This window comes from Plecotus auritus (genome assembly GCF_963455305.1).
Source record: "Plecotus auritus genome assembly, chromosome: 12".
Lineage (NCBI taxonomy): Eukaryota > Metazoa > Chordata > Mammalia > Chiroptera > Vespertilionidae > Plecotus > Plecotus auritus.
Window position 1 is genome coordinate 32,879,024 of NC_137778.1, and position 69,212 is coordinate 32,948,235.

Here is a 69,212-nt window from a genome sequence, read left to right on the forward strand (position 1 = left end):
GGATTCCCGAAAGCAGCACTTAAGGATCAAAGTTGACTTAGGACCTACCCAAAGGTCATGACTACAGGGATGATTACTGTCTAAAAATTTTAGGCTACTCTTCCTTCGTTTTCCTTTTGCTGGACCACTACCAAACGCTGTGGTTACTTTTTGATATCTTCCTCCTTCGAAACAGATATTCCTAATAAGAAGCCTGTAATAATTGAATGTGCTCATCTCATTTTCTTCTTTTTTCCCCCAAGAGGGCCACAGTGGGAGGAAGAAAATGAATTAAGAACAAAAGTGAAAGCATTCCATGGGTGTTTGTGTGAGAACAGAGAACAAAAATGTAAGAAAAGGGGAAACAACGTTGTGAACGTCAGAGACAGAAGAGAGTGAACATTGCAGTGTGGTATGGAGATTTGGTGGCATTTTTACTTCTTTTGTGTATTCCACTTTACACGTTAAGAGACGTCCAGGCTTCCATCAGTTATAATTATCTCCATCATTAAAGGCATTTATACCGTTTTTAAAAAATTGGGTTTGAAACCGAAATGGAAAGGGCGCTTATCTCGCTTGTCAGTGAGCCCAGCAAAGAAGAAGCACGTTGACTCTGTTAGCTCTGTGAAAGCTTTAAGCCGAAGAGCCTAAAAGGCTATGTGTGTAAGGTGCTCCTGCTTTTTCTTCTGTCACATTGATTTCCTGGTTCCATTGCCTCGGGATCCATTTAAAACAGCGTGGATTAGCCCCCCTGAATTTCAGTGGACTGGCTGGTCAAGGCCTAGCTGGTCAGACAGGCTGGTCAAGGACTGGCTGGTCAAGGAGCCAATATTCTTGGACCACGCTGCACACAGTCCTGCGAGGCCTCATGAGACCCTGCCTGACCAAGAGCAGGACTGGGGTCCACAAGGGCTGCTCACTGCTCCTCCCTGTTGGTCAAGTTTGCATATGAGCTCAGGAGGTAGGCCCTGAGCCCTCAGGCTCCCAGCAGTTGCCCATCTGTGAAAGGGCCTTGTGAAATCAGCAATTTACTTCCAGGCCCAGAGGCTAGAGCGCCCAGGCCCAGCTCATGAATAAAAACTTTTGCTGTCATTTTTAACTACTCCCTGGTCTCACTGCCAACACTGGAAGTACTCTTGTCAGGAGAAAGCAGAAAGTCACGCCCTGATTCTACAGTGGATCTCGGGGAGGGACGGGGAAGGAGGAGGTGCTGGGGGAGGGGGAGCCGAGATCCTGGTTCAGCCTTAGCTTTGGGAAGTAGTTTAGCCTGTCTGGGCCTTGAGTTCTTCATCTATCTTTGCAAATATTGGGCTTGATTGGATGCTCTCTACATGTCCTTCCAGCTCCTGAGTCTACCAATGCATGGAATTGTCCCTAAGGAGCTGGGAGCATCCATGAGAGCAAATTGTTCCCTGTCTCCCAGAGGGCATGGAGCGGAGCCCCACTGCGCATCACCCCTTCCTTCTGCCTAATACTGACCTAAAAAGAACAGCTACATAGCGCTTGCAAAGAATGCAAAGTTTAAGATCAGAAGATCTGAATCTGAATTCTGGCTTTGCCACCTCACGGCTGTGGGAATTTGAGAATCCCATTAGCCTCTAGGAGCCGCTTCTCATTTGGGAAATGAGGATATACTATTACTGAGCACACAGGACTATTGTGAGGAATGAACAAGACACACATGTGACAGCAGTCCATGAACTGAGAGTCTGTGCACCCGGGAAGCATGTGAGCCAGGCAAGCATGTCTCAGGGGCACATGCTAGCCCACAAGCCAGGTGGGAACCCACAAACCACGCAGCTGTGGTCCTCCTCCACGCAAAGAGCCACAGGAGAACCTGGAAGGGTCTCAAGAGTCCATACATTCTGGTAAAGCCCCAGGGGGTGTAAACTCTATGAAACTTAGGATGCAGAGTAAAGAACCAATGAGGACCATCCTCTCAAGGACAGTTGTCACTTGAAAAAGGAGACAAGGCTACTTGGGTGTGTTACTTGCAGGCTGGAACCAGTACACTCGTTCCTTAAGGTCTTGGAGAGGGAAAGCGGCCAGGGAGATGGGATCAGTGGGTGGGATGAACCTCCGGAAGCTTCCTGGAGAAGGAGTTCCAGAGCTGTGAGCCACTCAGGCCCTGGCCTTCTCCCAGACCTCTAAGCTGTTCTCCCCACTTAGCAACCAGAGTCAGCCACCTCTTCAAACTGCTCACCCAGGAGGGCTGGAGAGAGGAGAGACAGGGAGCCGACAGGGTGCCGAGCTCTGAGATACCTCCCGGGCCCACAGTCTAAGAGAAATAAACGATGCTATAGGCTTCCAAACTCTTCGCCTGCCCTGTGTTCATTTTCCTTTACAAAGCACCTGTTGCCATTTTTCCCTCAATTACGACTTTGTGAGCATTCGTGCATAGCTTTAGATCAGGGGTCCTCAAACTTTTTATTTTTTATTTATTTTTTTTAAAATATATTTTATTGATTTTTTACAGAGAGGAAGAAAGAGTGATAGATAGTCAGAAACATCGATGAGAGAGAAACATTGATCAGCTGTTTCTTGCACACCTCCTACTGGGGATGTGCCCGCAACCAAGTTACATGCCCTTGACCGGAATCGAACCTGGGACCTTTCAGTCCGCAGGCTGACGCTCTTCCACTGAGCCAAACCGGTTTTGGCAAGGTCCTCAAACTTTTTAAACTGGGGGCCAGTTCACTGTCCCTCAGACCGTTGGAGGGCCGGACTATAGTTTAAAAAAAAAACAACTATGAACAAATTCCTATGCGCACTGCGGGCCCAGGACGAGTCGGCTGCTAAGCAGGACAGGCAGCGGCACCCGGCGGGCCGGATAAATGTCCTCAGCGGGCTGCATGTGGCCCGCGGGCCGTAGTTTGAGGACACCTGCTAGATACTCAAAGACTGTGATGAATGGGCTTCTATCAGATTGAGGGTCCTCAAATTTAAGCGCTATAATCACTCCTCAGATGGAGGATTGCCTGGGCACAGTGACCATGTCTCCCTCAAACCAGGGCTGTTAGCCAATGGGTTGCAAGAATCCACTTCAACTCCTATTAATGCCTCGCACCGCACTGGGCACTGTGAAACATCTGCTTTACGGCTGTCCCCTCTAAGGACACATGTCCAGGCAGGAACCGTGTCCTCATCCGTCAGGCTGCAGACCTCAGACATGCCGCAAGCACATTGTAAGGTTACATGTCTAAAGGCCATACATCTTAAAAGCCTGGCATGCCAAGTCTTACAAAACTTTAAATACCTAAGTGTAGTAATTCTACAAACTTCCATCATTTCCTCACTGATATGCTGCAATGAGATCACCAGTTGCTGTCCTTATAGATGGCCCATTGGGACTTCTGGTCCAGAGGGTAAAATGGGGAAGCGGGGTCATGTAGTCACACCCCAGGCAAGGTTAACTCGGGCTGAGAGCCACAGGATCCGGCACTGCTCTCGGCACTACGTTGCATCGGCCTCTTCTGCAAGTTAACAAAGTAAATGGCTAGTTAGGTTTTTCTTACATGCTCTGTAGGGTGGCAGAGGCACACAAGGAGTTACCCCCTACCCAAATCTACCAAGGAGATCCATGCACATCTTTGAAAGCCTTCGGCCTCTTCCCTGATGCTTAGCGTAGTGCCCAGTACACTGGTGTTGGCTACACTCGTGAAAAAGCATTCGGTTCTTCAATCTGATAGAATGAAAAAAACAACACATATCTTATCTTCCTTAGAACGTAAATCCTCCAAAGTAGCATGGGTAATTTGAAGATTAGCTCTTTGAGGTCACCTGCACTTGAGGTGCCCGAACTTTGCAATTTCATAGAGAAGTAACACCCCCCTCAAAATATATATATATAGTTAATAACTAATATATGACAGCCAAATTTTCATTTTGACAAGGACATGAAAGAAACAACTACAATTTCCTATCACTTTTAAAAGAAATGATATTTTAACAACAAAGAAAGGTTGGGAGGCCATGATTTCAGAATGAAAGGGTTTCCTTCTCAAGCACGCACTGCGGACTATCCTTTTCCTTACATTTCCCTGAGGACTAAAGACACCCAGAGGGACAACAGGGACCCACAGAGCAGCGCTAGAACCATGGTCCCCACAGGCTCCTCTCTCCAGTACAGCCCGAATGCAAAAACTGTTTCGTACCCATGGCAATCACCTATCTGGCAGCTGTTTCCCTCCAAAATCTCCATGTGCTTCAGCCTCAAACTGAGAAACCTGCCTTTTCAACAGACCCTCCCATCGCCCTCCTGGCCATCCTCTGAGGAGGGAGTCCCTGTGTTCACCAGGGCTCATGCTGTCCACACTAAAACGAGTGCCACCAGTTTCTAAAGGTCGCAGCCTAATCAGGATCATCTGCTTCATTAAAACTCCACCTTAATTAAGCATCAATTTATTATTGGAGCTGTCGTTACAACACACGGCTGGGTGGAACAAAGTTCAAATGTGGCATCTTAAACAATAGCAATTGAGTTCCAGTGATGAAAGAAGGGGGAGCAGGCTGTTCTGCACACACAGAGGGGATGGTACTGGCCCAGGGTCAACAGGAAAGTTTTCTTTCCCTAGAGAAGAGCTTGCCTCAACTCATCTCCTGACCATGGGGTCCAAGGGTAGTCCAAGTTAGAGGTAAGAATGTGCTGTTCTGGGAGAAAACAATAAAAAGAACAGCATCGCCCTAACCGGTTTGGTTCAGTGGATAGAGCATCGGACTGCCGACTGAAAGGTCCCAGGTTCGATTCTGGTCAAGAACATGTACCTTGGTTGCGGGCACGTCCCCAGTAGGGGGCGTGCAGGAGGCAGCTGATCGATGTTTCTCTCTCATCGATGTTTCAAACTCTCTATCTCTCTCCCTTCCTCTCTGTAAAAAAATCAATAAAAAATATATATTTTAAAAAAAAGAACAGCATCACCTCTGCACTTTGCATAAAACTATTTTCTCTTGACAAGCCTATGAAACAGGTGTTACTATTCCTATCTGATGTGCAAGGTAACTGAGCTTGTTCATTCAACAGCCAACAAATACTGACTCAGAGTCTCCTGTGTACAGGCACCAGGTAAGGTGCTGTGGCTTTGTCAAGGTGACACAGCTGGCAAGTACCAAAGGGAGCACCTAACCCCAGACACCTAACCCCAAGTTTATTCATTCCATGGCTGTCTCCCAGGCTGAGGTCACTGTTGCCACACAAGGCCGCAGGACACCAAAGCCAAAGGGCTGTGGTGGCAAGGACCACATGGTGGATCTCTAGCTGGCTCCTCAGCAAGGAAAGTCAGTATCGATTATCAATTCCCACAGACCCCTGCTGTCCCAGGAACAAATCAAAGTGGCCACCAGTGTCCCATTAGTTACGGCAGTATCCACGGTGTACAACCCCGAATTGGGTGCAAGGGTTTCATTCACTCTCTCAAGCTAGTGGGCCAGACAGAAACATCTCAGCAAAGCACATGAGACCCTGGGGGAGAAACATTGGTCAAAGGAGGAGCAAGCTCTCTTTAGAGTTACGAAGATTTCCTAGCAATGGGATCAGAAGCCAAACTGTGGGATTTGAAAGGTCCCCCTCCTTCGGCCAAAGACTGAAATCTCCAGTGTGATTCCCTTAGGCCATCTCAAGAGTCAGTCAGGGACATACTCCTCAAGCATGGCCCTCTGGTTATGGCATGCACCCTGGGCCAGAGGATTGGAAAACAATGTCAGTCATCCACTCTGGCTGGCCGTCCCCCTGCCCAGCCTGCCGCACAGTTGCATCAGAAAAGGGGCCAGTCACACACTAGGCTGCCCATCTCAAGAATGCCAAAATCTTTATGAATGCTTGCAATCACAGGGGGGTGGGGCGGCAACGTGGGTCACATAACAGGTCAAACACAAGAGACGGGGCCCGATCAATAGGTGAGTCACGGGTAGAGTATAAAACCTCAGAAGCTCCAGTGCTCTTCACACAGCCAGCATCTCCCTCTCCTCACTCACCTTCCTTTGGGTAAGTGTGGGCTTACTGGCCCTGGTCTTTTCAGCGGGTCTGGCTCAGGCCTGCAGAGGCTAGAGCAGGGGATGGACAGGCAAGGTCTCTCTTTGCTTTGGAAGCTACTGGACCTCTGGTTTCCCAACTGCATTCGTGCTTAGAGGGGATTCAGGCAGGAAAGAAAGGGGGGGCGGCGGTGCTGGGCTGATGCTGTGGAGATGGTGTTTCTTGTCTTCTGGCCAGAATGTAAACTTCACAAAGCAAGGCTGTTTCCTATCTCTCAGGCACCCCTGTAGGGGCCAGGCCTGGTTCTGGGCACAGGGAGACACTCTACAGAGACTGTCCCAGAAGGCCTGGGACTGGGTTGTCAGGAGAGGCGGAGCCTACTCTCAAGGAGTAGAAGGGAGAATGAGTCAGAGAATGCTGCTGATGGGAGAGATTTTAGGAGCCGTCAGAACCCCGAAGCTTGTTTTACAGAGAGAGACGTTCTGAGAGGGAAATGACTTGTGAGATGCTGGGATCCAACTTCCTACTAGTCCAGTCCCCTAGACCAAGGTTGGACTTAAGTGGTAAAGGCGGTGGTTGACGCATCGGGTGAGAGATGGTGATCCAAAAGACCAATGGAGTCCAGGCAGGACCACGGGGGAGCCTCCCTTTTCGGATAACTGTCCCGGATCATGGCCAAGCTCAGTGGGATAGACCAAGAGCTTGAACTAAATGTTTTTGCAGAGAATATGTTACAGCAGCTTTCTGATTTTCTGACAAATCCTTTGTTGTGCAGGGGATGAGTAAAATCCCCACCCTATGTGAAGGTTTGTGGTATTCTATTTGCACTCATTGAATCAGTGTTGGGACTGGAAGAAACCTGAGAGATGACGTACTCCAACCTCTCACTTTACAGGAAGTGAGGAAATAGGAGTGTGGGTCCTTTGCTCCAAAATCACACAAGAGGCCAGAGGCAGAGCTGGGGAGAGAAAAATGGGCACCACTAACTAGGCTACATAGGTAGAGCTTGGGAAAAAGAGAGGACGCAACTCCTTTTCTGAAGAGCACCCCTCCTAGGAATCCCAGCTGAGAGCTCTCCGGGATCTGAACAAGGAGAGCATGAAGCCTGGCCAACATGCTGCTCTGGGTGATGGGCTGCCATGTCTACAGCTGCCTCCTCTCCTTCATCCTCTCGCCACTGGTCCATAATGCTCTCTGCTCTCCTTCCAGGGTTTCCTTCCACCTCAGAGAAGATGTCTCAGAAAAAGCAGCCCACCCCCCAACCCCCCGTGTTCTGCGGGAAATCCTCTGGCGGCGGCGGCGGCGGCGGCGGCTACTATAGCGGCGGCGGCGGCTCTGGCGGCTGCGGCGGTGGCGGCGGCAGCTCCGGAGGCTGCGGCGGTGGCGGTGGAGGCGGTTCCGGAGGCTGCGGCGGCGGCTCCGGAGGGGGCATCAAGTATTCCGGGGGCGGCGGCTCCGGCGGCGGAGGCTCTGGCTGCGGTGGCGGCTACTCCGGCGGTGGCGGCTACTCCGGCGGCGGCGGCAGCTCCGGTGGCTGCGGCGGTGGCTCCGGAGGGGGCATCAAGTATTCCGGGGGCGGCGGCTCCGGCGGCGGAGGCTCTGGCTGCGGTGGCGGCTACTCCGGCGGCGGCGGAAGCTCCGGTGGCTGCGGCAGCAGCGGCGGCGGCGGCGGCGGCTCCGGAGGGGGCATCAAATACTACGGGGGCGGCGGCTCCGGCGGCGGCGGCTCTAGCTGCGGTGGCGGCTACTCCGGCGGCGGCGGCGGCGGCTCTGGCGGCTGCGGCGGCGGCGGCGGCGGCTCTGGAGGGGGCATCAAGTACTACGGGGGCGGCGGCTCCGGCGGCGGTGGAGGCTCCAGCTGCGGTGGCTACTCCGGTGGCGGCGGCTCCGAGTGCGGTGGCTACTCCGGTGGCGGCGGCTCCGAGTGCGGTGGCTACTCTGGCGGCGGCGGCTCCGAGTGCGGTGGCTACTCTGGCGGCGGCGGCTCCGGCCAGCAGATCTGCCAGAGCTACGGAGGCGGCTCCTCCGGCGGCGGCGGCGGCGGTGGCTGCGGCGGCGGCTCCTCCGGCGGCGGCGGCGGCTGCGGGGGCGGCGGTTACTCCGGTGGCGGAGGTTACTCCGGCGGCTGCGGCGGGGGCTCCTCTGGCGGTGGCGGAGGCTCTGGCGGCTACTCCTCCCAGCAGACCACCCAGACCTGTTGCGCGCCCCAGCAGTGCTACGGCGGGGGGTCGTCTGGCGGCGGCGGCGGCGGCGGCTCTGGCGGCTGCGGCGGCGGCTCCTCTGGGGGCGGCTGCTACTCCGGCGGTGGAGGCGGCGGCGGATCTGGCTGTGGCGGCGGCTCCTCTGGGGGCGGCGGCGGCGGCTCCGGCTGCGGTGGTGGCTCCTCCGGGGGCGGCTCCGGGAGTGCCAAGTGCGTCCCGGTCTGCCACCAGACCCAGCAGAAGCAGGCGCCTACCTGGCCATGCAAATAAGGCCCGCGGGACGCCACGGAGGCGCGGGAGCTGGAGGTGTTCTTCGTGGGCGCCGATGGGCTTAGTGTTCTCGTGATAATGCCATGAGGTTCCAAATCCTTAACGTTTTAACCCACCTGGAAGAAGCCATTGAACACTCGTGCTGTATCTTGTTCTACCGTTTTCTCCTTGGCTTCTGTACAACTACCTCCCAACCCCAATGCCTCCTCAGCCAATAAATTTGCTGATCATGAGAATTTCTGGGTATCCATGAGTCTTTGTAGCTTCCAAGTTCATTCATTCTACTCCTCTTCTCTCTTCCATTCACTCACCCATAGGTGTACATTCATGCAACACATGTATTTATTCTACTGGGGAGAGGGTGGGTGGGTAGATGGGAGTCAACAGGGGTGGGAAGAATGCCTGGCAGCCAAAGATATGAACTCTGATTTGGGGCTTAAGATCGCGAAGTGCTCCCCAAACACAAATATCTTGGGAAAAGATGTCAATAAAACAGCCCCTGTGCATTGAGTAGCCACCATGGGTCTTCTCATCGAGCTCAATGATTTTTAAAGACAGGGCTGCCCTGGGCAGATGCTCTCTCGCAGTCCCTACTCTGCAATGTCTGAAAGCAGGGCGGCTGCACCTTAGGGCCACCAAGCTTATGCTACCCAGACTGACAGGAGAAGGAGTCCTTGTGTCAGATGCTTATGAGCCTCTACAGTGAGTAAGACTGTTACTAGGCAGTTGTAGGGACAAGGGGTAGAGGAGCGGTTTCCTGCTGTCTTGAAGGAGCTTCATCAACTTAGGAAAACACAGCCTCCGTGTTTGAGATGTTAAACACCAGAACCAGAGAGGTCGTGGGGAAACACAGGAAGCCTAACACTTAACAAGAAAGAAGGTACAGTTACTCTATTAATTACACAATACAGAACATCCAAAGAGATTGGGAACATCAGCCAAGTCAGGAACTGTCTAGGGCCTAGGCCCTATGTCACATTCTGATTCTGTCTGCCATAAGTAAATGCCAATGTATTGATTTACTCAATGCAAATCACCTGCTACATGAATAAACCAAGGCATTCTCCCTACCCAATCACAGCTTGAGACAGAAAGACAAATCATCTCTCCCCAGCTCTTTCATTTTACAGTCACTACCACTTTCGTCATTTTACAAGAGTCCTTTATGGAGATCAAAACAAGTCTGAGCTTTAAAGACCGTAGAGTCCAACCACTGCATTGGACTTTTAAATGTCTTTAAAATTTCCTTCTTCTGTGAGGTTGCTAAGAGTTTTTATATGGTGGTTGAAAACTGAGGCGACACCGTGGAGTTTGTTCTCTAATCTATGAATGGAGTGAGTTATATGAATATATTTTTTCCATGTTCAATCAACTTTGCATTCCTAGAGTAAAATTCAAGTTATTTTACATCGTTCTTATGCATTTTTGGATTTGGGTTAATAATTTTATTTAGTATTTTGTGTCTGTATACATAAGAGATATTGGTTTGCAGTTTTTCTTTATTTTACTATCCATTTCTGGTTTTGGTGTCAAGGATAACAGACAGCTTTACAAAATGCATTAGCATGTGAACCTGTCTTTTTATACTCTGTAAGAATTTTTATACTCCTAGAAAAGTCTATTTCTGGAACACTAGTAGAATTTGCAAGTAAAACTGAGCTTGATGTTTTGTTTCATGGGAAGAGTTTAAATTCTTTGGTTATATAACCATTCAAAATGTCTATTCTTAATTCTGTTTTGAATATTTACATTTTTCTCAGAATATTTTCCATTTTATTGTTTTTATACTTGTTGACATAAGGTTGTTCATAATATCCACTTACTGTTTTAATCTTTGCTGCATCTTTAAGTATATTTCTTTTCATCCCTAATAGTCATATATATATGTGTGTGTGTGTGTGTGTGTGTGTGTATGCCTTTTTTAAAATTTATCTTCTGAAGATTAGTCTATTTTATTGGCCATTTCAAAGAACCAACTATAGGCATTTTTAGATCTTCTCTCTTATATCTTTGTTTTTTATTTCAATAATGTTTGTTCTCTTTATCATTTGCCTCTTATTTAGGTTTTATTCTGTTGTTCCTTTTTAGACTTAAGTTATATAGCTGGTTTCATTATTTTCTATCTTACTTCTTTCCTAATGCAACCATTTAAGACTTTATATTTCCCTCCAAGAACTACTTTGTAGAAAAACTGCTCTTTCAGAAAGCATTCTGTAGTTTTACTTTGTCTTGGGAGTTCTGACATTTTTATATGGATTTGTCTAGGTATTGGTCTTTTTATTATTATCATTAACATCTGATTGGCCCATTCAAACTTGAAGACTCAAATCTTTATTCAGCTCCACAAAAATTTCTTCTATTAGGCCTTCATTTAGTTTTCCCACCTTTCATTGCTCCTAGAAGTTCTATTAAACAGCTGTTAAACTTTCTTGATCTTTCCCCTATATCTCCAAATCTACTAACTTTTAGCTCAAATTTCCAATTGGGAGGGGGTATTGTAAACTATGCCTACAAGAGAATTTAGTAAAAATGTGCTACAGTTTTATGAATACTAGAAAAATGGTGGCCTACGCTTTTCTGGGAGGCAGAGGCCAGGCCCCCTGGCCCTGCAACCCTGTTCTTTAGCCACATGGGGACTCTGCCTACTCTAGCCTCCAATCTCTCCCAAGCCACAGACTTTCCAACTGCCTTCTGATTCCACGAAGTGGTCACTTTCCCTGCCAGGTGTCCTTTGCCCTCTTGGCCTCTAAGTCCTACTGAGCTTGACATTCCCCCAACTCTGAGGTGCATTGGGAAGTCCCCAGGTCGTAGCCCTAGGTCCCCAAATCTCAGCCGTTACAGACCATCCCACAAGTCTGAGCCCCTCTGCCAAATTCAACCAGTGAGTCCCCAGAGTCACTCTGGCCATCGGAGTAACATTTCTCCAAAACTCAAACTTTAAATCCACCCCAACCATCACCATAAAATTAGATTCCAGATTCTGAGGTTACCAAATCCAGATGTCACCCTATCAGCTACCAGACCTTCTTGACTCCATTCCAATTCCTGCTCCCATGCTTCCACATTTCAGCCCCAGTCCTTGCAATCTCACTGCTCGGCTCCCAAATCTAGGTCTCAGCGTTCAGACCTTCCAAATCCTGAGCCCAACCCCAGGCTCATACCTTCAAATACAAATCTCAGTGGAGAGGCACCTTCCCTTACCTATTTTGATCTTCATCTTCTTCTATCCATTCACCCCTTCAGCAAGGCTCCTGGTCCTTATTGCTTCCTTCCCCTCTCCCCACACTGAGGCCTTCACCCCCTCCCCCCCGCCCTCACAGGACACTGCCCCTTTCATCTTTGGCCTGAAGGATGCCATGGAGAAAGCACGAGGACCCACAGGGCAGAGAAAATTCAAGGATGCCAAGTGGCTTATGAGATTCTCCAAGGCCTCTTTCATAAACAACCTGGAGAAGTTCCTTACTGCCCCTCCTCATCTAAGAAGACCCTCCGTGCAGGCATGTGGTTTTATGGAGAGCGTTGCTCCAGCCTCCTCACCCCTGCCAGGGACATGGCCCTGAATAGATTTATCCAGGTGGCTATGGAAAGTGGCAGAGGAGATGTTCTTTGTGGCTGACGTTGACAGACTGCAGAGACAGCACCTTATTACCGGCCACCCTAGCAGAATTGCTGGGTCATAGGGTATGCATATGTATTTGCTTCTAGGGTTGCTGGAACCAAGTACCACAAGCAGAACGGCTTAAAACCACGTACATTTATTTTCTCACAGTTCTGGAGACAAGAAGTAAAAAAATCAAGGTGTTGACAGGGCCATAGTCTCTTAGAAATCTCTCAGGATAAATCTTTTCTTGCCTCTCCCAGTGTAGATGGAAGGAAGTCACTGTTGTGCTTTGTGATCTCACCCTACTTGAGAGTCCTTGACTCAAGAGTGCTCTGTGCCCCATGCATCCCACATGAGGTGAGCACAGGCAGGCTTGCTCGACCCCTGCTGGTAAGCAGCAGCACTGCACCTTATCCATAGCCTCTGGCCCTTTCCAACCCCAAGGTTGGATGTTCCCTGAGTGACTTCCCTGCTGTTCCCTAACCCACCTTCCCCCCCCAAACAGCTGCAGGTGTGTGCATGTGTGTGTGTGTGCATGTGTGTGTGTGTGTGCATGTGTGTGTGTGTGTGTGTGTGTGATCATGGCCTAAACGTTCCCTGAGTGAGCAACCTGAGTGCTGCCCAGGTCGCCTTGTGGGTGATCCGTATTTTCCGAATCCCATCATAGTTTCCACAAAAGAAGGGCACAGGGTCCCTGTATCTCTGGACATTAGACTACAGGGAAGTGCACTGACTGAAGTCAGGCAGGCTTGAGTTTGCAGTCCCTGCTCCGTGCCCTTACCAGCTGGGCCACCTTGGGTTCCTAATTGGCACTACTTGGTTGTCACCTTTCTGAAGCCACTGGATCTTATAAGAAAACTAGAGGCCCGTTGCACGATATTCGTGCAAGAATAGGCCTTCCTTCCCCTGGCTTCACTCCCAGCCGCCCTGGAGCCAGCACCCCCTCGCTCCCAGGCCGCCTGGAGCCACAAGTCCTCGCTTCTGTCAGAAGTACCACTACAGTAGCTCCCTCCGCCGCCCCCCTTCCCCTCATAGCAGGCTTCACTCCACTCCGCTCCACGCCTGCATATGCAAATTAACCTCCATCTTTGTTGGGTTAATTTGCATACTCACTCTTATTGGCTGTGGGTGTAGTGGAGTGATGGTTAATTTGCATGTTTCTCTTTTATTAGGTAAGATACCATAATATTAAGAGATAAAATGTGTTAGTGGAAACCAGCAATTATATATTATTAAATACTAGTGGCCTGGTGCACGAAATTCGTGCACATCCAAAGGGGGACCCAGAGTCAAGTCCCTGCCCACCCACATGTGCCTCAAAATCACATGAGACCTAGACCCGCCCCCCCCCCCCATTGGGCTAGATCCAGACCCAGCCAGTCTCACCCTTGTCAAGCCCCACCAGGCAGGGGGCGTAGCCCAGGTCCCCTGGCCTGGTGCCAGGACAGGGGGCATGCTTTGAGGTCCCCCGTCAAGCCCCGCCAGGTGGGGGACACGGACTGAGGTCCCCCGGCCTGGTGCCAAGGCAGGAGGAACGGCCTGAGGTCCCCCAGCCTTGTGCCAGGGTGGGGGGCATGGCCTGAGGTCCCCTGTCAAGCCCCACCGGCAGGGGGGTGCAGCCTCAGGTCCCCTGTCAAGCCCCGCTGGGTGGGGGGCATGGCCTGAGTTCCCCCGACCCAGCACTGGGGGTGCACCATGAGGTCCCCCATCAAGCCCTGCTGGGTAGGGAGCACAGCCTGAGGTCCCCTGTCAAGACCCGCCAGGCAGGGGGGTGCAGCCTCAGGTCCCCTAGCCTGGTGCTGGGGCAGAGGGGCGCAGCCTCAGGTCCCCTGGCCCGGTGCTGGGGCGGGGGCACGGTCTGAGGTCCCCCATCAAGCCCTGCCAGGCGGAAGGTGCAGTCTGAGATCCCCCGGCCTGGTGCTGGGGTGGGGGGATGGCCTGAGTTCCCCTGACCCAGCACTGGGGGTGCACCTTGAGGTGTGGCCTGATGTCCCCCGGCCTGGTGGTAGAGGGCGGGGCCTGAAGTCCCCTGTCAAGCACCACCTCGTGGGGGGCATGGCCTGAGGTCCCCTAGCCCAGCACCAGGATGGGAAGCGCACCTTGAGGTCCCCCATCAAGCCCCACTGGGCGGGGGATGCGGCCTGAGGTCCCCCGGCCTGGTGCCGGTGTGGAGGGTGCTGCCTGAAGTCCCCTGTCAAGCCCTGCCAGGTGGGGGATGCGGCCTGAGGTCCCCTGTCAAGCCCTACGGGGGCGGGGGAGGGCATAGCCTCAGGTCCCTGCTGATTGCTTGTTAAGGCTCCTTATGGGAACTTGGCCTCAGCTGTAGGTGCAGCCATCTTTGTGACGGAGTAATGGTCAATTAGCATATCCCCTCTTTATTAGATAGGATAATTTCATATTATGAAATAAAAGACTCTCAGCAGTACGAGAAATAAAGAGCCTAATGTGACTAATGAAGAACTTGGGTAAGAAATGATGGCAACATTCAGTCAGGCCATAGCATGGGGAAGGAAGGAAGGGACCAGAGTCAGGAGCCATTTCTGAGATCAGAACCAGAGACTTGCAGCTAATTGCTTGCAAATTTTAATTAATACTTGTTGAGGCCTATAATGCTCTTGGTTGATATTAGGCATTTCATCTGCACTATCCCGTTCAATCTTCACACTAGCCTTTTAAGTTATGTATTTGTATAGTGCATTTTGCAGGTCTGGAAACTGAGACGTGGTCCCAGTTCCACCCAGCTTCAAAGCACAAGCACTGAGCTAGTAACAATACTGCCTCCTACATTGGGTGTAGATGAAGAGGAGGAGGAAAGAGTGACCTGAAGTTTTACAGCTTGGGAAAGGCTTTTGGAAAAAGGAGATACATTCACTGCGGGACATTTGGGAGCCGGGATGGCCATTGCACAGCCCACTGCATGTACGAACCTGCAGCTCTAAGGAGGACCTTCAAGCTGGGAAGTTAAAACTATGATGGTGGGTGAGATCATCAGCGAAGGAGCAGAGAACCAGAGAAGAGAGATGAGGACAGAGCTCTGGGTGGAGGAAGAGCACCTGGTAGGAGAGTGATAAGAAGAAGCCAAAGACGCAAGAGGAAGGTGAGGAGCACCATGTTCCCTTCCTTCCAGCGGTTTCTGTGGAGTTGGGTTTTCTCTGCCAAGGAAAACTTGGTATACTCTGCAAACCTGGATTTCAGAATACAGTTCCAACTATCAATCAAATAAACAAAAAAACACATCTGACCTGACAGCCTCTTGCCAGTTCTCTGTTGCCCTCAAGATGAAATTTCAATGGAAACGCTGAAATTACGCCAGTCTAATCCCAGGGCTGATCTCTCAGAAATATCACTTTTTACTATGACCTCAAAGGTCCCACACAAACTGGCTGTTAGTTGGAGTCTCGTCCCGTACACCAAAAGGTTGTGGGTTTGGTTCCTCATCAGGGCATATACCTAGGTTGTAGGTTCGATCCCTGGTCAGGACACACATGGGAGGCAACCAATTGGTATTTCTCACATTGATGTTTCTCTCTCTCTCTCTCCCTCCCCCCCTCTCTCTCCTCTCTCTCTCTCTCTCTCTCTCTCTCTCTCTCTCTCTCCCCCACCCTTGCTCCCTCCCTCCCTTCCCCTACAAATCAATAAAAACACATCCTCAGGTGAGGATTTTAAAAAGGGGGGATTCCCACGGGGTGTGAAAAGGATGAGATCAAGGGAAGGGGTAGAAAGGTGGACCTTACAGAAGAGGGGCTCACCACCTGCTGAGGCTGATGTGAAGAAGAAAGCTCTGGGCATGTGGTCGCAGGAACATTTGTGAGGTCGCAGGAAGCTGAAGGAGGTCCTGCTGGGGGGCCTCCATGTTCGCTGACAGTAAGAGGGTGGGGAGGGGAAGGAAGTGAAATGTAGCAATATCTGTGAGGAGTGTGGGAGCAGAGGCTGACTAAGAGCAAGGGGAGATTTGTCCTCAGGCAGTGCTGGGCTCATCTGGGAGGCGGGCATGCCTCCTCCTCCACGTCTCAGGACAGGCTGCCTGGCCACTGGATCCTGAGCAGTTTTGTGGGCAGAAGTACCAGGACACCAACACCTGGCCCGCTCCTGCAGCAAGTGCCCCAGCAAGTTGGCATCTCCAGCCATTTTTCCCTCTTTCCTGTACATGCACCAGAAGGACATCCCGCCTCCTCACGCAGCAGGTCCAGGCAATCACCCCTGGCAAAGCTGCTCCACCCTACACGCACCAGGGCTTGCCCATTCCCAGCCCTGGTCTGGGAGCTAGCTCACCTGCACCACCTACTGGCCAAGTTAGGGCAGGACTCCAGTTCTGTTCTGCTGTTCCCTAACCCACCTTCCCCCCCCACCCCCCCACAAACAGCTGCAGGAGTGTGTGTGTGTGTGTGTGTGTGTGTGTGTGTGTGTCCATGCTAAAGAATGAATAAAAATTGGCCAGGCAAAAAAATGAAGGGAGTGGGGGAGAACATTCCAGAGAGAGAGAGAGAGAGAGAGAGAGAGAGAGAGAGAGAGAGAGAGAGAGAGCCCGGAGAAGGTCCACAGCCTATGGCTGTTAGGGCTCCATCTCACCTCATGCTGGTATGCTGGTTCCCTATGGGTCCTCTCCCTCACCTCATTCCCACCCACCTCCAGATGAAAACTTCACTGAGAGAAGGCAACATGGGTTGCCGTTACTTAGTGTGAGATCATATGGGTATTGCACACTTATTTGTAATTTTGCAAGTTTTTTCTTTCATCTTCAAATAGCAACCCAGAGAATTTCATCATGGCCTAAGCTGGACAGAATAACAAACCAAGAGGGTTGAACAAATATCCTTAGCTTCACTGGAACCGGAATGTAAACCAAGATTGTCTGTGATTTTAAGCAGCAACACCCCTTTAACTTCCTGACACCAGAAGTCTACAAATCACAAACCCTGTTCTCTCTCCACAAGCCAAGCCAGTCAGAAAAGTCCTCTACTCATCATCTTTGGCAACTATAGAAATACAACACCATTTCCTACATGCCTGGCTCAGCACAAAGCTGGTGTGTCCAAGTTAACTCATAGGATTCCACGGCCATATCCAGGTCAGTTGGCCAGAATCCCAGAAGATGCACACTTGAGATGTCAACCTCATTACATGTGTGTAAAAAGACTAAGAGAGAGAGGGCCATGAAGAATGGAGTTCAAGGATACACTTGCCTTTTAGTGAAAAACAAGAATAAAAGTTTCAGATTGGAATTCATAAGAATACTAGAGGCCCGGTGCACGAGATTCATGCACTTGGGGGGTCCCTCAGCCTGGCCTGCACCCTCTCACAGTCTGGGAGCCCTCGGGGGATGTCTGACTGATGGCTTAGGCCCGCTCCCCTAAGCCATCAGTTGGGAGATCCTTAGCGCTGCTGTGGAGGCGGGAGTGGCTCCCGCCACTGCTGCGCTCACCAGCCGTGAGCCTGGCTTCTGGCTGAGCAGTACTCCCTCTGTGGGAGCACACTGACCACCAGCAGGCAGCTCCTGCATTGAGCGTCTGCCCCCTGGTGGTCAGTGCGTGTCATAGCGACAGGTGGTTCCGCCGTTCCGTCGATTTGCACATTAGTCGTTTATTATATAGGACTGGTGATAACTGAAACGATGACTGTGGACGTTCAATAATAAAAATGGATTAATAGTAATGAACAGTGGCGTTTCTACACCGCATGCGCCCTTGTGTGCACACACACATATTTTACACAATCCCTCTCTCCCTCTGGCAGTCACAGAATCACAGGAATTGAATGATAGATAGTTCCTGTCAGATAGATAGTTCCATTGGTGGCTGGTGCACCACACAGCAGAGACCTGTGGCTAAGGGTCACTGTAATCCTCGAGGTAGATTTCTGGAAAAACTACACCACGCAGTGATGGTGCAGGGAGATGGGCACTCAATCTGGGCTCTTGGGCACATCTCCTAGGTTGCTCATCTGTGAAATGGAACCACAGTGCCCTGGGTTCTTGGGAGGGTCAAATGGGGTGATGTATGTAGGAGTGCCTGGCGCTCATTGCCCAACGTGTGTGAGGGATGATAATGAAGGATTTGAATAAAAATGCTGAAGATAAAGAAGTGAGCAATAGCTCATAGAGGATGACAAAATCAAAATTCAGAAAGAGTGCAACAAATTTTAAACTATGAGGAAACCCTTCTCCTAGGACACTTCATCAAGACGAACCAGAGTCCCGCACTGGGGTTGAAAATGGGCCTGGTGATGCGTGATGGGGTGAGAGATGGGCTAATAGCCGTTGTGATGGAAAGACCCACCAGGCCAGTGGGGCTGACATGTGACCCAAAGGTACAGCAATCCCGGTTGCATCGCTATTTTTATTATTACGACGTGAATTCAGGACTGTGCCATTTACATGGGTTTTTACATGTATCGCCTTGTTCACTGAAGACTGTAATTGAATCGAGGGGAGTAATTACTTCAGTGAACTCTGAGTCAGGGGACCCCTTGGTATTTTGTCCACTTGCAGTTGTGAAAGGAATGTGAGCACAGGAGGACAGCCCGGTAGTGTGTGACAAAGGGACAGAAGCTGCTCGGCACTGGCATGCACACACTAGCTGTGGGGCCTGACAGAGTGACCTAATCTCCTCAAGCAGGGCCAGTTTCCTCAGCTGCCAGGTAGGAACGGAAGCCCCTGCCCTACAGAGCTCGGATGAAATGAAATCACAAATACGTGACCAGCACAGAGTCTGCACGGAAAAAAAAGGTCACTGCGCGTCATCAGGCATCAGCCCTCTCCATTATCCACTTACGATGTCCACGCTGGGGGTCTGCTGTAACCTGGTTTGATCCCAGGGGGGTTTCCTTCCCCCCCCCTCCATCGTCACACCCAGGGCCACTTCCTCTCCTCCACCCCTCCTCTCCCCCATGGGATGAGCCCGTGGGAGCTCAGCAGGGACAGGCCAGACAAACTACCTGCACTTGGCACCTGCTCCAGGACAAATCAATAGACAATCAAATCACAGCACCAGCTCCCAGACCTTGTGATCACACATGTCTAAAATGTCTACTTAGCAGCTACCGTGCACCAGGAGCAGGCACAGGCATGAAAGGTGAAAGCATGCTCCCCACCCTCATGGCGCCTATAATCTAGTGGGATAGTGAGACAATAAAACCTGGAGAGAGAGAGAGAGAGAGAGAGAGAGGAGAGAGAGAGAGAGAGAGAGAGAGAGAGAGAGAGAGAGAGAGAGAGAATTTCAAATGAACAAGCGCCAAAGAAGAACAGAATAGGAGAATGCTAATTCAGGAGCTTCAAAAGCTAGACTCTTAGAAGAAGGAACCTGTGAGCTGAGCACTGGAGGATGAGTAAGAAATATGCCCCTCCTCCCCCATCAGGCAACATCAGTCTTAGGTACCAAGTGCTCTCAGCCATGCTGAGGGGGAATCCTCGGGTCCCTACCATGGGGAAGCACTTCTCACTCCAGCCCCCTGTGGAATGTCCCCCCCCCCCCCAGTCCCTGCTACACCTCCCAGGAGCTCCCGCCCCCACCACTCCTCCCTCTTTGGGAGCTGGCTCTTTTGAGGCCCTGCCCTCAGCCAGCCCTGCCCAGCAGAACCTGCTGGGCCAGAAGCACACCTGTCCCGCTGCTGTGTGACTCTGAGCCTCTGGGAAATATGTACCTTCCCCAGAGCAGCCTCACCCTTGGCCTTCTGCCCGCCCCCCATCCCCAGCATTCCTGGCAGCCCTGGGACAGGTAGGGCTTGGTTGGGGGGCCCAGTGAAGCCGATGGGTGGGAGTCCCAGCCCCCCCTTGTCTCACTGTTACTCCCACACTGCCATATTCTAGATCAAAAGAGAGAGGCAAAGACAGGGACAGTCACAGCAGCAGAAGGGCAGGCAGAGAGGAGATGAGGAGCAGAGGGGCAGCAGGTGAGGCAGCCTGAGAGGAAGAATGTGAGAGACAGCAAAAGGTGGGAGGGAGGCAGAGGCAGAGGCAGAGGCAGAGGCAGAGGCAGAGGCGCTGAATAGGGACTGAGACGTGGGCAGAAAGAAGCCAGGGAGACAGAGGAAGAGCCAGTGGGCACAGGGAGAAGGTGGGCAGGGGCCTGGGGAGAAAACCTTCCCTGATGGGATAGCCACCACTGTCGCCCCCAGCCTGCCGTTACCCGTTACCACGGTTACCGATTACCAGTGAGAAGGTCACAGAAACCTCTGATGGGGGTGGGGGAACCTGGGCCCCGGAGAGTGTCGTCCCCCAAGTCCCACACTGATGTGAGGGCACGGAGGGTGGCAGCAGTGGCTGGCCTGGAATCAGGATGGAATTGACCTGTGAGAAGTCTGACAGGCCACAGAAGTGGGGGAGTTTCAGGCAGCCTGGAGACACCAGGGATTTTCCACTCGGTGACAAATGTCCCGAGAACAGCTGGGGGAAGAACTGCCCTGTTCACCCCACCCTGCGGGCGTGGATCTTACCCCTCCATTGTGCGGACACATCGGTGACCCCCCGTGACCCAGGCCTGCGGTGGACCTGGGGATACAGAGACCAGGAAGGTGCAGGCACCGCCTTGAAGTCCACGTCGGGAGGAGGATGAGCGACCAGAAGGCCCAGGCCAGGTCCATGGGCGCCCAGGGGAGGGGGTGTCATTTCCGGTCTGGAGGAGCAGGAAGCCTTCAGGAAGGGCTAGCCTCCCTCCGTCAGTGCCTTAAAGCCGGGTGGAGTTGGAGAGGCCAAGGGGGAGGTGGGACAGTGTGGGCCACGGCCCCAACACTGGCAAGCCCAGGAGGTGAGCCTGTGAATTGCCCACTTGGGCTCATTCTGCGGGAAAAGGGGAGGTTGGAGTGAGAGTGTGGAAAGACCTAAATGCTTCTAGGATGGTTTACTTCATTCTGCCATAAAGGAGGGGCCATAAAACGAGTCTGACCAGCGGGGTGCTAGGAAGTGTGCCTGCCCAGAATCTGAGTGTTCCTCCCTTTCCTTAACTCACTGGGGGGACTTGAGCAGGTCATCTGTGTCCTTTGGGTTGGTTTTTCTGTAAAATGGGGGGGCGGGTTTATCCAGGTTAGTGTTCTATTCTGGAACCAAAGAAAAGTTCATTTGGCATCATTTGGTTTTTCAAGCTTGCGATTGTGAAACACAACTGACAAGATGAGCTCTAGACACACACACACACACACACACACACACACACACACACAGGCGCACACAGGCGCACACACCCTGGCAGGGGTGCCCTGACACCTGCCGAACCTGTGGCCCCGCAGGCTCCCCCCTGCTCATATCAAGGTTAGCGTTCAGCCTGCTCTCACCAGCCTGCGCCAAACTCCCCCAGGGCAGCTGAGACTGGTGCCCAGGAAGGCAAATCCTTCCATCCACAGGAGAGTTGTAGCAACAAGAGTAACAAGGGTAACAATACCTCCGCTGACTTTAATGAAACCACTATTACAGGCCAACTGAAAATTCTAAGACCCTAACACATTTAATTCACTTCATCCTCATAACAACCCTCTGGGGCGGGGTGGGTGGGCGGGCAGGTGTTAGTGTGAACACACTTTAAATGACTAAGGGGACCTGGGCAGGGTCTCTTTACACGAATGAGGCAGAAGAGGCAACAGCAAGGCTATGTGCTGAGTTTACTTTGACTGTGTCTTTAAGACCAATAAAAAGTACATAACTTTGAGGGGACAGTATTGCAGACCATGCAGTGTTGTTGGTTTGAGGAGGCCTTGCTGAGTGCTGATGGAGGTGGAGCGTTCACGGTTTCCTTGTCCAAAGCCTGTCGGGCCCTCACTGTTTGAAGTGAGGCCAGCTGCTGATGATGTTGTACAAAGCCTTCCCAGGAGACAGGATCTGGCTCACATCACTGTGGCCCACTAGCAGGTAGTTGGGAGCCAAGTGCCCCTGGTCCACCGCACACTGGATCAGGCTCTGGGCCGCCTCCAGCGCTGCGGCATTGGGTGGCTTTTCTGCAAAGCACATACCCCACCAATCATCAGAGCCTCAAGGTTACTTGCTTAGGACAGGGGCAAGCATCTGCATTCCAGCCTCCCTGTCCCCCCGCACCTCCACCACCACACACACACCATAGCCAACAAATGCACATCATCTGTGGCAGCCAGGCCCAGAGAGAAAACAGGGTCACTGTGTTCCCGGATTCCTCTTTGCAGAGCTTCTTCTGGAAGGTTCCGAACTGCGCTGGGTGAGAACCGCAGCACAGCACACCACCTCTCCACAGGCTCCGCGAGGCAGACAGGGCACCCCTGACTGTCCACACTCTGCCATAGCAGGCAGTGATGCTCCTCAACATTGTTGCCATGGTTATCAAGGAAGAGGATGCATTTGCTGACTGAGCCATGTAAGTACCAAAGTTTGCAAAAGATTATGTTCTTAGGCATGGTTATAAAGACAGATGGAACTGGGAATGGGGATGGGTGGATTTGGGGGAAGCTTTCTGCCTGGGAGGGACTCCTGGGTGACCTGCATCCTGTATTGATTGAGTCCCTGAAAGCTAAAATGTACCCCACATTGTCAGGCACCACAAGGTTGCCTTTTCCCGCATGCTCCCCAGACATTCCACAGGAGGCTTCCTCGCCCGAACCCCTCCGCCCCATGCTCACGCCTTACCTACAAAGTTGCCTATGAAGGCAATTCCTAGGGCAATATCGTTGTATCCATAGGTGTGAGAGCCTTGGATATTCCAGCCAACGCCTTCATACACACCGCCATCCTGGCCCACCAGGAAGCTAGGAGTGGGCAAAGAAAAACGGAGAAAGTCACTCTGGGAAGAAGAATTGGCTTCATATACTCCTTGAATCATTCATTCATTCTCCCATTCATTTATCACATGTTGACTGAACATTTCTTATGTGCCAATGTGCACAAAGAAAAAACAGAGAAACAAAAACAAAAAGACAATCACAATCTCTGAACTGGAGAAGGGAGGTCAAACCGTGACAAGCAATAATAACAGCCACTTCAGTCCCCCACTGTGATATGGCCTTTCGCCCCACAATGCCATGGAATCTGACCTCCCCAAGGTGACCAGTGACCGCCTCGACACTAGTACAATGGGAACATGTTTTTGTTCCAGGTTACACTGACTCTCTTCTTGACATGTTCTCTTCCTTGAAACTTTGCAAAAGCTGTTGTGATTAAGTCATAGATGAATGATTGCAATTTGTCATCTTCTCACCTTACATCCCTTCTATGAAATTCCAAGGCATCTTCTATTTAGTTTCTGCTATTCCATTAGCTCAATGTGTTTTTCATGATAGACCAGGCATTAAAGGAACCAAAAGAGAACATTCTGATTTCGCTTTCTCTCTTCAAGTAGATATGGTACTAGAGGCCCAGTGCACGAATGTGTGCACAGGTGGGGTCTGGCCAGCCTGCCCTGATTGGGGTGGGAGGGGGCCAATTGGGGGCTGGCCTGGCCAGGGGGAGGGGCTGCGGGAGGTTGGCCAGCCGCCCCTGCCCCCAAGTGGGGGGGCAATTGGGGGCCGGGCAGGCTGGGGGGAGGGGCCACAGGAGGTTGGCTGGCTGCAGTGCACATCATAGTGACCAGTTGTTCCGGTCATTCCGGTTGCTTGGCTTTTATATATAGAGATTGCTTTCCCAGTTGTAGAGATGAGGCTAAAGAGGCCCAGAGAGGTTAAAAGCTCCCATGTGTGTAAAATGGAGTAACAGTACCAGAGGCATGGCAGGGTTCTCACATCAGAGGGAGCGTGTTGGGGTTGGGCCAGATGGAGGAAGAGGCTGAGCAGGGCCTGTGTCCCTCAGTGTTGGAAGGGGTTACATAAAAAAGGCACCACCCTTCAGTGGTCTTCCCTGAGGGTCTCACAGTTTTGCTTTATCACTATTGCTCCTAATGTCTTCTTTTCAATCTTCCCTAGAGGAGACTATTCCCAGGAGAGAGAGCTAACCCATAGCTATGTCTGAATGATAGTCCAGAGTCTTGCACAAATAAAAGACGCTGCCTTATGTAAAGCACCTGGTACAAAGGAAGGGCTCAGTAATGCCGGTTCCTCCCCCAGCCTTCCTTCCTGTAGCCTTGAGGAGGAGGGTTCACATTGCCACGGATCCCACTTACTGATATCCAATGTCACAGAAGTTCAGTCTGTCCATATGGTAGGACTGTATGTCGCGGACGCGAGTCTGACAGTCCATGGATGTGTTGCAGGTTGTCCCAGCCGTGTGGATGATGATGACATATTTGGCTGGGAGGCTCATTTGAGGGCAATATGTCTCTCTGGCTTCCCAAGCTGACCGTGGGATGATGCTGGGGCAAGCTGTGGTGAGATGAAAAACCAAGACCATGGATGGGTGGAGGTGGTAGAGGGCACAGAAGGGATAAAAGGTGATGGAAAAAAGCAATTTAAATTAAATTTGAAACAACAACAACAAAAACAACAACAACCAAGGCCATGGGAATGCTCCTGTGCCCACACGTGGACAATCACACCACTGCAGGCTGGGTGGCTCCCCGGTCTCCCCACCCTCTGGGACCATGGGAATATCTTAACATGCATTCAGCAGCGGGGTGTGTGTGTGTGTGGGGGGGGAGGGGGCTCTGGGAAAGGCCACACAAGGGATTGTCTGGGTCAAGGGGCTACAGCCAATGGACAGAGGCAAAAATCTACAGGTTCTGATTACAACTATGGAAATTGGTGTGTGAGCAGAAGGGGAAGAAATGTTGATCGTAGAGTCATGGCCATTTCATTTAAAAGACAAAGTGTACCTCCCTGCTTGAATATGCACTGCAAATATATGCAGGTGTTTGTGCTTTTTATGTAACAGGACCAATATGCAGAAATCAGTGTCTCTGAACTGATCACATGTATATGAAAGTATTTTGAAATCTATAAAGAACTACAAATGTGAAAAGATTATCATTACTGAAGATAGCATTTGTCTGCAAGCAAGATAAACTTTATTTAGAGATGTACAATTAAAAAAATAATAAACATATCCTTGTCCTGGCTGGGTGGCTCCGTTGGTTAGAGTGTCGGCCCAAATGTGGAAAGGTTGGGGGTTTGATTCCCAATCAGGACACACACCTAGGTTGTGGGTTTGATCCCAGGTCAGGACGCATATGGGAGGCAACCAATCGATGTTTTGCTCTCTCAATCAATCAATAAATCAATCAATACAAACATATCCTTGAGTGAAGAGTAATGTCCTATATAATAAAAGCCTAATATGCTAAGTGTCCAGTCATCCAGCCGGCCATTCAACCAATCAAAGCACAATATGCTAATGATATGCTAAGGCCACTCAACCACTTGCTATGACATGCACTGACCACCAAGGGGCAGATGCTCCGACCGGTAGGTTAGTTTGCTGCTGGGGTCTGGCCGATCGGGACTGAGTGAGACAGGCCGGACACTCCCTGGAGCCCTCATGCAGTCCCTCCCCAGCTGGCCAGCTTCCCCCATCACTCTCCGGCCCCAATCATGCACTGGTGGGGTCCCTCAGAGATATATATATATATATTTGAGTCCAAGGAAAGATCCACTCTAGCAGAGAGTGTGCTAAGCTATTGAAAGCGCTTATTAATTGTACTGGTTTCAGGCTGCTGCTTGCTCATTCCAAAATAGGTTGTGATTTTTAATTACCCAGTTTCTTGAAATATTCACTCTGATGTCAGCATAATCTGTGAAGTCAGGTTTTTTCCAACCCTGTGGTCATGTTGCAGGTTGGCTGAGTTTTGCATTTAGAAAGGTGTGTGTGTGTGTGTGTGTGTGTGTGTGTGTGTGTGTGTACTCACGTAGTATACACAAATATATATATACACTAGAGGCCCGTTGCAGGAAGATTCCTGAAAGAACAGGGCTTCCTGCGGCCTGAGCAAAGCCCTCCCAGGCAGGCTTCCCTCCCGCTGCTGCCACCCTGTGCTTTCCCTTCCCTCCTGCCGCTGCCCCCGACCCCACACTTTCCCTCCTGCTACTGTCACCCCCCACCCCCACACTTTCCCTCCTGCAGCCGCTGCTGCCACTGCTGCTGCCCCGTGCTTTCCCTCCCGCTGCCACCACCGGCCCGCTTTCCGCTTTCCCCCCTTCTTCCTTCTATGCTATCTTCAGTCTTCACTTTGCATCTGCGTATGCAAATTAACCGCCATCTTTGTTGGGTTAATTTGCATACTTGCTCTGATTGGCTGGTGAGTGTAGCAGACTGATGGTCAATTTGCATGTTTCTCTTCTATTAGTGTAGATGTTTATTGCCCCATGACCATGCTTTGTTTTTCTCCATAGCCTTCCTACCACCTGACATCATATGCATTTTGCTTGTCAGTTTCTTCATTTTGGGTCTTTCTTCACTGAAATGTGAAGTTGTCTGTTTTGTTCATGGTTGTATCCTCCGTACCTAGAAGAGTATCTGGTATTCAGGAAATACTAGTACCTGTTGATGGTGTGAAAATGTGTGTACACATACTTGTGTCAAGAATGGCTCCATGGCCATATCATTCCAGTGGGAAGGAGAGGAGGTCGTCAGGAAGGTACCCTCTCAGAACTTTCTGGGTCTTGGCATGAGGTGTTCTGGGTCCCAAGAAATCAATGAACACCAACAGGAAAAAAACCTTCCTTCGTGTCTGGGTGTCACTGGGAGGGGGAGGAGGTGGGATGGAGGACCTCACCTTTCCTGGTCATTGCTGGCTGCTGATAGGCCAGGCACATCTCTTCTTTTAAGAGAAGTGGCTGAATATACCAGGGTGACAGGTGTCCCTTCTGGATGGCATAGAAGATCAGGTCCTCTGCGGCCGATAAGGCAGCTGGGCTGGGACTGTTGCCTGAAAGAGGATGTCATGGATCACCGAACTGTCAGCAAGAAACTCCAATCTGGTCTAGGTCTGGAGGGAGGGTGAGGTTACCACCTGAGCCTGGATAAGATGGATGGGAAGAGAGGAAACTGGTCCAGGAGCTAGGACAGCGGTACTAAGAGGCAAAGAACTACTTGCACAGCTGTTGGAGGCCAAGTTTGAGACCTCTTTCAAGGGCCAAACTAAGACTTTTATCCACTCCATCTCTAGGTGGAAGAGTTGGGAGGCAACAAAATCTACATGCAAAGAGAGGCCCACCTGACCAAGTCAGGCACACCTAGCATGGAGGAAAGTGTGACAGCCCTTACTTAGCAGCTCCCACAATCATGCATTGTGGCACCTGCTCTTTTCACCCGTTCACTCATATAACTCTCACAGAAACACCTCTGCGGTCCATGCTGTGATTAGCCCCAGTGCGCAGAGGAGCATCCCAGCCGGTGCCCGTTATTTACCTACTGGCTCTTCACTCCACCCAGCCCTGTGCTCCCCTCTGGTTTGCAGGGGGCTAAACACCTACAAAACACATTTCTCAGACTTCCTTGCCTGCCTGCTTCTGGGTGGGTCCTCCCAAAGGGAGCCACTGGAGGAAGAGAGAAGCCTTGCTTTCCTGCCTCTGTGCAGGCTCAGTGTCACACAACCTCAGACACCGAGTTGTTGGCAACATTGTGAGCTCACCAGTGGCGACAGCAACCTCACAGAGAAGAGGATGAGGACACAAAGCACGCCATGCCATAGAGTCCCAGCGAGGAAAGGACTTCAAGAGAGGGTGATGGAGGTTGAAAAGACAGGCGTGTGGGGAATGTTTGAGATCTTGCTCCCCAGCAGAGGTGGTCAGTTTGGCTCAAATAAATTCTATAAATATTTTTTAAAAAAGAGAAAGAAAAGAAAGGAGTGGAGACAATGGAGCAAAGGAAGAGAGTATAGAGAACTCTCCAGCAGAGGGTCCAAGACCGTTACCTTCCTTGGCGCCAAAGAAGGCGAGGCCCAGGGAGACGTTGTTGTAGCCCTGGGTGTGCAGGCCTTGGATATTCCAGCCGACACCTTCATACACCCTGCCGTCGTCCCCAATCAGGAAGCTGCCAGGCAAGGACACGTGGATTGAATGGCAAATACCGGTAACCGGAACCCTCTCACCCATCCTCAGAAGGAGGGGCAGCTGTGTTTTAACATCTTGTACTTATTTTATTTAAAGCAACAATAAAGGGAAGATGGGAGAAGAAAGAAGAGTTGGTCAGAGTCTCTTTTACTAGGGTAACCTGAGTGTGGCTCTTACTTGTAGGCCATGTCGCACCAGCCTTTGGTGTAGACAGAATGGGACTGAAGGCCCCGTAGCTTCTCGCTGCAAACGTTCTGCTCCTGGCACTCCATGCCCGTGAGCTGCTGTGTGATGACATAGGCCACAGGTGGGGTCAGCTGGGCCCAGCAAGTCAGAGATCTCGCTCCCCATTCCTTGCGGGAAACAATGGTGGGGACATCTGCAGAGGGAACGAAAGGATGGCATGCTGCAGCTCCTACCCAGTTCCCCTGGCCCGCTGCCCACGCCACCCTCATCCTCCCAACTCAGGGCCTCTCCTGCCCTATGATGGTGGGACAGGCCATGGGGTAGGCCTTCACCACCCACAGCCTCCCCTTCGCATCTCCATAGTCTGTTTAGGCTAAAAAAATTCCCCATCGGACTCTGTATTCAGCTGGAAGTCAGGTTGCCTTGTTCTCCCAACACTGGCTTCTTGTGCTTCCCTAGAGGTTATCCACCCTTAACTCCTCTCTGGCTGGCTTCACCCTCCGCCTGCAGAAAGCAGCCCCAGCACCACTCGCACCCAACCCGGTCCTGAGCTGCCTTCTCTTAAAGACCTCACGTGGATGCCTAGGGTGTGCTGTCCTCACTGGCACTGCCCGTGTCTCTGATTGTGACTTCGGTCTGTCCCTCCCCCACAAGGTGACTCTCAGAAAAGTCCACCACTGTCCTCAAACTGGGGAACCCCGGGTCCAGAGCGCTAGGAAGCCCCATGAGCGTCAGGTATGTAGCTTTCTCTCTTTCAAATGAAAAGTCACTGTGGGCAGGGCTGTGAGAGGCCCACTGGACCCCCAGGTCCCCTGAGGCTCCATGTCTGTGTCCATCTTGGGGACTCCAGGAGCTCTCTGAGGGGCAGGGGGTCTCCACCCTACTGCTGAGAACTGGGGACAGGGCCTTGTCTCTTCCCCAGGTCTTCTCTCCTGCCCGGACCTCCCCTTTGCCTGAGGGCTCAAGTCCATCCATGGTACTCCTTGGCAAATGCCTCTCTTGGGACTCCACCCCACCCACTCACCAGCGGCAGTGAAGTCCTGAGAAACATTCCCCGAAGAAGCCCCAGTCAACCCCAAATCAGCTCACCATTGCGACCCTTGCGAATGAGCTGTGAGATACCCACAAACAGGTCCACAAGCCGCTCTGACACTTCTCTGGCTTGGGTTTCATTCCAGGAGAACTGAGGGGAATACCCTACAAAGGAACATTGTGCTTGGTGCTGGTCCTCAGAGAACACCTGGACCACCCCAGAGGCATGGGCTCTGCCCCCTACCCAGCACCCTCTTCCCCCCTCAACCTTCCACAGCCTCTCAGTCTCCCCAAGTCCCCTGACTTCCTCCAGGAAACAAGGCAGAAATGCTTCAGGCCTCACCCTGCCTCAGCCTCTCACATCTGCCCCAGTGAGGCCTTCAGGTTCTCACCCTCCCTAACCCTCCCCTATTCCAGGGGCTCTGCAGCCTCTGTATCTCCTTATCTGAGCGGCTCAGCCTTTGCCCATTCACCTGCTTACCTATTAATACATCAGAATCTCACACACCAAAATAGTCATCATCATTTTGAGCGAACACACACACATTCACACACAACCTATTGGTCCAGGCAAGGTTCTTGAAATACAGAAAATTTCCAACCGCTGTGACTTCCCTCACAAACTAGATGTTTTAGATAGGATTAATTGAGGGTTAGTCATTAAAAACATGCCTCATCCCCCTCTGCCTGGCCAGCATCTGAGATCATAGGAACAATAACCACTAGAACCAGCAATGTCACCAACATCACCTCCCACAGGCCAGCTCTGAAGGTTACAAAGCATTTTCAAGGGCACTATCAGATTTGTGGCTTGAAACAACTTTATAAGATAAGCAAAGCAAATTACTCCTTCTACACAGATGAGCAACTAAAGCTCGGAGAAATTAAATTACTTGTCTAAGATGATACAGGTTTTAAGCCATGGACTTGGATTCTGACCCAAGCTGTCTGGCTCCATAGCCATGTTCATAACCACGACACTCTGCAGCCTCCCCAAAGTTGTCAGACGACCATGGACAGATGCCCTTGTCACTGCCACAGTGTGGCCTTTTCTCTGTCTATAAGACAAGGTCAGTAAGGGTCTCCTTCAAGGCTGAGATCCTGCTCTTTTATAAAGTCACACCCATGACCATGACACTGAAGATGAGGTGTGCTGGGCAGGCTGGGGAGACTGAGAACTAGAGCCCATCTCAGCAGGGAGGAGGGACCAGCGCTGAGCTCGAAAGGGGAACATAGGACTGGTGGGCAAGAGTGATAAGCCTGGAGAGGACAATTTGCAAGTGAAACCAGCTGGGGCTTATGCCAAAAGCACTTCTGACCCAATGAAGAAACTTACCCCAGGCCTGGAGACTCAGAGCTGAGAAGACAAGCAGCCACAGCAGCATCCCCACGTGGTCCCGGAACACCAATGAGAAGATTGTGGACCACGGCCCTGGGAGAGACATTGACAATTAATCCAACGTGCTCACTCTTCAAATGGGGTACACCAGTGGTCGGCAAACTAATTAGTCAACAGAGCGGCAAACCGCGGCTCGAGAGCCACATGTGGCTCGCGCGCTGTAGTTTGCCGACCACTGGCGTACACCATTGCATGGTGCCCTGTCTGCCTCCCAGGCCAGCACCTGGCCAGGCTTTTCATGGTCCCAACACAGTGCCTGACCTTCAACTGGAGCTCAGGAAAGGTGAGGGCACCAATACCTCTGTCTAGCCACCACCCTCACCCACCACCTTAGACCCTGGGAGCTTCTGATGCCCCAGGGGAGCACAGTGCCTCATCTTAGGCCTTCCAGTATAGACAATAACAGCTTCTAAAACTCGTTAGTGGCTGTGTAGATGTTTTAACATCTAGTTCTGTGATTTTATATTTAACTAGAGGCCCGGTGCATGGATTCGTGTACCAGTGGGTCCCTCAGCCTGGCCTGCGCCCTCTCTCAATCTGGGACCCTTCAAGGGGTGTAGTAGTGCACCAAGTGGCAGGTGGCCTGGGAGGAGCCCAAGCCTGGGCTGGGCTCCACGCCGCTCCTGCTCATTCTGGCCCCACTGCGCCTGCCACGGCTCGGTAGCACGGCTGGGGAGGTGGGAGAGGCTCATGCTGCCACAGCTGCACTTGCCAGCTGTAAGCCCAGCGTCTGGCGCTGGTTGGTCAGCTGAGCAGCGCTTCCGCTGTGGGAGTGCACTGACCACCAGGGGGCAGCTCCTGCATTGAGTGTCTACCCCCTGGTGGTCAGTGCATGTCATAGCAACCGATCATTTGGTTGTTCGGTCGCTTAGGCTTTTACATAAAAGTTCCTATAAAATCTTATTAACCCCACTTTTATAAGTGAACACAATGAGGCTCAGAAGCAGTAAGCTATAAGTAGGGGTAGGACTGGCTTCATCTCTAGCTCTATTTAAGAGTCATAGGTATGGGGTACTTCACCCAAAAAAATTCGGACAGATGCTAATGACAGTAACAATTACCACTTACTGATCATATCCTATGTCCCAGGTATTTTGTAAAGACTCCACAGACATTCCATTAAATTTCCTCAGAGTGCCCTACAATACCCACTCTTACCAACAGGAAACTGGGCCTCAGAAAAGGAGGCAAGTGAGACATAATGCATAAAGATTCAGGGCTAGAGAGAAAGAGAAGAAATTGGGTAGTGGTAAGCCCAGGACCCACAGCCAATAGAGAAATTTTTTTTTTAGGAGAAAGAATTCAAGAGGGGAGGGAGATCAAGGCAACTCTCTTCAATCTGTTAACATTTTAACCTGATAGAGTCCAGGCCCTTCCAAGAGAAAATACTCACACCCACACAGAAATACCTGGGGTCCCATGCAGGTCAGGGTGCAGGCAGCTCACCCCTCATTGGCTGGCAGCTCTTCTCTTTCAGGCTTGGCCTCTGCCCTGCCCTCCTTCAGCAGCTGCCTCCTCTGCCCTTCACTCTCCCTTCACTAGTGGGCTCTCCTTCTGGGAAGGGAGCCTGGGGCTCTGGCCTCCCAGAGAGGAGGAAAGCTGGGTCGCTATAAAAGGTGGAGAGAAGGGCAGAGTTCTGAGGCTCCAAGCCTGCTCCCTCCACAGCACTGAGAAGGACTGGAGAAGCCAGACTCGGGCTGAGAGAAGGGACCCGCCCTGTGAATAAGCCAGGTGCCTCCTCCCTGGGAAAGAGCAAGATTGCCCAAGCTCCCTGCGCTCCTTCCTCACCCCAGCCCTCAGGAAGCCGGCCACCTGGGGATGCCCATGGCCCTGGGAGTCCTGTCCCACATCTGGGAACTTCCTGCCCTGTGTGTGGATCATGAAATGGGTCAGCATTTGGAAATGAGAATAACTCAGTGAATCATTACTTCCCAAGTGACCATCCTTGAAGTTACAAAGCCATGCTTGGATAAAGGACCTGTTCACATTTCATGATAAACCAAAGGATTCTAATCTGACAGAGTACAAAGAGTTCATTGATATGGTTTCAAATGCCACATTGCAGCTAACGTTTAAGAAACCTCCGCTTGTTGAGTTTGGGTGAATTATTAAAAAAATAATACCCATGATGATATTTAAAGATTATTAATATATTTCTCCATTCTCCAACTACTTATCTGTGTGAGGCTGGATTTTCTTTCTATTTCCAATCTAAACAAATATACAACACATTGAATGCAGAAATGGATATGAGAATCCAACGATCTTATTTTAAGCCATATATTGAAGAGGTGTGCAAAAAAATTTTTATTTATGTCCCTCACTGGCTTTTTTTGAAAAAATATAATTATTTTGTATTTAAAAAATTAAAAATGTGTTACTATAAATTGGGTTTACTAATACTATTTTAGGTGAATTAATAAGTATTTTAAAATGATAAATTTATAAATATTAATAAACGTAACCTACAGAGACAAAAGCTTTCTGAGATACACAAGTGCAAAAAAGTCTTGAGAACAAAGATTGAGAACCCAGGCCAAAAATTGGCACAAGCTGTCGTGATGCAGGAAGGCCACAAGGGGGCAGCACGCACTCTGGGAATAGCGTAGGAATCTCCTCCATCTCCCTGTCTCCATCACACCTCCCACTTCCTTCCTCTTCCTCTTCCTCCTCCTCCTCCTCCTCCTCCTCCTCCTCCTCCTCCTCCTCCTCCTCCTCTTCCTCCTCCTCCTCCAAAGGCCGGCAATTGAAACGCCAACATGGTAAAGTGTGGGAGAGCCCTTCGTTGTCTCTACAGGGCTGTATACTTCAAAGGGATTCCCAAGAGGCAGAGGGAGCCAACAGCAGACACTGAGATACTCGCCAGAAACTTCTGGAAGTGTTGGAGAGTGGGAATATTTGAGCATGCTTACTACTACCATTCCAGAGAGGCCGTGGACTATGCCCCAGATAGAGTTGTCAGTGCTGACACCAGGCCAGGCCTTGAGATACCGTCTCATAGCCCCTTCCCAGCACATAGGCCTTCTTTCATAGAACACTGTCAGCTTTCTGAAGAACAGGATGACCCTGTGAATAACATGGTCGTCAATGGCATGATCCTGACGTTGCTTAGGAAAAACTGTTTTGTCTTGGGTTACTTGCTCTGCAAAAACAGGATGTGGTTAATGTGCATAAAAGTGGTCCCACACAAAGGGTAGGGGCTGCTCTCTGGACTCCCTGCGTGGAGAAAGGCAGAGCAGTGGCCGGCCAGCTAATAAAGGCTCCCTAAATTTTAATTTGGTCTGGACTCCAGTGGTCATTCACTCGCGCACACTCCACAACAGAAGGACCTGGAACCTCAGGGACATCATGAGGACAAAGACTAGGTTCCGAGAGATATAGGGCAGCAAGGAGGAAGGCAGGGGCTACAGGAAGAGTCAGCAGGTTGAGTACAGCTGGAAGGGCCCCAGGCTCCACTGCCCTGTGGGGAGGGGGGCCTGCCTTCACCAGCTGGGGAGCAGCAGGTGAGCCCCCAGGCCTGCAGCATTCATGGGGCCCACCAAGGTCCCATGGGAACCTGCCGTCAGCGCTAGACAGTACCCAAAGGCCAGCCAACCCACCTCCACCCTGAGTGGGTAAGAAAACAGGCCCCGACATGGAAATAGCTTCCAGAGCCCACCCAGCAAGTCAGGCAGAGTTAGGACTGGCACCCAGCTCCCAGCCCCTCAGTCCACGCTGAGCTTTCAGCCAGCGTCCCTCCCATAGCCTAGAGGCAGAGCCCGGGGAAGGCCCATGGGGTGCCCGGCATTACACCCCCTTGTAACATCTGCTATAAGATGGACAACTCAGAAGGGGCAAAACTTCCTGAAGGACAACAGCAGGGGCTCAGGGAGGGAGAAGGGGCAAGGTGGGGGAAGGGGCGTGGGGAGGGAGAAGGGGTGTAGGGAGGGGAAGGGGGACGGGAAGGGAGAAGGGATGTGGGGAAGGAAAGGGGTGTGGGGAGGGAAAAGGAGTGTGGGGAGGGAAAGGGGTGTGAGAGGGGAAGGGACTCGGGGAGGGAGAAGGGGTGTGGGGAGGGAAAGGGGTGTGAGAGGAGAAGGGACTCGGGGAGGGAGAAGGGGCACAAGTGGGGGAAGGGGCGCGGGGAGGGAGAAGGGGTGTGAGAGGGAGAAGGAGTGTGGGGAGGGAGAAGGGGTGTGGGGAGGGAAAGCAATGTGGGAGGGGAAGGGGTGCAATGGTTGGTGTGGGGTTACAGCAGCTTTGTCTGCTCATTTGTACACTGATTTGTTCTTAACACAGCCAAGGCAGCCATGCCTTTCCTCCCAGTGGTAGCCTCAAGAGTCACTGTCCAGAACCAGGAATATTGCCCCAATTTATGCCCTAGCAGGAGGTGCCGTGTTTCCCCTCTTTTTACCACCCCTAATTCCAACCTCTGGCCTGGGACTGCAGCGAGAAGGCCAGGTGGGGGTGGGCTGGGGCACTTACTGATGGAGCCAACAGCAGCCTGCCTGATCAGGACCTCCACGGCTCAGCCCTGGCCTCCCCTGAGCCTGGGCTAGCCTGGAACCCTGGAGCCTGCTGTGGCCTTCAGATGAGGGAACCCACTGCCCACAGGAGATCCCGTCTATTTGAAAGCCCTGCCCAACTGCTCCCTGCCACCAGCTGCTGCTCCTGTTCTCCCCGCCCACCCTCACTTTCCTTTCATCCTGGATCAACACTGTACGGTTACAGCCCACGACACTGCAGAGTCACAGGGCAACAGAGCACTGTTCTTTCATGCTCCCTCCTTTCTTCCTGTGGCCGTGTGCTCCTGCATGTATTCACTCAGCAAACGTTCATCCAGTACCCACCCCGCCGGGCCCTGCCCTGGGACCACAGTGGTGAGTCAGGCCACAGAGCGGGGATGACAAGGCCTCCCAGGCTGAGCGGAGGTTACACACCGCCCGCCTGCATCACGCTCTGTCCACCATACACCATGCTTCCTTGTCAATGTCCTATTTTCCTTTAAAACCGGTTGACAAATTTTATAAGCAGGAGTTGTCACATAAAATTCCCATTTCCTGGACCTTCGGTAGGTCCAGCAACACCTGTTCCCATTTCCCAGGTGGCCACCGTGGCCTGAGGCTGTGGACCAGCTGTCCTTCATTCCGAAGGCTCCCACTCACCACAGTCTCCACCCCGCCCTAGTGTCAGTTGCCACAGCCGCCCTACAGGTGGTGCTGTTGATGTTCTCAGGCCCAGCCAGCCTCACCAGCTTCCTCTGGGTACCTTGTCCCTGCAAGCTGTCCGAGAGCCTTGGTCAAGAGGGAAACTTACTTCAATAGAGACAGCAGAGGGCGCTGTGGGCGCACAGAGGAGAGGCGCCCAGGTACCTGCTGGGATTGCCAGAAACAAGATTTCCTGACAGCCTGAGGAGAGAAGGTTCCTCGCTGCAGTGTGCGCTTCCTCCATCAGCTCAAACGATAGAGGGCCAGCCCCATTAGAGAAATCCCCTGAAATTTCCATAGACGTACTCCTGGGCCAGACTTGCACTGTTCACTCATTCACCGATGATTAACACATTCATTCAAGCATGCATTCAGCAAACATTGATTAAATACAAGCACAGTGCCATGCCCCAACCTTAGCTCTTGGGAGTTTAAATGTGATTAGGAATTCGGGTGTAAGATTATGCCTCCCCCAGGTATTGTGACTCACTTACCAAGTCCCCCAGCATCTGGCATTAGTATCTGGTGCTCAACAGATGCTTGTATGAATGAATGAGATAACTAATAATAACACCTCTAAGGACTGAGTTCTCCCAGCTTTACATGTACTGTTTCAATTCTCAAGATAGGTCCTGTAATTATCTTTTCTTTACTGATAAGAAAATGAAGCACAGAGCGGCTAAGTAAATTGCCTTACGTCACACAGCCGGTCTGAGCTCTAAACAACTATTCCATGTGCCATGTCAGCAGTGCAAGACAGAACATGCTCAGGGCCAAGGGGGGCAGCACATGGGCGGCCTCCGGCTTTCAGAGGGCAGTGTGGCCAGGAGGGGCCTGGCGGTGAGAGCAGGCTTCAAGAGAATCCGACAAAACGACTCCTGGAGGTGGACGAGGGGAGCCTACCTTCCCCGATGAAAGGGGAGAGGCTGGAAGGTCCTTACAGTGGGTTCTCCAGACACACTTCTTGGGTCGAGGGGTAGGGGTGCCAGTGAGGACATGACCCTTCAGCAAATGTGAAGTCTCCCTGTGCCAAGCCCTGGAGGACATGAACATGAATGCGAATTCGCCTGAGGATCTACAGGCAGTGATCAGACAGGGGCAGGATTTGCAAATACCTTCACTCCAGGAAAGGAAGTGCTGAGAGCCAGGAGTGGGGTGGGAGTGATTGACCCAGCAAAGAGACTGTTTCCCATTGGGAGGAACAGAGCTGCTTCCTGGACCAGGTAGCATTGAACTGAGCCCTGCAGGGTGGGCAGGACTGAAACCGGACGTCAGTGTCCGAGTCCAGTGTCCGAGCTACCTGTCACCACCCAGCCAAAGAGCAGAGACAGGGATTGGAGTACAGGTGCACATTTAATATCAGGTGCCAGATATCAAGGAAGGTGACTGGTAAAAACCCTAACATCCACCTTCCTTGTAAGCTTGTTAGGAGAAAGCTTATATAGGGGAATGGGGGGAAGGGAACGTGGATGGGAGGGAGTACAGGGGGTTCTGGTGATTTGCAATCTTGGAATTTGAGTCCCTGCGGGGTCTTGGGTCTTGATGAATGTCTTCATTATGGTCCCAGATCAGGATTGTCAGCATTCTGAAACAGGCAAGTGGTGATCCGGTGTGAGTCACCCTGTGTTTCTTTTTTGTGTTTTAAAATATAATTTTATTGATTTCAGAGAGGAAGGGAGAGGGAGAGAGAGATAGAAACATCAATGATGAGAGAGAATCATTGATCAACTGTCTCCTGCACGGCCCCTACTGGGGATCGAGCCCACAACCCAGGCATGTGCCCTTGACTGGAATCGCACTGGTGACCTCCTGGTTCATAGGTCAACACTCAACCACTGGACCACGCTGGCCGGGCTACCCAGGTGTTTCTGAGACCTAATTGATCAGCCTCCACATTCCTGGTGGCCAGGTGTGTAAATTCAGGGCTGGGTTAAAAGTCTGTTTTTGTCTGGTCAACTGACAATTGTAACAAAATCTTCACCAGAACATAAGGTTAAGCATAGACAGTTGATGAATCAATTACACGGTCTGTTAGTAAAAGCGTGGGAAAGAGAGAGGAAGAGAAGAGGAGGAAAAAATAACAATCATGTTTAATTATCCTTGTACCCCTATCAGGACTGCACCCCAGCATGGGGGAAGGGCACACCTGGGGTGAGAGCACCAAAGACAAGGGCCTGGGGGTGCTCATGGACTCTATGGGCCCCAGGGAGGGGGCAGGAGCAGGGGCTGACCAGGCCAGGCAGGACCATTCCTCCCTGGGAGATGGGAGCTACGGGAGGTCTGCAGCTTTGCAACTGGAGGGATAGGCTTGCCCAAGAGGCTACATCAAAACACTTGAGGGTGTGGCTCTCACAATGGGAGCAAGATTTAGAATAATGCTGACAGCCTAAGCCCCAGGAGCTGTCACTGAGACTACAAGAGGGAGGTGTAATCCAATTACCCATAGCCCTGAACCTGGATGTCTGAGCCCAATTCCTGCTGTCACCAACCAGCTATGTGGCCTTGCTCTGACACCTCTCTGGGTGTCAGTTTCTTCATTTGCAATATCAGGAGGTTGACCCCGTACCCCCCCCCCCCCCGCCCCCGTGAATCTAAGACCTCCACTCCAGCCCCTCACCCTGGGGAAGAGCACCAATCCCAGACCCAAGAAGGGGAAGGCTCAGCCATCCTTGTTGGGTTGCCCACTTTGGGGAGGCAGAGTGGGTCCGCCCCCACCCAGGGGTCCTCAGCCCACCACCAGCCCCTGGCTATCAGGTGGGAAGGTGCTCCCTCAACAAGAGGGGGTTGGGGTCAGAGGGAAGGAGGGGTGCAAGAGGACAGGCAGCTTGCTCAGGGAGGGCAGGGGTGGGGTGAAGGGGAAGTGAACTAACCAAGCAACTTCCTCCCCAACCAGCTCCAAGCCCAGGGAAATTCACAAAAATACAGAAGGATCTGTGTGAACATTTCCTGTTCCACCCTAGTCCCCCTTCCTGGCAGCCCAGCTCTGGGTTACCACACTGCTCACCTGTGAAGCAATCTTCCCACTAGAGGGCTGAGTGTCCTGGCCAGGGGAGGCCTATAAATGCTGGGCCCACAAGATGCTGTCAAACCCTTCTGTGTGACTCCTCAGCTTAGGTAAGTGAGCTGCCAACCTCCGTGAGCAGCAGCCTGCCTGCCGAGTCTTTCTTTACGCCTGCTACCAATCTGCCTTTTCAGCCCTCCTCCGGGAAGCCCTCCTTGATTAACCTGCTCAATTTAAAGCTTCCTTCCCATTTTGTTGGAGCCTCCTGCTCTCAAATGCTCTGCTTTTTACAATCTCCAGATATTCTAAAAGTTATTTCTCCCATGTCTGGGTCAAGGTCCTTTCCCAGTTCAATGCCCCTTTCTTTTTCTTCTGTGTCTCCTTCCCTCCTCCGCCCCTCCCTTCATTTCTGCAAGCAGCCAGGAGGAGGTGTCTAGGAAGCCTTTTTCTTCTAAGCACCCGACCCCTTGCTTCTCCTCAGCTCAGAGTACAGGAAGACAAGGACAAAATGTCGCAGTCGCAGATGGAATGCAGCATCGAGACCATCATCAACATTTTCCACCAGTACTCCACGCGCCTGGGGCACCCGGACCGACTGAACCAGAGAGAATTCAAGCAGATGGTGCAGAAGGAGCTGCCTAATTTCCTCAAGGTAGGGCTGGACTCCTGGCCACTATGTGCCGAGAGAAAGTAAGAGAGAAGCTGGGGAGAGTTGGGCTGGGCGGGGGAAAGGCGACTTGTTAGGTGGACAAGAAGGAGACATTTGAGCTGAGACCTGAATGTGTGAGAGGAGGAGCCTTGGCAGAAGCCAGGAGCCTGAGCTCCAGGTGGAGGCCCGAGGGCGCTCTTCGGATCCGGATCTCCCGTAGGAAACAAACCCAGGGCGTGTGCAAAGCCCCGCCCAGCACAGCCTGTACACAGCACTCCGGGCGTGTGATGTACTTGCTGATTAGGCAGTCCTAGGGAAAAGGAGGCTTTGTTCCAGCAGACCTGTTCTGTTTCTTTACACTTTTGGGGAACACAGGCCTGGCGTAGGAAGGGTGGTGCACCTGGGTACCAGTCTCAGGTCCACTCCTGGAGCGATGTCCTGGGGCAGGTGACCAGCCCGCCCTGGAGCCGGCCCCACCTGGTGGGGTGAAGGGTTGCCACAGTAGGAGATGTTAGGGATGCTGACAGCTCCCCATAGGGGGCACCTCAGCAAGCAGGACGCTGGGTCAGGTTAGACCGCAGAAGGTAGTGCTGGCGAGGCTTCCTCTGAGTGAGGCCTGTGCCTGCCCCATCCCCACCCCCTGTGCCGGGGCAGTGACGGGCCAGGAGGGGCAGCTGGGACCTTGCTAATGGGCTGCATAGGAGGAACTGGTCTTCCCCAGGGCGATGGCAAACGTGCAGAAAGAATAGACCGTGCAGAGGCATAGCAGGAGGGAAGGGCCTGCGAGATGAGCTGGGCACCCCCAGGTTCCGGAGGGGACTTAGCTGCCATGCCCCAGCCAGCGAGTGGCATAGCTGGGACTCGCCGGAGCTCGCTCTGCCTGGGATCCTCCCCTCCCCTTGCCCTCCTCTGTGCACATGTTACCTCACCTTGGGTCAATGGAGCACCCACACTGCTCCCTGTCCCTCCACAAGGGCCCAATCATCTTGTTTTCCTCAGGTGCTTCCTGCTACACAGGGTGAAATGAGTGTCGCTAATTTGTAACCATGAGAGGGAAGGGAGAGGCAAGGCAGGGAGTGGCCGGGCGAGTGGACAGGAGTGCAGGGAGGGGACGAGACGGGCTCTGAGTCAGCCCTGGGCGGTGTGCGGGATAACTGGAAAGTAAACGGCGCCCCGTCAACGGTCATTTTTAATTGGGGGTTGAGGCCCAGAAGCCAGGTTTCCCAGTGCTGCCTGCCTCTGGCCCTGGCCACCCCCAGCCCTGACCACCCTGTCTCCCAACCTGCAGAAGGAGAGGAAGGACGAAGCAGCCATCAAGGACATCATGGAGGACCTGGACACAAGCGGAGACAAGGACCTGAGCTTCGAGGAGTTCATCACCCTGGTGGGCAGGCTGACGGAGGCGTCCCATGAGCAGATGCACAAGGACACCCCCAAAGGGCACGGCCACACCCACGGGCCGGGCTTCGGGGCGGCTGGCCGCAACCCCTGCAAAACCCAGGGTGGCAACCAGAGTGGCGGCCACGGCCACGGCCACAGCCATGACGGCCACGGCCACAGCCATGACGGCCACGGCCACAGCCACTAACCAGGAGGCAGACCACCCTGTCCCTCCCAACCGGGGCCCCAGGCTGTGCGCACAGCTGAGGCGGGGCCTGAGCTTCAAGGCCGGGGGTTAGATGAATAAAGAGTTCCTCCAAGCCCGTGCTCCGTGTGCTCCTTCCACCCCTCAGCACCTGTCCTTCCCGGGGCTCTGGGTCACACTCCATGCCCCTTCCCGGGGCGGAGCCCCTTCATTCAGCCCCTTCGTTCGCAGTAACGAGAGAAGAAGCCTCAAGAACGCGGTCCTGTTCTGAGTCCCTGGCGCTCGCCTCCCTGACCATTTTCTCGCCTCTGACCTCGGGCCCTGCTGTCAGGGCCTAGTGACCCCAGCCCAGCTCAGGACTTCCCTGTGCAAACTGTCAAATTGGCCCTGGCCACCACAGAAAGCGAAAAGGGGGCACCCCATCCCCTCGACATGCCAGCCGCCACCACACCACCCACCCAGCCACAGCCCCTTCACCAAGGTGCCCACACTGCCGTCTCTCTTCTGCTGGGGCCTGGTGCCTCCGGGAGCTTCAGACAGGCCCTGGACAGGCTGAGTCTGAGGAGAGCCCTGGAGTTTGGGCATTGGAGACAGGGCCAGGTTGGGGGTGTCTGTCCACAAATGAAGGTCTGAGTCCGCGGGAGCAGTTGGTGTCTCTTGAATGAGGGGTCTCTCCTCTTCCCCGTGGACACTGGGGCAGGTGTGCACGTGGGTGAAAGTCGGGGAGCCCAGCCCATGCCCAGGAGTCCCGTGAGGAGGTTGGACACTGGGTCCAGCGAGCCTGTCGGGCCTGAAGATTCTGGTTCCAAGCCCGAGAGCAAACTAACCCCCCCCCCCCTCCGCCCCGAGGTGGCCAGGTTCCTGCAGCCCCAGGTCAGCAGGGCACTTCTCTGCAAAACCCGTAGTGGAGCCTGGCTCCCCGCGTCTGCCCTCCGCAGCCTCCAGACCCACCCGCTCACTTCAGAGACTCCTCTGCCACCCTCCCTGCCCTGTGGCCTGAGAGCCAGCCTGAGTCCCTTCCCAGTTCATCTCCAGGCTGGGGGCGCCTTCCAAAGACCACAGCCCAGACCAAGGTGTCTGCCTGCCCCGACCTTCCACAGAGAAAAGACGGACAGCATTGGGGTTGGGGAGAAAGATCGACAGGCATCCATCCCCCGTGTTACCATGAAGAAAGCGAGGTGCGGAGTGGGGAGGGACCCGTCCAAAGTCCTACAGTGGTGGAGCTGGCCGAGACAGTGCAGAGAGGAAGGGCCTGCAACCATCTTCTCCCCAGGCTCATCTCCCAGCTCGTCCCGGGCACTGAGCGTGAAGAAAGGAGCTGGGGTCGGATGGCAGATGGCAGCTCTCCACTCGGCCGGGCTGCAGCGGGCCAGGCCCACCCTGCTCTAGGGCCCAGGGGCCTCTGCCGTGGGGTACAGAGGCTCCTGCTGCGGGGCAGAGGGTGTTTCCAGCACTGCTCCAGGCTGTGAGCTGGGGGAACCGTTTAGAAGCCCCCCGTTCCTTCCCTGCCTGACTTGGAGACCTGACAACCGGAGACACTCAGCTTCTGAGGGGGCTACTCAGCCACTCTCCTGCCCGCACAGGGGTCACCCCTCGGCCTGCAGCTTGGTAGGAGGAAGAGAACCGCCTGGGAGCTAGAGGCCTGGCTTCCATCAGTGGCTTTGCCAGGACGCCATGCTTCGGGTAGAGTAGGGTAGGATAGGGTAGGGGAGGGAAGGAGAAGAGGAAAAGGTAGGGTAGAGTAGGGTCAGGGTTAGGGCAATGGTCGGCGAACTCATTAGTCAACAGAGCGGCAAACTGCAGCTCGTGAGCCGCATGTGGCTTGCGAGCCGCAGTTTGCCGACCACTGGGTTAGGGTAAAGTACGGGAGAGTATGGTAGGGGAGAAGAGGAAGGGGAGGGCTGGTGAGGGTAGGTTAAGGTAGGGAAGGGGAGGATAGGGTAGGGTAGAGTAGGGTAGGGTAGGGAGCAAGAGAGGGGGAGAAGAGGGGAGGGAAAGGGGCAGGGGCAGGGGCTGGGAGGGGAGGGGAATGCCCCATAAACATGTGACTGCCTCCCACTAGACTGTGAACTCCAAGTTGGTGCCATCTGGCTTATTCTCTGTTTCATCATCAGCACCTGGAGGGAGTGATGGCTGGTACATAGCAGCTTCTCAACAAATATTGACTGTACAGAATTCAGTGGTTCTCAACCTTTCTAATGCCGCGACCCTTTAATACAGTTCCTCATGTTGTGGTGACCCCCAACTATAAAATTATTTTCGTTGCTACTTCACAACTGTAATTTTGCTACTGTTATGAATCGTAATGTAAATATCTGTGTTTTCCGATGGTGGCTCTACAGCCTAAGACCTCTACAACCTGTCACAACCCACAGGTTGAGAATTGCTAGCAGGGTCGCCTAAGACCATCAGAAAACACAGATATTTATATTACGATTCATAACAGTAGCAAAATTACAGTTGTGAAGTAGCAACGAAAATAATTTTATGGTTGGGGGTCACCACAACATGAGGAACTGTATTAAAGGGTCATGGCATTAGAAAGGTTGAGAACCACTGGTACAGATGTTCTCAGATTTCTGGAATGTTCCATGTTCTCTTCTCCGGGAAGGGTGTGGAGAATGGAGGGTTGTATTGAATTCACAGATGGAAGATTTCTGGGTGTCCTCGAGGATTCAAACCGGCAGGTAGGGGCAGCAGGTGGGGGGGCTTGAAGCCCCCTCCCAGCTGTGTTCCGTCACACCAGCCCTCATCTGCTTCACACTAGAAGTTCTGTTTGAAGAAAGGGATTTGTCTGGAGAAGAAGTTGGCAAATTGCTGATGTAAGCCAGCCTGCCCCACCCCATGCTGGAGTGATTCTCCACAACATCCCTGCCAAGTGGTTGGCGGGGCCCTGCCCACATCGCTCCAGGGAAGGGAGTTCCCTTTTGGCACTGCCACTTAGAAAGTCTGTCCTTGCACTGAGTCCGAACCTGTTTCCCCGTGCCTGCTGGGCATGAACGCCGCTTCCCTCCCCACCCACGGGGGCACAGAAAAGCCCTCACCCTTTCATCCACGTAGCCGCCCGTCCACGGTCCACGTCTTCAAAACACTTCCCTTCCTGGCACCCAGCCTTTCTCTGGCCTCCGCTCCTTTGCACCAGGACTGCCCTCCCCACCCTGGGGTCTCTGCGTCACTATCTCCATGACGACTTCCCTGACCAGCCCCCTTCCTTGAGCATATAGAGCCTTCTACCCCTGCACTTCCAATATGGAATTGGAGCCCCTTATCAGCAAGTCTGACGAGCCCTGAAGGCAAGGACTATGGCTCATTGGCAGCATATCCCAGGGGCCAGCAGGGAGCAAGCTGCCAGTGAGCCTTACTGAGTGAAGGTGGGTGGTCCGAGGCCTGATGGAGCTGGAGGGTGAGGTAGGGACAGCTTTGGGCATTAGGGGCATGCCCACGTGGGACCTAAAGGCTGGATGACAGGGGACAGAGTTCTAGAAGCCAAGTTCTCCCTTTGCCTCGTTTCTCTGCTAGCTCATTCTGAGAGTAGGAGATTGTTCTAGACCCAGGGGAAGGCCTGGCAGCAAGCCACTTTACACAGCCCCGTGGGGTTTTCCTTAAGCATGTTTAAGAGAGCTGGTCACGGTGAGTTAGCCCCTTCCATCCCATGAGCCCCTCCCATTCCAAGAAAACTGGTTCTGTGGAGTAGAGGAGAGCTGGCCTCTTCCCTGAGATAGGGAGCAAGAGTGTCAGGGTCAAGGTTAAGGTTCCGCCCTAGGTGAGAATGGGTGGCTACCCCTGGGGTTTTGAGAATGCATCCTTTGGGAAATAAGAACTTTGGGGTCTCCCTGGCATCACCATTTCTGAGGAACAGAGAACCTGTCATCAGAGGACCTTGCTTCCCTTCGCTGTGGAACCTGAACTTCTGGATGGCTTTTGGGAGGGATGAGGAAGCAACAGTGGAGGCCTAAGCTGCCGGACTCTGCCCAGACACTCCGGGGCCTGGGCGATGCTCCCGGAACTAGGGGACAGATGACTGAGCACATCACTCACTGGTTGGTCCACTCATTCACTCACTCAACAGGCGCTAATCGTGGGCTCACTGTATGTCAGGTGCTATAATGGTCAGAGGGGCCCCAAGGTGAATAAGGCTTCGTCCTGTCGATAGGGGACTCCCAGGCCTGCAGGACAGCTCCTCAAATAAGTCTGACACAGAAGAGGAAAGACCAGAGAGGTGAGAAGTTCCCTGAGACTTTGAGGTGGGAAGGCTGTCCTTCATCTGGGCTAGAGAGGTAAAAGGCAACGATTAGAGTAGCTTCAAGCATGGGGGCAGCAGGTGTCCCCCCAAAACCATGCAGGTGCTTGAGACAGAGGAGAACATGTGTGCACGGGCCTGAAAGTGGGCAGAGGTGGGGTCTGGGCAGGAATGAGGAGCCTCAGGTTCGAGAGGAAGAGGAAGAGGAAAGTGGGCAGATGCTAGGCCACAGCAAGAGAAGGAGGGCAGGCTGAAACCGGTTTGGCTCAGTGGATAGAGCGTCGGCCTGCGGACTCAAGGGTCCTGGGTTCGATTCTGGTCAAGGGCATGTACCTTGGTTGCGGGCACATCCCCAGTGGGAGGTGTGCAGGAGGCAGCTGATCGATGTTTCTCTCTCATCGATGTTTCTAACTCTCTATCCCTCTCCCTTCCTCTCTGTAAAAAATCAATAAAATATATTTAAAAAAAAAAAAGAGAGAAGGAGGGCAGGAGCAGTGGGGGGTTTAGGGAGGGAATGATATGATCATTAGCGTTTAGAAGAGTCTCCCTGTGGGGTGTGGATTTGGGGTGGGAATGAGACCAACAGCAGAAAGCACAGGAGGGGGCTGCACCATCATCCAGGGGGCACTTCTCAGAGAAGATGGATTCAGCGGGGACCTCCAATACCCCAGGCCCCATCCCAACTAGGGGTCCATGCCCCACAACCCCTGGAGGATAAAGAAGATCATTTCGTGCTGTTTCCCAAGACCTTGCCTCAGCTTTCACCAGCCCGCTGAGGCAATCTTACACAATCCTGACTCTGAAACAAACTCCAGAAAGCAACCTCAGTGTCCTGCCCTGCCTCCCAGCAGTTGCTGAAAACTTACACTTTAGAAAGCCCGTGTCATGGATTTTGACATGCCCATGGCCAAAGTGACAACAGGACTGACACAACTGGTTGCTTAAGTTCTGTTGCCTCTTGGGGTTCAGGCCTGAAATAATCCCTCCACCCCAAGTCTTCCATCAGATCCTGGGCCAGATTGGACCCCAGTCTCCCTCTCCCTACCCCCAATCCCCTGCCCTCAAAGTATCACAGACCCCTCCCATCCACAGGAGGAGGGATGATTGATATGATTGACAACTGGAGGAGATCATTCTGGCTCTGTGCGGAGGAGGGATGGGGACCAGTCTGAGGGCTGCTGTGGACTAACGGAGCCTTAACTTTGCATCCTCAACGAGCCCTCCTCAATCTCACGGGGCAACAGACACCAAGCAGATACGTTCAATATTATGCTGTGGGGAACCGAAAAGCGAAGGTGGGTGATGAGCAGACACCCTGGTAGCGCAGAGCAGGTGTTTCTGATGCCTTCTTGGCTGGGCTGCAGGCCGGTGCGGGGGGGGGGGGGGGGGGGCGGGGGGAGAAGATACAGGAAGGGTGAGGAAGCTTCCTCCGGTTGATGTCAAGGTGAGATTTGCAAGGGCAGAACATGAACTTCTCTGTGCCCAGAGCTGTTAGGTAACGAGAGAAATCAGAGACACACAGGAAGTTGGGTTTTTACAGCCTAGTTTGCTTTCTCCCAACCTTTGGAGACTTTTTATTGGCCACGTTAAATGCTGAGTCCCAGCTGTCCTCGCTCCAGGGGCTCTGTAGCCATCCCACTGAATCCCGAGCTTCTGATTTCCGAGGCCCCACACCCAGGTGGGCTGGGCTTGCGGTGTGCCAGTGGCCTGCCAGAACCGTTTTTCTGAAGGGCAAGGTGGGGTACACATTGCACCCTAGAGAGTGGCACTGGTGTCCCCCATGCACACTGACGCCCTTGCCCAGAGGACGCCGACAGACTAACGGTTGTCGCAGGAGCCCAGCAGCTTGACAGGCAGGCAAGCCCCGGGGTCCCCAAGCTGAAAACTACTCTGGATGGGAATGTGAGGGTGTGTGAGTGGGAGGGCTCCCTGGAGGAGGGCACATTTGGGTGGGGTCTTTGTGGACAAGCAGGAGTTCCAGAGCTACAGAAGGGCCCAGCAGCCTGGCGCTAGCGCAGAGCAGACACTTGACAATGTTTGTGAGTGAACGGATGGAGGGCACCCAGACCAGAGAACACCAGGACACCGGGTACAAATCCGCGAAGTCTGACAGTTCACGGGGAACCGGGAGAATGTTCTGGAACGGCTGCAGACTGGCCAGGAGCCTGGTGGTGAGGTGCAGGAGAGGACAGGCCCGTGTCCGCGGCCCCGTGGTTCTAGCGGTCTTCGTGTCCGTGGCTTGCTTCGCGGTACCTGCCTTCGTCAGGGGACGAGGCTGTGCCTTTTCATGGAGGGACTCGATGTCACCTCATCCAAGCTTTGCACGTTAGAGAGGGAAAGACTGAGGGCCAGAGGAGGGAGAGGTCACTTGCTCAAACTCAGAGCCAAGAAGCAGGTGAGCTGGGAGGCTAACCTGGATGAGGGCGCTTTTCATTGCCCTCAGGTGCCGCGGATGGATTTCGCCCAAGCTTGGGGTTCCTTCAATTTTTTAAAAATAGGATTTACGTTCAATTTGTGGTTTAGTTGGTTATTTTCAAACGAAATCATGGCTGGTATATGTTTTCAAAATAGCAAATACACGGAATTTTGTTCTTGTCGGGTTTTTTTTTTTTTTGAATACTATATCCCTCAGAAGCGATCACGGACATAGGTGAGTGCGTTGCGCAGGAACCCCAGTTTGCAGAACAGCAGCTGGGGCTAGTTTAGAGGCCTTTGGGGACAGCTCACACCTAACTGCTAACTGCCCTTGGTTACTTGTCTAACACTGGTCAACCCTAACTGAACAGCTGACCCCTAAAAATAACCTGAGAGAGAGAGGGGGGGGGGGAGGGGGAGAGAAAGAAAGAAAGGAGGGAGGGAGGGAGAGGGAGGGAGAGGGAGGGAGAGAGAAAGAAAGAGAGAGAGAGAAAGAAAGAAAGGAAGGAAGGAAGGAAGGAAGGAAGGAAGGAAGGAAGGAAGGAAGGAAGGAAGGAAGGAAGGAAGGAAGGAAGGAAGGAAGGAAGAAAGGAAGAAAGGAAGAAAGGAAGAAAGAAACTGACCGGTGACCAGCTACAACTATTACCTCCTGTATAAATTACTATCTACTGAGTGCTCACTCGGTATCAGGTGCTGTGCTAAAGTGCTTTACAAGTGCCGTTAGATGATCCGATCCACAACCCTGGGAGGTGCTATTATTATTCCCATTTCATAGATGAGGAAACTGAGGCTTAGAGATTTTAAATAACTTGTTCAAGGTTTCACAATTAGTAGGTAGTAGAACTAAACTCTGAAACCAGAAATTTAACTTCAATATTCATACTCTTGGCCACTAACTACCCTTTTAATCCCAAGAATTGCACTGAATAAACAGAAGGACAAACTTACCCCCACCCCCAATATAAAGCTCTCCTTCTTCTCACTTTCCCGTAAATCTGTCAGACCTGGCTCCAGCAAGTTACCTAATCTTTCTTTTTTTTAATCTGTTTTTATTGACTTTAGAGAGGGTGGAAGGGAGAGGGATACAGAGATAGAAACACCGATGAGAAAGAGACATCAATAGGCGGCCTCCTGCAAGGCATGCGCCCCCCCCCACCCCCCCGGAGGATCAAGCCCACAACCTGGGTATGTGCCCTGACCTGGAATTAAACCAGGAACCTCTTGGTTCCTGGGTCAATGCTCAACCACTAAGCCACACCGGCCAGGCTGCCTAATCTTTCTTAAATTTTGTCACAAACTCTGTCCTTCTGGCCTATTCCTCCAGCTGAAGAGGGGCCAGGGACCAACTTCTGGAGGGTTTTCCAGAGCTCAAGAATGTGCCTGGCTGCTGTTCCTTTCTTCCTCTCCCCTTCTTCTCCTTCTCCTTCTCTTCTCCTCCTCCTCCTCTTCCTCTACCACCTCCTCCTCCTCCTCCTTCTTTTTCTTTAAATTAAACTTATTGGGGTGACATTGGTTAATAAGATTATACAGGTTTCAAGTGTACATTTCTGATACATGACCCGTATATTGCATTGTGTGCCCACCACCCAAAATCAAGTCATCTTCCATCACCATTTATGGGTCCCCTTTACTCTTTACTACCTCCCACATCCTTCCTTTTGGTAACTGCCATACTGTTGCCTGTGTCTATGAGTTTCTGTTTTCTATCCCACATATAAGTGAAATCTTATGGTTCTCAACTTTTTCTGATGGACTTATTTCACTTAGCATAATGTTCTCAACGTCCATTCATGTTAATTTCCTCAAATTATGGCTTCAAGTAATATGGCTGCAAGTACATACACGATGACGAAGTGTGGCCCCATTATATTTCTCTTGGCCAGGGCTGCTCTGGAGAATCCCTCCTTGGCTGGTCTCCCTGCTTCTACTCTTGCCTGCCTCTGGCTAGCTCTTCTCCACCAAGCCAGCCAGAGTAATCCTTTGCAAATATAAGTGAAATCATCTCGCTCCCTTGCTCAAAAGCCCCCAGTGGCTCCCAAGTGCTCCCCAAGTGCAGATAGGACCTGCTCCCTGCTCCCTGTAGGTGCACACCTCCCACCACCCCCATCTCAGCTCCTGCACATTGCCTTTAGTGCTGTTCTTTGAGCAAGCCAAATATATGTTCACCCCAGGGCCTTAGCTGCTCTGCCAAGAACTCTCGGACCCCGGATAGTGGCATGCTGCTCTCCTTCCTGTCTTTCAGATTTCTGCTCACATGCATTCCTCAGTCGTCCTCTCTAAACAACACCCTTCCTCCCCCAATCTTACTTCCCCATTTTAGCTTTCCTCAGATCACCTATCATTACCTACCAGTGTATCATAATATATATGGCTGCAAGTTTCCTTGATGTACCCCCACCACTCCCCATCCCCTCCCCCACCCCATTTGTTTGTCTATTTATTTTCTATCCCCTCCCCACTAGAATGCAAGCCCCAAGAGGACAGAAACTTTGTGTCTTTAGTCTCTGGCTATCATAGAATATTTGTAGAAAGAATGAATAAATGCACACGTGGCGGACATTTAATAAATAGGTGGTGAACAAATGAACAGAGAAGGGGTCTCAGGGGTCTAAATGAGGCCTGTCAGAATAGCAGGGGTAAGTTGTCATCAAGTTTGAAAGCCATGGACATGGAAAGAAAAGAAGTGCGCAGACACGGTTAAGAACTTTTCAAGAATACATTTATTAACTCTCACTTCCCTCCATTCTTCTTGCAGGCATTGCTGGGGAAAAGCCACTCAGAGCTGCTTACTCTTTGTGGATATTCTCATGGGCAGTCACCAGCACTCTGGTCACCAGGACCACGAATTCATTAAAGGTGACCTGTCCATCTCGATCAGCATCCAGTTCTTGGAATATTTTGTCAATGGTGGCTTGATCTTTGGTGTTCTAGGAGAAGGGGACAGCAGACACAGTGAGCTCAGACCATCCCCCTTTCTTATCCTCAGAGCTCAGCTTAGGGAGGCCCAGGGACATTCATTCATTGGCCAAAACTGTGTTGGAGAATCCAATGTTACAAAACAGAAGGCAGAGAGAGGCAACCGTCATGAGCCATCCTAGAATCACATAAGTCTGACCTGAAAGGTTCTCTGTAGTTCACTAATCCACCCGCCCGCCTTTCTCCACCTCACCTATGTGCAAACACTTCCAGAGCGGGAGAGAGTACAGCTCGAGGGGACAGAGTGAGTTAACCCAGAGAGGGAGGTGGGGCCCTTTCCCCCCAGCAGGGGGAGACCTTCCTTGGGTGCTGAAATTGGAGCTGAACCCACCCAAGTCCTTGTTTCTCCATCACCCAGTCCTTGCCACTGTCCTCAATGTGAAGCGGGGTGGCGTGGGGGAGTTCACCATGATGGACATCACCCACCTTGATTGTGTTGACAAGTTCCTTTGTGATCAGCTGCTTCAGCTCACGCTTGGTGAGGGTGTCAAAATCTCCCACCCGAGCTGAGTACTGGTGGAAGACGTTGATGATTCCTTCCAGGTGGTCTTCCAGCTTAGTCATCTTCTCAAAGCTCACGTTAACCTTCAGGAGACAAGGCAGGTCTAGGACAGTTCCTCCCCCACCCCCTGACCCCCTCTCCCTTCTCTTTCTGCATTGAAAGTTTAAACAAGGGATGGCTTCCCCCTGCATCTGCTTTGTGTTCTCTCTGCTCTTCATTTGTGGATTGGATGAGGGAGGACATCTAATACCATCTAACGTTGAAAGAATCAACCTCAACTGCCACAGTGGCCCATGTCCCTGTAACTCCTGGATAATATAACCAGAGGGTGTTGCTCACTCAAGCTCAGCTGGGAAGGGTTCCGTGGTTCCCCAGGCTGTTCCTTTTCCCCAAGTGGAAGGCCATGGGTCCCTTATAGACAATCACCAGCCTGCCCACCTTTGCCATCCCAAGTCCTGAGACTGGGTCTACCTAGCTCATCCCTAAGTCCTGAGACTGGGTCCACCTCGCTCAGCAAGGGCTGTTCTCCTTGGTCCAAAATGCAGTCAGTTCTTTACACCATAAGGTACATAAATGTCTAACCATTATATTGTACACCTGAAACTAATATTGCATGTCAACTGTAATTGTAAAATAAAATTTAAATGAAAAAAATTTTTTTAATGTAGTCAGCCCAGAGGAGCTCCAGCAAGTAGAAGGTTGGGCTTCCAACAGCCTGCAATGTGGCCCCCTGCCGTCACCACTCTGAGGACCCCGAGGGCTCAGCAAGGAAAGGACACTTACCCTCAGTGCACAGGAGTGTGGAGCTCTAGCAAGAAGTCAGCAGGCGAGGGACACCCAGCCGGGAAGGTTTTTATAAGGCACTCCAGCTTCCCCTTTGACCGCAAGTGAGGAAACTTCTCTGATTCACCAGTCTTCAGGCAATAGCTGGTACACACTCTATTGCTCAATACAAGGTTCAAACTTGTGACTTTGACCGCAACAAAAGAAGCTCAGGTTGTACCCATCACACCCCTGCTCAGCCTGAAACAGAACTTCCAACCGCACCCCATACACATACAAACAAGTGCCTCACACATTTCTCAGCTCTAGGGCAGGACCCAGCCTTCACCTCTAACTCAGTGCCCTGCTTCCTAATAGAAGGTCAGGGGAGCACGTTTCACTGCCTGGGTGGCTACTACCTGAAAAGGAAGGACTGGGAGAGGCATTTGCTGTGTGTATTAACCCCAAAATAATAATGATGATAAAAACGAAGTGAGCATGTAATCCTGACACAGAAAAGGGATGTTGGTTTAAAACTAAGGAAATCTGAATAAAATACAAAATTTAGTTCATAATAATATATCAAGAGCAGTTCACTAATTGTAACAAATGTACCAGATGAACATGGAATGTTCACAAGAAGGGAGACGTGTACAGGTGTATAGGAACTGCCTATATTATCTTCTCAATTTTTGCCTAAATGGAAAATGCTTCTAAAAGCCCTGGCCAGTTTGGCTCAGTGGATGGAATGTCAGCCTACGACTGAAGGGTCCCAGTTCGATTCTGGTCAAGGGCACATACCTCAGTTACAGGCTCAATCCCGTGCAGGAGGCAACCAATCAACGTGTCTCTCTCTCATCAAAGTTTCTCTCTGTCTCTCCCCCTCCCTTCCACTCTCTCTAAAAATAATGGAAAAATATCCTCAGGTGAGGAATAATAATAATAATAAAGTTAAAAATAAATAAAATGCTTCTAAAAAATAAAGTCTATGTGTTGTTGAAAGCAAACATGTATTGAACACTTACGACATGCCAGACACTGCTTGACACCACCTTCCCTTAGTTCTCCAGAGAGCCCTGAGGGGCATGCTTATAGTGTGCCCATTCTGCAGATGAAGGAAATGAGTTTAGAGAGGCTAAGTAACTTTTTAAAGTGCCAAACCCTAATTTGTTTGCTCTCAAAACCTCTGCCATTGTTGCCATTTTCCTCCTAAAATAAGAACAGTTTTTTAGTTATTAAAAAAATAATACCTGCTCATAATTTTTGGTAGATGCAGACACTCTTATCAGACCCTGATTTTTTTCTTCCCATTTCCCCCCTAATGCAGTCAACTCTTGATTAGCCTTTAAAGAATTCTTTCCTTGATGTACTCCCACCACTCCCCACCCCCACCCCCACATGGAAAGTCCCTAGGTTCAGGGTCAGAGCAGCACAAATTCCTTGATGCCCTCTTGGAATTTGGTATTAGATGGGTTCTGACACCTTCCTAAATCACAACACAGAGAATTCACCTCACAGGACCCAGGTGGGGAGTACTGAGTGGGGTTCAGGCCAACATTGGAACCTGGATCCCACACTGGGATGGGGTCTGATGCAAGACTGCTTTTCAGGCCACAGTGGAGATGGGAATGGGGGTCAGTTCTGTGCCCTTGGGCAAGCCCTTGGCTTCTGTAAGCCCCTTTCTTCATTTGTGTGGTCATCTCACTGGCCTCATTTAGTTCCCAGAATAGCAATGAGGCCCAACTGGAAGACTATGTGAGAAAGTGCTTAAAAACAATGAAGTGTGATGTTTAAATTTTACTTTTGCTCTTACCCACCGATCATGGATGTGGATCATTCAGACCGGCTAGCATATATGTGAGTCCAGAGCCAGCCTTCCAAGGGCCTGGTCACTGGCCACTGGGAGTCTCCTACAAGTGACCTTCCTCCTCTGTGTCCTGACAGTGGTCCCGGGGTGGAGGGGCCTGCATGCTGGTCTTCCCCCTGCGGAAGCTGCCCTTGGCCCCCGAGCACCAGCCCAGCATCTGTGCCACCCAGCGAGGCCTTTGGAGAGACAAGGAAGCCAACACACAGCAGGCACCTGGCACAGGTCCTGGCACGTAGAATCATGCCACTTGCCTGACCTTCCTCCCTCCTCCCATCTGCACCCCAATGAAAAGGCAGGATTGGCCCCCTGGGGAAAGCTCAAGCCCTGGGGATGCTCTCTCCAGCTCCATGGTGAGTGTCCCGCTGCTGGCCTGGGCGTTTCCGGGGGGATTCCTGAGACCTGTGGCCTGGCTGTCACTGGACTGGTCCTGCCGCTCCCACTTGACAGAAACTGCTCAAGGGTGGGACTGTGCAGAAAGGCTGATGCTTGGGGCAGCCAAGGAGGCTGAAAAGGATGGGAAACTCCTCTGTTGACAGTTTGATGTAGATGATACTACAGTGGTGAATACAAGCCATTAGGCATTTGTCAAAACCCATAGATGTGCGATGCAGAGAGTGAGTCATAATGTGGACTATGGACTTTAGTTATTAATGATGTATGAATGTTGGCTTGATTGGACCAAATGCACCATACTAATGCAAGGTGTCAATAAGAGGGGCGCTGGGAGAGGGAAGGCCAAGGGGGATATGGGAACTACTTCCTGCGCAATATTTCTGTAAACCTAAAACTTCCTCTAAAACATAGTCTACTGCTTCATTAAAACATTACTGCTGCACTTAAAATCACTATGTACAAGTAGTAAGAGCATGCTACACGACAAGGAGGAAACTTTTCAAATAAGTTTTAAGCCAAATTGATAACAGACTCACTTTCACAACTAGAAATACTATGTGTATCCTTAAAATAGACTTTCACCTTCAAAGGGAATTAAACTAAATGTGATCATGTAAATACCCTGAACAGCATATCAAGATAACTTCAGCCCGGCTGGTGCGGTTCAGTGGTTGAGCATCGACCTATGAATCAGGAGATCGCTGTTCGATTCCCAGTAAGGGCACATGCCCAGGTTGCAGGCTCGATCCCCAGTGTGGGGCATACGGGAGGCAGCCTATCAATGATTCTCTCTCACCATTGTTGTTTCTATCTCTCTCTCCCTTTCCCTTCCTCTCTGAAATCAATAAAAATATATTTTAAAAAAAAGATAACTTCAAATTTTCATAATGTAAAGAAACAATGGGCCAGCTGGGAAATATGAATAGGGGGTATATGGGAGTTTCTTGTACTATACGTGCAACTTTTCTGTAAGTTTGGAATTCTATCAAACTAAATTACATCAAATTAAATTATATCAAAATTAAAAATTACCCCCCACAAAGTACTCATGGCAGCCATGGGACTCTGTTAGTCACATCCAAATAGTGGGGTGGGGCACACCAGAACTTAAGGTGGGGAGGGGTGACCAGATGGGGCAGGATCGCAGCCCACCAAGGTGGGTTTACCCTCAAAGAGACACCTTCTCTAACGTTACCCTCTCCAGGAGGGAAATGAACTCTCAGATAAGCAAGGAGAGAGAAAAAGAAGGTGATGGTGCTTTAAAGGATGGGAGACTGGATCTAAAGGGATTCAATCTCTGGAGAGCTCTGAGCAATGGTGAGGAGTGAGGAAGGCGTGGGTCTTCACCTGGCACATACTTCCTTGCCCTTTATATCTGCTAGTCGCTGGCTGGCAGGCGCTGGGGGAGGCCACCATGAACTGGACAGACACTGTCCTGCCCTCAGTGAACTTACAGTCTGGAGAGGAGGCAGAGTCCCAGCAGGTGGTTGGGGAGAGAGAGAGGTGGCAGAGCCAGAAAGCAGAGAATGAAATACATCGCCAGCCCTACCCTCAAGCCGGAAGCCAACTTAATGAAGATCTTTGTGCCTTGGGGGTAGGGAGATGTGGGAAGGAAGTCTTCTCCCTAAGTTGTTCTGGGATGCAAAGCCAGTCACTGGGTGGATTTCCAAGAAGGACCTCAGGGTTTTCAGGAAGTGAGACACCAATCCCTCTGTGTCTTCCCCATTCTCCCACTACACTCCCCAAACTTGGCAATGAGAAAGCTACCAAATTGGATGAGGATGATCACCACCAAAGCACCAAGGCCTCTGAAATAAAAAATGTTTAAGTCTAACCTGGGAACCTGCATTCAATGCCTCAGACTCCCCTGCATGCTTGGTTAGCATAGTTGCCATGGTAACATGGACTGTAAGAAGCAGAGTCCCAGGTCCCAGGGCCCCACACAGGGCAGCACTGAGGCCTGGACATGGACCCGGATGCCCATGCAGTGCACCCCCACAGCAGTGGGCTAGGTTCGTCCCTAAACCTGCACTTCTGGCCTTCTGTAGCCACACCGTCCATGCAACTGCTCTAGAGGGACAGGTGAGTGAGACCCTGGCTCCCCGCCCTCTGCCATGGAGAACTGAACAGTCCCCCGCAGTGCAGTAGGAAAGCCCCTGAGGTGTTTGGGCTGTTCAGGGATGGGGAGGCCACAAGAGGAGAAACTGGACATTTGGGAGCATGAGAACTGATGGAGAAAATAAGATCCGTCTAATGGGGTTCCATCCTAACACAATTACAGTTCGGAACCCCATCCAGCTTACTCAGCATTATGGCCTGCTTTGTTCTCCCAGAACAAATGTTGAACAAATGTTGACTGACATGGGGCAAGGCTGTGATCCTATTAGGAAATCAGGTGTGGCAGAGACTGTTCAAGTCACTGCTTCCTTCCCCTTTTCCCTCTCAGGAGAAAACAACTCCTTTCTACAGCTTTATTCATGTATAATTAACATACAAAAAACCCCTGCACACATTTAATGGGCACAATTTGATGAGTCTGGACATGTATATGCACCCATGATACCATCACAACAGTAAACACATCGCCTCTTATGCTACCGAGGGCCTTTGCTTTTGTGGTGAGAGCACTCAGCATGACATCTACGCTCTTACCAAATGTTTAAGTGCACAAACCTGTATCGTTAACGCGCCGTGTTGACCTGCAGGTCTCTGGAACACCTTTGTCTTGTGTAACTGGAACTTTGCACCCACTGAACCATGATAGTCACCGCTTCCTGGGAGGAATCCAGTCAGAAGGGATGAGACCGCCTCAAGAGCTCCTGCAGCTGCTTACTTTTTGTTTGTTGATTTTTCCCGTCTTCACCATTATATTCCGTATCTTGTTAAATAAATAGCTTAAAAACTGATTTTAGAGAGAAGAAGGACGAGGGAGAGAGAGAGAGAGAGAGAAACATCCATCGGCTGCCTTCTGCGCAACCCCTACTGGGGATCGAGCCCGAAACCTGGACATGTGCCCTGACCAGGAATCAAACTGGCGACCTTTCGGTGCACAGACCAACATTCAGCCAGCTGAGCCACACCAGCCAGGCCACATTCCATATCTTTCTGAGACGTGCACAGACTGTATGTAGCACATACGTTTATGTAAGATGAAATAAAACAACAAACACCTGTAAACGTACAGGATGTGTTTAGGCCCTGGACAGATACCAGGCGATTGACAGAATACTCCGGAGAGCAGAGAAGGAAAATAAAGAATTTTTTGTTTGCTAAAAAAATTCAATTCTTTGAGAGCCCCTAGACAAGCTAGCGGAGCATCCAGGTGTGCTTCAGGAATGATTTTTTATCATCTCTGCCTCACACCCCGAGTTTTTAAACACACTGACCCTCTTCCCAGAGAAGGGGGCCTGACCCACAGTGCCTGAGTCCGAGGGTGCTGGGAATGAGGTCACCCTGTAGCTCTGAGCTTCAGGGCGGGTGGCAGGGCCAGTGAGGTGCTGGGAGAGAGTGTGGTTGATAGGAGTTGACATTAAGACCTCAGGGGATCAAGCATTCCAGGGAGGACTAGAACTTGGCTGAGAAAATTGAAAGTGGCAGACATCAGAGAAAGGAGGGAGGAGGGGTCATAAGATGCTCACAGGGACCTGGTGGGCTTTGTGTAGGGAGACCCCCCATAGCCACGGTGAGAACAGAGGCCACGTGATGCGTGCTAGAGCTGTGGGGGTTATGTGGCCCCAGGGGCATTTCCTAGACCCTGGGAGGCGATCAGTGCTGCTACTGGAGAAAGAGCCCGGGCCCAATGTTGCACCAGGCAGGCTTGCCCAGGCCCAGTCATGGCGGGGCCGTCCACAGAGGGCTCGTGCTGAGGGCTCCTGGCTTCACTGAGGCTAGTTCCAGAAGGGAAGAAAAGGCTCCTGTCTAAAGCAAGAGGGAAAAGAGAGACACACACATGCCTCATTTGAGAAAATGGCTAAGGGCCCTGTCCAGGCCCGGGCACCAGGCTGGGACTTGGAGTTCCTTCAGAACATCAATCCAGTGGGAGCTTCCGGAGCTCTGAAGGTCTGGGGAGGGCTTGAAGGAGTCCTACGGGGTACCCCCGATCCCCGAACTTTGGACAGCACAAGTGGTTGGCAGGATATTCTGGAGGAAAAAGAAGACAAAGAAAGCATGTCTTAAATGTGTTGAAAGGATAACTCTCCGTGAGACCCAGAATAGATAGCAGAAAAGGGAAGTGCAGGAGAAATGATTTTTGAGGTCTCTATCTCAGACTGTGAATTTCTAAATTTCTGAACCTTTCCCGAGAGGAAGGGACTCAGAGTAGCTGATTTCTCCGAGTCTGAGAGTATGGCAGCGTCTTTCCTGCTCCAAGCCTGGGTGTCCAGATGCAGGCTATGGGAAGGCCATTCAGCCGGCAGAAGAAAATAAGAGATGCCAGCAAGTCAGTGTTTTTTTTCAGTAATGGCATTATTAGCCTCATGGGAAGAACTAAGTCCAATTTGGCGGGGGCCCATTTCTAAAAATTCTGCAGGAGTAGCTGTTATTCACAGGGAGAAAGGAAGGAGGCAATGAAATGCAGAAACGGGGGTGCCCAGCAGGGTCTTCGCTTATTTCATGTGGCCAGAGCCTCCAGAGCTCCCATTATTTCTCATTTATTTGTTCGTGTCTTATAACGCTGGCCAGGGCCTCCAATACAAATTCTAAATAGAAGTGGTGATGGGTGCACCATGTCTTCTTCCATCATTAAGAGAAATGTCTATCATTTCTTTTTGTTGCTGTTGTTAATCCTTGCCCAAGGATATGTTTATCCATTGATTTTTAGGGAGAGTGGAAGAGAGAGGGAAAGACAGAGAGAAACATTGATGTGAGAGAAACACATCAATTGGTTGTCTCCTGCACGAGCCCCTACCAGGGCCCAGGCTGGGGAGGAGCCTGCAACCAATTTACGTGCTCTTGACCCGGAATCGAACCTGGGACCCTTTGGTCCACAGGCCAACACTCTATCCACTGAACCAAACCGGCTAGGGCTCTATCATTTCCTCATTAAGTGTGATATTTACGGTTAGGTCTTAATAGATGCGCCTCATGAAAGGTCTAGGACAAAAGTAGGAAAGAAATCCAGAGCATCCTATTTTGGTTAAATATTTTGCTCTGCAAAGCACAGGGGGGAAATGTGCTAGAGCAAAAGAAGACGCTGAGCGAGCTGCACCGGATTGGAGCCCTTGCTGGGCTGGGCTGATGAAGAGGCTCTGCGTGGGCTTCGGCTGCGCGAGAGCTTCATGCTTTCTGCTGCTAATTGTGCCTGTTCAACAGGAGGAAGAGGAGGCTGCTGTCTGCCGAGAGAGGTTGGGGGCAGATGGTTTGAAAGCGTTGCCAAAGGTCCATACCCTGGCCTTCGCAGCCAGTTCAGACCGTGATTTTGCAAATCTGAGAGTTGTTTACACAGAAATGTCTACAGCTCCTAAGACAGCCAGGGACGGCCCCCAGCCCAGAAGGAAGGGGAAGCTATTACTGGAACAACACCTAAGAGGTTAAGGAACTCAAAATGCTGATCCTCTTGTTGTATTGGATTGCTCACACCAGGAAAAAAAACACACCAAAAAACCCCACAGTAGTTCAAGTCCTGAGCTGTGCCTGGTGAGTCAACCCCAGAGAGAAGCTCATTCTGGAACCTTCGACCTTTGTTTATGCCCCTGGATGGCAGAGACCATGCAGGAGGTGAGGACCGAGAGGCTGACGAGGGAGGCCCTCCACGCACACACCAAGGCTGGAAGCTGCCCAGAAGAGAGGGCTTTCATAGCGAATCTTAACTAACTGAGGTTTCTCGCCTAGAGACTGTTGGGCTCTAACCCTCCCTCTACCGCTTGCTGTTTTATCTTAACCTCTCCGAATCTCTTCATATACAAATGGAAATAGCGATGACCTCTTTCAGGGTTGTTACAAAAAAAATAAATGAGATAAACTGTCACAAAGTCTAGTGCTAAGAAGTAAAATTATCAACACACATAGTGGGCCCATGTCAAAATTCTTATTTTAATTCATTCGTGAAAGATTGGTAAAGATGTTTGTTTGTTTAAGCTGGCTTGAAGAATATTTGAGAATCTATAAAGACAGCCAGGAAAGGTGTGTCTAAGTAAGACTCTTAAGTGAGATGTGAGACACTTTTAACTTTAAAAAGAGTGATGAAAACCCCAACAGTTAGGGGTTTACTATCTCTACTAGGCTATACAATCATATTACTCCATCAAGCAGGTAAATTGGCTTTATCCACTGGGATTTGTTAGTCAAATATACTGTGTTGACCTTTGACATTTCCCAAAAGTGTCAGATGGTGGAAGATTAACAAGTGGCTGCATTTGCTTCTGTTCAGCCGGACCCCAGCAGAGATCAAAGACGTAAGCAATCAGCACTTTGTCTTTTTCCAGGTCTGAGATGCTATTTCCCATTCACAATGACACCCAGCGGAAGCCCAGCATGTGTTGGTGGCTTGCCCTCCCCTCTTCAGCCCATTTGATTTTAGGCTGAATTCCCAGGACAGGAGGCCAGGAGATAGGCTGCGATCTGGACCCCAACAGGATGGTCTGGCTCCCGGGTGGAGGAATGTATGGGACGTCCTTTCCATGGAAATAAGCTCATTTGCTCAGCTGTTAGACACCAGTCGCCCAATTCCAGATCCTCGCCCTGCTTTTAGGATTTTTGTCACAACTGTGAGGAACCCGGAGTCAGGAGCCTGGGGTGGAGAACCTGACTGAAGAAGCAGGATTTCAGACAGGTCATCCTTACAGGCCCCAGAAATCTCAGTGGCCGGATCTGCCTCAATTGGTGAGCCAAGGTCTCCTTTGTGTGTCCAAATGTTGCATGGGTTTCCTGCTAAACAACTTATTTCTCAACTTCCCACTGCCCTGTTCTTCTTCTGTAGCTGGGGAAACAGGAAACCAAATCACCTTGCTCTGGGCTACAAGCCTGTATGACTCTGCCCAGTGGTTCCTGTAATGAACACAATCCTGTTTGTAAACCACAGTCTCCACGCCTACCGCCTCCCTGAACCTTCCAGTGATGGCCCCTCACCTCCACTTCTTTCTCTAGGCGGCCAGTGCCAGTGGGGTCACCTCCCATGCACACCATGAGCTGAGTATCAACTATTGAGAGCTCAAGGTCAATGTGATTCTTCACAACCAGTGCCCATCACGTACAGTGAAACTCCAAGGGGGCACTCTGTCACCTTCCCCATGGTTTCTGAGTGGGCTAAGTCAGCAGACCCCCTTGGCAAACAAAATTTGATAATGATAAGTCTCTCCCTCCCACCTCTCCAGAGGGGGTTCCTCTTCAGCCCAGGCTCCTGGGGTCAGAGGCACACAGCCATCCCCCAGGGGGTTGAAGGGCCCCTGGGGTGCTTAGGCAGAAGCTCAGAACCTCATGCACACAGAGGGACCCCAAGCCTGCCTTTGTCTCCCCAGGACAGTGCACCCAGCTTCACTGGGCAGGAGAGGAGGGGAGGAGGGGTGTGGGCAGCAGCAGAGTAACTGACTGGCCCTTAGCTGCATGTCCCTGCGAAGTCCACCCACCCACCCACAAAACAACAGACCATCATGGAATCACTGCACCTTTCATTACTAACGTCCAGCCACAGGACCAGGGGTCTTAACCCTTTCGGGGTCTTGGACCCTCTTGAGAATCTGAGGAAAGCCAGGGAGGAATGTGCTGATGCGCACACTCAAAATGATGCATCCACTTCCGTTCCATTCAGAGATGTATAGTACACCTCCATCACCAACACCACTGCCTCATCGCCCCAGTGGGGGCAACAGAACATTTCCAAGGTGTGGCAAGAAACCCAACTCAGGGCTGGGTTCTGAAATTCCCACTCACCAGGCCCTTTGATGTTTCATTGATCACCAGAGCCATCACCCTACAGGGCAGCGTTTGAGTTACCAGTTCTTTGAGTTGAGTTTTATTAATGTACTGGCCTGTCTGCCATTCCTTTATCTTTTACTTGAATTGAGAGATTGGAAGTCAAGAGAAAAGGAAAGCTTCCAAAATCTGGGCCAGGGGCTATTAGTGTTACTTACCGTAGAATTCTAAACACCCACCTCCTGTCATACCACACACAGAATCAGTCTCTCTCTCTCTCTCTCTCTCTCTCTCTCTCTCTCTCTCTCTCACACACACACACACACACACACACACACACACACACACTTCTATGCAGTTATTGCCCTAATTTCCCAAGAGTCTCATCTAAGACACTTAGCTGGAAATTAATATTTAGTTGAGAGAACAATAATTTTCCTTACATCACCCTGTTTCCATATCACCATTTGGAAGACCATTAGTGTCATGGGCTTTTTAGAACCCTAACTCCTAGAGCCAGTGACTCGGGGCCAGGGCTAGAAGAGACTCAGAAATCATTTAGGGGGAAGGCAGAAAGGAAACCAGACACATGATAAGAACGGAAAGTTCATGAGACATAGGGAGTGGGGATCAACAGAAGCTTGGTTTTGTCCCTGTGGGTTTTCCAACCCTCCCCTCACCCCCAAGGAGCCTCCTTCCACAAGAGGAAAGTGAGAGAGAGGCCTGAGGTATCAATCACTTTATTATTATTCAGGGACAAGTCCAGGGGCCCAGCCCCAGGCCCAGCAGCCCTGCTACTCCTTGTGGATTTCTTCATGGGCTGCCAGGCCCACCTTTATCACCAGCGACAGGTACTCCTGGAAGTTGATTGCATTATCTTGATTGATATCCAACTCTCTGAACCAGGTGTCTGCATTCTTTTTCTGTCAAGATTGAGGAGAAAGAAGCAGAGTGTAAAGCTCGGAGTGGGAGCTGAAGAGTGGCCATTTACCTGGGGCAGCAGGGGGGGCCAGTGTCCCTGGCCAGGGACACCCAGCCGCACCTCACCTTCATGTACTGAGGGCACTCGGCCTCTAACAATTTCTTCAGGTCATCCCTGTAGAGGGCGTGGTCGTTCCCTTGCAGCATGGAGTACCTGTGGTAGATCTCAATGAAGTTGTTCAGGGTGTTCTCCAGTTCCGTCAGCATGGTGCCCAAGGAGTTGCTTCACCTGGAAGGGGGAGCACATGGGTGGGGATGGTGCCTCTGCCCACAGTGGAGTGAAGACTAAGGGGACACTCAGAAGGTTCATAACCCAAGTAATGGCTTTGTCCTGGCCTGCACGGTCCAAATAACCAAACCCAGAGGATGCTATAGCTGTGATGAGAAGGGGCGGGACGAAATGGATCAGAGTGTGGTAGGGAGTAGGTATACACACACACGCACACACAAGCACACACATGCACACACACGCACACACACACAGTGCCTGCCAACTCCATGCCCTCACCCTCTGCCCAAGAAAAGCCCAGCTTAGGAAATGAATGTGCCTTCACCTAACAGTGCTAGAGGGCTGGCTCTTTCTTTGTCCCTGTTTCACTCTTCTCCCCAGGAGGTCCGGAGCTTGGTTCAGCCCTCCCTGAGCTTTCCCTCCCCTCTCTCCCCTCTCCCTGCTCCCCAGCCTCCGCCGGGGAAGCCCGAAGTGTGGGGCCGACCAGCGCAGTCCACTTACCAGGTCTTCCTGAAACAGCGCTGACAGTTGACAGAGTTGACGGGATGCTCAGGCTGAGCAGCGCTCCCTTTTATAGCGGCTGGGCTTGGCCGCTGCCCCGAGAGGGCGAGGCAGCTACTCCCTTCCAGGGTTGCTACAGCCTCAGGTTTCCTAACCAGGTGAATGGGGCAATCAGGCAGCCAGGACATTTCTGAGGGGTGGGGGCAGGGGCGGGCGGGGGAGGAAGAAGAGGGGAAGAGGAAGGCTTTGTCCGGGCAGTAGTGCCCAGCAGGGGAAACCAGGAAGCGACCAGGGTGACCAGGCGCCCCCTCCCGAGTCCCCCGCTATTCCAGTTGCTAGTCTCCTGGTACCTGTGTCCTGTATGTCCATCTCTGAATGGAACGGGAGTGGATGCATCATTTTGAGTGTGTGCATCAGCACATTCCTCCCTGGCTTTCCTCAGATTCTCAAGAGGGTCCGAGACCCCGAAAAGGTTAAGACCCCTGGTCCTGCGGCTGGAAGTTAGTAATGAAAGGTGCGGTGATTCCACGATGGTCTGTTGTTTTGTGGGTGGGTGGGTGGACTTCGCAGGGACATGCAGCTAAGGGCCAGTCAGTTTCTCTGCTGCTGCCCACACCCCTCCTCCCCTCCTCTCCTGCCCAGTGAAGCTGGGTGCACTGTCCTGGGGAGACAAAGGCAGGCTTGGGGTCCCTCTGTGTGCATGAGGTTCTGAGCTTCTGCCTAAGCATCCCAGGGGCCCTTCAACCCCCTGGGGGATGGCTGTGTGCCTCTGACCCCAGGAGCCTGGGCTGAAGAGGAACCCCCTCTGAAGGTGGGGTGGGGGTGGGGTCTTTGGAGAAGCCAGAAGTGCTTCCTGTCCAAGAGGAGAAGAGGAGGTGGCCCACTCCCCAGGATTTCAGGAGAAGCAAGCTGGTGCCTAACCCCGTGGTCGGCAAACTGCGGCTCGCGAGCCACATGCGGCTTTTTGGCCCCTTGAGTGTGGCTCTTCCACAAAATACCATGGCCTGGGCGAGTCTATTTTGAAGAAGTGGCTTTAGAAGAAGTTTAAGTTTAAAAAATTTGGCCCTCAAAAGAAATTTCAATTGTTGTACTGTTGATATTTGGCTCTGTTGACTAATGAGTTTGCCGACCACTGGCCTAACCCAACAAAATGCCACTGAGATTAACTGGCTTCCAACGCTGAAGATTCGTCACGCCATTCCTCTCGCTACAAAGCGCTTCACAATCACATAATCTACTTAGAGCCTCAGAACACGCTTGTCAGGGGGTGGGGCACGGGACCCACCCAGTACAGACAGGGAAGCTGAGGGCAGAGAGGCAAAGCGGTTCACCCAGAGTTTCCCAGTCTGATGGACATGTCACGGCTAGACCAGATCCTGGAGCTTGGGGCTCCAGAGTCTAATCTGACAAGAACTTGACTCTGCAGGGAAAACCCCTCTCCTCTCTCCTTCCTTCATGCATTCAACAAGGGTTTACCCTGTGCTTCTCCAGGGCCTGGGCCGCCACCGCCTCCTGGGAGAAGTAGATGGAATTAACCTTGGGCTTCATTATGTCAGTAACTTTATTGCTGTGTAACCTTGGCCAATTATCGCCCCTCTTTGTGCCTTACTAGTAGTTACCTCACTTATTAAGTAGAGATTTAAAATACTTCAAGTAGACTATAATAGGAGAAAATATTTACAAGTCATATATCTGACAGGAGTTAATATCCAGAATATCTAAAGAACTCTTATCACCCAACAACAACAACAACAAAACAACAATGTGATTGAAAAATGGGCGGAGGACTTAAATAGACATTTCTCCAAAGAAGATACCCCAATTGTCAGTAAGCACATGAAAAGATGCTCCACATCATTAGTCATCAGGGAAATGCAAATCAAAGCAAGACAGCACCTCATACCCAACACAACTAGAAAATAACTATCACTATAAACAGAAAAGAAAAGCATTGGGGAGGATGGAAAGAAACTGGAACCCTTATGCAGTGCTGGTGGGAATATGAAATGAGGCTGCCACTGTAGAAAACAGTATGAGGGTTCGTCAAAAAATTAAAAACATGCCATGGCCATTGTCCCATATACCAAAAGGTCACCGGTTCGATTCCCAGTTAAGGCATGTGCCTTGGTTGCAGGTCCCACCCCGGTTGGGGTGCATATGAGAGGCAACCAATCTATGTTTCTCTTTCACATCAATGTTTCTCTCTCTCTCTCTCTTTTTCGTCAAGAAAAACATATTTTTTAAAATTAAAAAACAGAATTATCGTATGATCCAGCAATTCCACTTCTGGTATATATCCAAAATAATTGAAAGCAGGGTTTCAAAAAGATATTTGTACACCCACGTTCATAGCAACATTACTCACAATAGCCAAAATGTGGAAGCAACTCAAGTGTCCATCCACAGTTGGATGGGCACATAAAATGTGGTGTATATATACAATGGAATACCACACTGCCTTTAAACAGAAAGGGACTTCTGACACAGCTGCAGCATGATGAACCTTGAAGACGTGATGCTAAGTGAAATAAGTCAATCACAGAAAGACAAATACTCTATGATTCCGCGTATACGATGTACCCAGTGTAGTCAAATCCATGGAGACAGAAAGCGGAATGGTGGTTGCCAGGGCTGGAGGGAGGAGGAGATGGGAGTTGTTTGTTGAGTACAGAGTTTGAGTTGCAGGATGAGAGATAACAGGTCTGGAGATTGAACATGAATGTACTTACCACTGAACTGTACACTTAAAAATGGTCAAGATGGTAAACTGTATGTTCTGTGTATTTTGTCACAATTAAAAATAAAAATTTTTTAATGTTTCCACCTAAAAAGAAATGGAATCTACCATATAGTGTTGTTGTAAAGATTAATAATAGATGCAAAATATTTATGGTTTATAGACTTTTCTTAATATGTACAACGTTTCAATAAAAAGCTTACACAAAACAGCGTAAAGTGCTTAGAGCAGTGCGCAGCCAGCAAGCACCGCATGAGGGCAGAGCACCAATGCTGCCCCGTGAATGTGCCTGACACCCCAGATGGACTGTGAACCCACGAGGACCCAGACAGACCATCCACCTCTGCCTCCCCAGAACCCAGCACAGTGCCTGGCACACACCATCATAGCAATAGTACTCAATAATAACCATAAATAATAGCAAAATCGTAGCTAATATTTATTGGGCTTTTACCAGGTGCCACTTGCTATTGTAAGTGCTTTATTTACATGGATCCATTTAATTCTCACAACAATCCTAAGAGGTATGTACTGCCGTCATTCCCATTTTACACATGAGGAAACTGAGGCCCACAGGGAGACACAACATTCAGTGCATGAAATGACTTAGGTGACTTATGACATGCTGTGACATCATCTACTTCCTGCCCCTGCCTGGAATGCCTCTTTGCCAGTCAAGTCCTCCTCATCCTTCCTGGTCCAGCCCAGGCACCATCTGGTGGCCACCCCTGTGCATCCCTGAGCCTCCCTCCACCCCTATGGACGCCGAGTTAATGTTTCTCTCCTCCGGGTTACCCAGATCCCTATGCATCACAGCATTTGTCCCGCTACATAATGATCCATCTGTTTATTGTCTGTCTTTTCTTTGAGACCTGGGGCCCCTTCAGAGCAGAAACCACATCACAACCCCTGGACCTGGTACATACTAGGTGCTCAATTAATACTTGCTTGGGGTAAAAAGGAATGCGAAATTGAATGCTTGGTCCATCCCTTATCCAAAGCAGAAGTTCCCTTTATCCCTTCCCAGCCACCTTAACTCACTTCTGGAGTAAGGCAGGATATAAACCCACCAACCAAATGCAGTCTCGCTTCCTTGGCAGGAGGTTAGTCAGCCTCTCCACAGGAAAATAGGACTGTCTCCAACATACGACATGTGTTCAGCTAAGGCTGGAGCACTTCGTGCTTAGCTCTGACTCAGGTCCTCTCCTCTATGAGCTGCTATAACAGCACCTGACCCCACACAGCAACTCATGTTTTCAAAGTGTTCTGATGTCCACTGTCTCACCTGCTAACCCTGTAAAGTGGGTGTCACAGGTACAATTACCCCTATGTGACAGACAAGGAAACTGAGGCACGGAGAGTTACTCAAGCTCCTTCTTATGGGCGTGTCTTCTGCTCTGTCTGGGTGCTTAGGTGCCAAAAAGCAGGCGTTAGAACAAGCAAGTTGGCTTTTCCGAGGCTCTCCTTAGGATTTGCTCACCTGCCCGGGATGGAGCTCATGCTGACCTCTCTCAGTGGCGTGATGAGGGGGTTGATGGAGATGATGCCTTCCCAGACCCTGACCTTCGGGAGGTGCCATTTAAAATATATTTTTTTATTGATTTCAGAGAGGAAGGGAGAAGGAGAGAGACATAGAAACATCAATTGATGAGAGAGAGTTGTTGATCAGCTGCCTCCTGCACGCCCCCTACTGGGGACAGAGCCGGCAACTGGGGCATGTGCCCTTGACCAGAACTGAATCGTGACTTCCTGGTTCATAGTCGATGCTTAACCACTGAGCCACAATTGCCAGGCAGGAGATCCCTTTTTTGAAGCCACCCCCGCCCCCCCTGAGAATGGTGCCTGTGGGGACAGCTTTCTTCATCCAGAGATTAAGCAAACAGTCTCCAGATGCAGTGAGGCAGACTCAAGGCAACAGGAGCCCTGAGGTCTGCCCAGGATCGTGTGCTCGTCAGGGGAGCATGCTGAGCAGCGAAGTCACAAACTGTCTCCCCAGAGACGCCCCTCCAGACAGACGGCCTGGGGAGGTTCGGGGCAAGCCAGAGCCAGGCTGAGCTGCCCTGGTAGCAGAGGATGTTGGGAATTGGGCAAGCATATTGGGGGAAAGACAGAGCCCGCAATCAGGCTGTGGGTCGTGGGGCAACCTGGGGGAGCAGAACCTGGCCCTGTTTACAGGAAAGAGCTCCGTCCTGTGTGTGTCCCAACAGACCCGAGCAGGCCCGGCCCAGGCTGACGAAATCAGGACAGGCAGGCGGGCCGTGAAGAAATCCCCCCGAAAGGCGAGGAGGAAGGCGAGGAGCACTGGGCTGAGGTGCCCCTTAGTACTCAATGGCCTGTGAAACCCAACTCGGTTTAGAAGAAACGGGCAGGAAGAACCCCCCCTCCCCCCCCTGGGCCCCGGGGAAGGATGGCCTGGGTCTCTGGACGTGAGGATGAGGCCCACAGGGATTCCAATCAGGTTCCTGTATTCCTCCCTCCAACACGGCTGACCACCCACTGTGTGCTGACACTGGGCCGGGTGGGAAGGCATGTCCCTGGCTTGGTGGAGGATGCAGCCAGCAGCCCCACCACGGGTGGACACACACCTCCACAGGGAGTTCAGGCCCCCGGGAGGGCAGGAAGGCCCAGAGGGAAGTGGGTGGGGGCCCAGCTGAGACCCCAAAGGCGAGTGTTGGCAGACGGGCAAGTGTGGAAGGGATGGCGATGGGGGCCCACCAGGGAGGGAGCAGCAGGGCAAAATCCCCCTTCAGAGCTTGACTGACCAGACACAAAGGTCCCCACTCAGCCCGCAGGGCGCTTCTGCCCTCTGTGATACACAGACCCAGCTGGGAAAGAGC

General features: G+C 51.5%; 5 protein-coding genes across 5 annotated transcripts; 2 read left to right on the forward strand and 3 right to left on the reverse strand.

Moving 5' to 3' along the window:
* Positions 1–4,884: 4,884 nt before the first annotated feature.
* Positions 4,885–8,623, forward strand: LORICRIN (loricrin cornified envelope precursor protein). The gene has a single exon (XM_080647322.1). The coding sequence runs from the start codon at positions 7,087–7,089 to the stop codon at positions 8,416–8,418; it is 1,332 nt and encodes a 443-aa protein (XP_080503448.1). The 5' UTR covers positions 4,885–7,086; the 3' UTR covers positions 8,419–8,623.
* Positions 8,624–21,761: 13,138 nt separating this feature from the next.
* Positions 21,762–30,489, reverse strand: LOC308237002 (peptidoglycan recognition protein 3-like; the record flags this gene model as incomplete). The annotated part of the gene is made up of 8 exons (XM_080647323.1): positions 21,762–21,940; positions 22,599–22,717; positions 24,064–24,262; positions 26,608–26,760; positions 27,748–27,866; positions 28,064–28,265; positions 29,162–29,269; positions 30,441–30,489. The coding sequence occupies 8 exons, from the start codon at positions 30,487–30,489 to the stop codon at positions 21,762–21,764; spliced, it is 1,128 nt and encodes a 375-aa protein (XP_080503449.1).
* Positions 30,490–38,709: 8,220 nt separating this feature from the next.
* S100A9 (S100 calcium binding protein A9) lies at positions 38,710–41,039 on the forward strand. Its single transcript, XM_080648431.1, has 3 exons — positions 38,710–38,803; positions 39,172–39,342; positions 40,628–41,039. The coding sequence occupies exons 2-3, from the start codon at positions 39,199–39,201 to the stop codon at positions 40,925–40,927; spliced, it is 444 nt and encodes a 147-aa protein (XP_080504557.1). The 5' UTR covers positions 38,710–38,803; positions 39,172–39,198; the 3' UTR covers positions 40,928–41,039.
* A 9,242-nt stretch (positions 41,040–50,281) lies between these two features.
* LOC308237645 (protein S100-A12-like) lies at positions 50,282–52,008 on the reverse strand. Its single transcript, XM_080648472.1, has 3 exons — positions 51,841–52,008; positions 50,982–51,140; positions 50,282–50,506 (listed from the first exon to the last, which is right to left on the reverse strand). The coding sequence occupies exons 2-3, from the start codon at positions 51,117–51,119 to the stop codon at positions 50,366–50,368; spliced, it is 279 nt and encodes a 92-aa protein (XP_080504598.1). The 5' UTR covers positions 51,120–51,140; positions 51,841–52,008; the 3' UTR covers positions 50,282–50,365.
* Positions 52,009–62,651: 10,643 nt separating this feature from the next.
* On the reverse strand, positions 62,652–63,734 carry S100A8 (S100 calcium binding protein A8). The gene is made up of 3 exons (XM_080648266.1): positions 63,639–63,734; positions 62,975–63,137; positions 62,652–62,850 (listed from the first exon to the last, which is right to left on the reverse strand). Exons 2-3 carry the CDS (start codon positions 63,113–63,115, stop codon positions 62,722–62,724), a joined length of 270 nt encoding a protein of 89 aa, XP_080504392.1. The 5' UTR covers positions 63,116–63,137; positions 63,639–63,734; the 3' UTR covers positions 62,652–62,721.
* Between the last annotated feature and the right edge of the window lie 5,478 nt (positions 63,735–69,212).

Coding starts and splice junctions, on each gene's coding strand:
- LORICRIN (XM_080647322.1), top strand. CDS start 7,087: ATGTCTACAGCTGCCTCCTCTCCTTCATCCTCTCGCCACTGGTCCATA.
- S100A9 (XM_080648431.1), top strand. CDS start 39,199: ATGTCGCAGTCGCAGATGGAATGCAGCATCGAGACCATCATCAACATT. Junction 39,343..40,627: donor AGCTGCCTAATTTCCTCAAG/GTAGGGCTGGAC, acceptor CCCAACCTGCAG/AAGGAGAGGAAGGACGAAGC.
- LOC308237645 (XM_080648472.1), bottom strand. CDS start 51,119: ATGACTAAGCTGGAAGACCACCTGGAAGGAATCATCAACGTCTTCCAC. Junction 50,507..50,981: donor AACTTGTCAACACAATCAAG/GTGGGTGATGTC, acceptor CCCTTCTCCTAG/AACACCAAAGATCAAGCCAC.
- S100A8 (XM_080648266.1), bottom strand. CDS start 63,115: ATGCTGACGGAACTGGAGAACACCCTGAACAACTTCATTGAGATCTAC. Junction 62,851..62,974: donor AGTGCCCTCAGTACATGAAG/GTGAGGTGCGGC, acceptor CAATCTTGACAG/AAAAAGAATGCAGACACCTG.